The sequence below is a fragment of the Meles meles genome, chromosome 5 (assembly GCF_922984935.1).
Source record: "Meles meles chromosome 5, mMelMel3.1 paternal haplotype, whole genome shotgun sequence".
NCBI classification, from domain to species: domain Eukaryota; kingdom Metazoa; phylum Chordata; class Mammalia; order Carnivora; family Mustelidae; genus Meles; species Meles meles.
This window is the reverse complement of record NC_060070.1, coordinates 235,062-304,717: the sequence shown is the minus strand read 5'-3', so window position 1 is coordinate 304,717 and position 69,656 is coordinate 235,062. Positions and strand designations below refer to the sequence as shown.

General features: G+C 47.2%; 4 protein-coding genes across 7 annotated transcripts; 1 reads left to right on the top strand and 3 right to left on the bottom strand.

Moving 5' to 3' along the window:
* Positions 1–9,903: 9,903 nt before the first annotated feature.
* PSMB1 (proteasome 20S subunit beta 1) lies at positions 9,904–25,166 on the bottom strand. Its single transcript, XM_046004058.1, has 6 exons — positions 24,944–25,166; positions 22,436–22,543; positions 19,076–19,157; positions 16,309–16,438; positions 10,987–11,093; positions 9,904–10,190 (listed from the first exon to the last, which is right to left on the bottom strand). Exons 1-6 carry the CDS (start codon positions 25,054–25,056, stop codon positions 10,005–10,007), a joined length of 726 nt encoding a protein of 241 aa, XP_045860014.1. The 5' UTR covers positions 25,057–25,166; the 3' UTR covers positions 9,904–10,004.
* Positions 25,167–25,316: 150 nt separating this feature from the next.
* On the top strand, positions 25,317–56,211 carry LOC123941155 (TATA-box binding protein). Of its 4 annotated transcripts, XM_046004056.1 has the most exons (9): positions 25,657–27,590; positions 32,916–33,194; positions 36,845–37,047; positions 40,295–40,710; positions 45,033–45,120; positions 51,073–51,164; positions 52,503–52,670; positions 53,804–53,898; positions 54,589–56,211. In XM_046004056.1, exons 3-9 carry the CDS (start codon positions 36,994–36,996, stop codon positions 54,666–54,668), a joined length of 993 nt encoding a protein of 330 aa, XP_045860012.1. In that variant the 5' UTR covers positions 25,657–27,590; positions 32,916–33,194; positions 36,845–36,993; the 3' UTR covers positions 54,669–56,211. The 4 variants fall into 4 exon arrangements, 3 of the variants coding, with proteins under 3 accessions (XP_045860012.1, XP_045860010.1, XP_045860011.1); XM_046004054.1 differs by lacking the exons at positions 25,657–27,590; positions 32,916–33,194 and adding an exon at positions 34,180–34,289; XM_046004055.1 differs by lacking the exons at positions 25,657–27,590; positions 32,916–33,194 and adding an exon at positions 34,206–34,289 and having other exon boundaries at positions 36,842–37,047.
* LOC123941557 (translation initiation factor IF-2-like) lies at positions 34,192–35,763 on the bottom strand. The gene is made up of 2 exons (XM_046004841.1): positions 35,749–35,763; positions 34,192–35,454 (listed from the first exon to the last, which is right to left on the bottom strand). The coding sequence occupies exons 1-2, from the start codon at positions 35,761–35,763 to the stop codon at positions 34,192–34,194; spliced, it is 1,278 nt and encodes a 425-aa protein (XP_045860797.1).
* Positions 56,212–59,442: 3,231 nt separating the features above from the next.
* Positions 59,443–65,098, bottom strand: PDCD2 (programmed cell death 2). The gene is made up of 6 exons (XM_046005602.1): positions 64,763–65,098; positions 64,192–64,434; positions 63,723–63,854; positions 62,479–62,582; positions 60,758–60,871; positions 59,443–60,003 (listed from the first exon to the last, which is right to left on the bottom strand). Exons 1-6 carry the CDS (start codon positions 65,037–65,039, stop codon positions 59,845–59,847), a joined length of 1,029 nt encoding a protein of 342 aa, XP_045861558.1. The 5' UTR covers positions 65,040–65,098; the 3' UTR covers positions 59,443–59,844.
* Between the last annotated feature and the right edge of the window lie 4,558 nt (positions 65,099–69,656).

Here is a 69,656-nt window from a genome sequence, read left to right as displayed (position 1 = left end):
CATCTCAGCAATATTAAGACTCATACAAACGTCTTCTGCTCTGTTAGTGGAAAAGGGAGCGGAATCTGATCAAGCTTCTAAATCTACCGATTTATAAGGACAGACATTTATAGAAACTACAGAAATGCAGTCAGTAATGTCCACAAAACAGGGAAGTCTGCAGCACAAACCTCCTGCCCTCTTGGACAATTTCATGCCAGGTGAATGAGAGAGAGAGAGAGAGGGATTTCGCTCCTGACTTGAATGAACTGTAAATAGACATTTATGAGGGGCGCCTGGGTGGCTCTGTGGGTTAAAGCCTCTGCCTTCGGCTCAGGTCATGATCTCAGGGTCCTGGGATCGAGCCCCGCATCGGGCTCTCTGCTCAGCGGGGAGCCTGCTTCCTTCTCTCTCTCTCTCTCTGCCCACTTGTGATCTCTGTCAAATAAATAAATAAAATCTTTAAAAAAAATAGACATTTATGAGACAATCGAGGAGACTTGAACATTGGACTGGACGTTTGATCAAAGAATCACAGTTAATTTTAAAAAGATATGACTGTGATACTCTTTATATTTTCATATATGGTCATTATCTTATCCAGGGCTGAAATGTTTACGATGAAGTTTTACAGAATTTCTGAGATTGGCTTCAAAATAATCTAGGGGGTGGGAAGGATGGCATAAGCCTGAGCATGCGGAGGTACTGAAGTGGGTGAAGGGCCCATAGCGTGTCACTGTCCTGGTCTCTCAGCTCCTTCCGTGCACAGTGAAATTCCCATCGTCACAGTCCTGGACAGTGGGTGCGGCAGTGGAGGGATTCAAGGAAAGCAGAGCTTACAGTCACTTCCGATGATAAACAAAGATAAGACCTTGCCCTCCAGGAAATTCCTTCATTTCCGACAGACGCCCAAGCCCCCATGCCCACAGGGACGGCAAGTGTCAGAGTGAGGGGGGCTGACTCTGGCTGTAAATTTGGAGCCACTGAACAGCTACTTAGGTTTTCTGTACTTAAAATTCCAAAATTGTTTTTCTTATAGCATTACAAGGGACGTGGAATGATGCAAATTTATTAAAGGGCTAAGAGAAAGTAAAAATCCCTCCAAACCTAACCAAACTTCCTGATGAGTTTTGACTGGTAAATGTTTCTGACCAATTTGTGAAAACTGTAAGAAGGAATGGGACCTTGCTCCAAGCTTCCAAAGGAGTAAGAAAAGCACTGGTCATTTTTCCTACCAGCAGTCATTTCCGAGGGACGTCCTCCTCCCTTCTGTATCATCCACACTGTTCGAATCTCATAATGTGCATAAAGGTTGAAACTCCTCTCGCTTTCAGGAATCCCAAGGGAAGTCACAATTTTCTGTGGTTTTCTCCAGACAACCCAAAGTCTTCGTGCACATCTTTATAAAGCATCTGGGGTTTCTGGGGGCACCCGTGGCTCAGTCCCAGTGAGAGAACTGGACCGTCCAGTTCTTGGTTTTGGCTCTGGCCACAATCTCGGGGCCATGAGATGGAGCCCCAAGGAGTCTGCCTGAGTCTCTCTCTGTCTCCCTCTGCCCTTCCCCACAAGCACACATGTGCTCTCTCTCTCTAAATAAATAAATACAATCTTTAAAAAAATAATAATAAAGTAAAAAGCTTGGGGTTTTCGTTTCACTGTCCAGCAGGTAGTTCGAGCAACAGCCTGTGCGGGTAGTGAGCCAATACACCTCCTCCCAGCCTCGCCCCGCACACGGCCCGTCACTTCTGGGGTTTGTGGAGACGGCGCTCACGGGAACAACAGTCTCTTCCTCACTCACTAGCAGGCGATCAGGTACGCCTACGGACATCCTTCCTGGCTGGTTACCAGTGAGATGTTCTGTTGAACAAACTGATTTGTTACTGACGCAAACCAAGTTACCCCTTACATTTCCCCTATTAAGCTGACTACTATATTGCATCTATAATCAAAATAAAATATTTTGAGAAGCTTGGCCAAAAAGGAAGAGGAGCGGGGTGCCTGTCTGGCTGTGACTGTCAACCTCGGGGCTGTGGGATCGAGTCCCAGGTTCAGCATAGAAATTCCTTTAAAAGAAAAAAAAAGGCAGGGGAGGGAGAGGAGTTATTACACTAGAATTCTAATTTACAAAGCTTTGTCCTAAAATTAAAAATAAACAAGCAATAAAAGGCCATCTGGAGGGCTGTAAAATAAAACCACACATACCGGGCTGCCCCGCTGGGTTAACGTGGGTGTTTTGGGTTCATTCCGGCACACCCGGCACACACCCGGAGCGCGGCGGCGAGCGACGCCGAGGTCCCCTGGTGTTGTCAGTGCTCTGCCCTCACTGCGAGCCGCGTTTCCCTCGAGGATTTCGTGGTCCGCACGCGCAATGGCAGGATAATATCCCACGCTGAGTATTTTGCAAACTGCCGGCTTCCCAATGGTTGGTTATTTAAGGAATTTGGAACTAAAACACCCCCCCTCGGGACAGGGTTTCTACTTACGAGATGCGCGGCACGTCCCCTGGCGCCGGAGCGACAGCTGACGGAGGAGCTGGCCCCGGCCGGTCCCTGCTGCCGCACGCGAGGGGCCGATGGCGAGGATGGGCTTCAGGGTGGGGACGTCGGTCTCCTTCCGAGCTGTGGTCCTTCTGTCTCAGAAAGCATCAGGGGCGTCGTCTCACTTGTGTCCAGCGGGAGGAGGCTCCTTCCCAGGCACCTGCACCAGCCGCCCCCCGCCCCGCCCCGCCCAGGCCGCTTCGTCCCTCTCCCGCACTGGGCCCTGGGCGGCTGCAAGAACCTTACCCGGGACTCGGTGGCACGCGCTCTCAGCTTGGTGGTCCGGCCTTCCCCACGATGGCACGAGCTCCCTGACGGGAGTCCGTTCTGCTCCGGGCTGGACCCCAGGGCTGGGCATGGAGATGGCGCTCAGCTGGTGTTGAGGGCCCCGGAGTGCTGCAAGCTCGTCCCCGGGACCCTCCGATCCCCGCTTGTCCTCCTTATCGAGTCTCCGGCGAATGCCGTCTCCTCCCTGACCCTCTAAGGTGGACACCTGCCCCCGCAGTCACCTCACACTTTGGTTCCCTCATAGACACCTGAAGCGCTCAGGCTACCTGCCATCCGGCTTAAGGGCGGGGGTGGGGGGGTAATGTCTCTGTCCCGACCTATCTCCCCGGGCCTTACAAAGCGCCGCGACAGGACAGGAGCTGGATGGCCGTGGTCAGGGTAGTGGAGAGAGGGAGCAGGGACTGTCTGAACAAACACCCCGACCCACAGAAATAAGCAAATTCTGATTTCCCGGAAAAACCATCCTCTAGTGTCTGCGCTCTCCTAACGATCAGCGCCGGCCCTGGTGGGGACTTCTGTCCTCTTGAGAGCCCCCAGGAGGGACTGTGGCAAAGCCCCCCGGGCCCTCCGCACCCCGCAGGCTCTCCCTGGCCCTGCGTTCGGCCCCTGCGTCTTTCCAGGCTCACGTCTTCCCCTGAGAAACTCTGGCCTCGCTAGCGTTGGTGCAAATAGCTCCGCAGGGAAACCACGAGCAGCAGGGAACCCTTTTACCATGCCCGGGTTTCAGAGCCTCAGAGCCCAGGGACAAGGCTTCCCTCAGCCTGACGAGGTTCCAGAGGAGTCGGAAGTAGCGGCGCTGCCGGGAAGCGGGCGCCGTGCGACAGGCTCACCTCCTGAGCAGCTCGCCGACATGTCTGTGCACGACTGTTCTGAAAACTGCAAGTGACAGGAAACGAGCACAGAGGTGTCGGCCGAGCCCTCACCCTCGAGGCCCCACCTGCGGTTCTCAAGACTCCATCCTAACAGCGGATGAAAACTGCTAATGGGAGAGAGTCAAGAACATAAACAAAATCAGAATCCAGTTGTAGCTTTTGAAATAATTAAAAATAAATACTAAGAAAGGAAAATAAAATTAAATAGGGATTCTTAACAATATTTCAAAGACAGACTTAAATTCAAGTATTTGGTCAGACCTTGTACTATAGCACGTTTCAAAATTTGGTGTAGGAAATAGAGTCATTAGAATTGTGGACTTCCCTTTTATCGCCAAGACGTGTAGGTTGTCCTGGGCTTATCTGATTTCTGTTCTGAGAAAAAGAGGAAAACGGTGTCATTACCTGTAAGACAAGAAAAACACGTTGACCCCTTGCCAGGGGTAAGTGAGAGCAGCACAGGCTGGATCCTGTTGCGTCAAAGGCTCTGAGAAAAGCACGTCTCCGCTTGGGAGACAAACCCTAAGAGAGTCTGAATTACAGAGAGCACTGAGGTGCTGGGGGGGGGGGCATTAAGGAGGCATTTGCCGGGATGAGCCGGGGATGAGCCCCGTGTGTTAAGTATGTTAACGGGCTAGAATTTAAATTAAAAAGAAAAGAAAAGAAAAAATTAAATTAAAAAATTAAAAAAGAAAAAATTAAAAAGAAAAGAAAAGAAGCAAGGCTCCTCTTGCGCTTTCTTGAGGGGGGGGCAGATCTCCGCAGGAAGCAAGCTGTCTGCTCTTTGGACTCAGAACTTCTGGGCACGTGCACCCGAATGTTTATAGCAGCAATGTCCACAATAGCCAAACTATGGAAAGGACCTAGATGTCCATCAGCAGATGAATGGATAAAGAAGATATGGTGTGTATATATATACACACACAATGGAATACTATGCAGCCATCAAAAGAAATGAAATCTTGCCATTTGCGATGACGTGGGTGGAACTAGAGGGTATCATGTTTAGTGAAATAAGTCAATCGGAGAAAGACAACTATCATATGATCTCCCTGATATGAGGAAGTTGAGATGCAACGTGGGGGGCTTGGGAGATAGGAAAAGAATAAATGAAACAAGATGGGATTGGGAGGGAGACAAACCATAAGAGACTCTGAATATCACAAAATAAACTGAGGGTTGCCGGGGGAGGGGGGTAGGGAGAGGGTGGTGGGGTTATGGACATTGGGGAGGGTATGTGCTATGGTGAGTGCTGTGAAGTGTGTAAACCTGGCGATTCACAGACCTGTACCCCTGGGACTAATAATACATTATATGTTTATAAAAAAATAAAAAAATATTTAACCCCCCCCCAAAAAAGAACTTCCGTAACCATAACCGAGATGAAGCCTCAGGATTTGTGGTACATTCGGCGTCGGCATCTATACAAAATCCTCAGCGAAAATCTCAGTGGCATTTAGACACTCGAGCCCCTCATAACATCAAGGTTCATTTGAAAGGAATTTACCAAAGTACAAGAAGTAAGAGGACTTGCTGGTAGAAAACACAGAAAACCCGGAGAAAGAGAGACCAGTAGAAGCAAATAATACTGAGTCTTAATGTCATCTTGCTGCCCGTCCGTTGCCTGGGAAACCCCATAAATTTCTCTGCTTCTAAACAAAGTCTGTGTTTTGATGCTTCTCTCCAGACCACAACCCTTCTCCCCCCTTTCTTTCTGCCCCCTCCTCAGTACCCTAACCCATACACACACCCAGGACCTCCAGCATAGATTACCACCCACCAGCTTTGTGGGGTAGCCCCTCTTCCATAGATTACTACCAATTTTGCTGGGCTTATCCCCTGTCCTTTCCGCTTTGGTAGGAGGATGATGTGAGATTTAGAGCACCAACAAGGCATCCCTCCTTCCAGGTATGAAAGAGGATTTACAGTTGAGCTCAGGGCCCCTTCAAAACCTCAGCACAGTCTGTGTCCTGGCAGAGGGTGGGCCTAGGACCCACTAGGCGACCCATCGGAGCGTCTGTCGGGGGATGGCTGGCCCGGGCAAGCCAACACTGCCATCTGGTGGCCCCTGGGAGAGTGACCGCCGCTGTAGAGCCCGGGTGGGACCTCTTCCGGGACCACAGCTAACTCCTCTTCCAACGCCACAGGCTCCCAGCGGACTGCTGCTCTCCAGAAGCAGCTCACTGCCGAAGAGGCACAAGTTCAGGTCTGCCTGAGCACCAAGTGGTACGATAGCACACGCTAGATCTTGACCGTGCTTCCTAAGTCAGCCCCATGAACATCAATCCACACCTCGCGTTGTGTTTGGAACATTTATTTCAGTGAGAGAGCTAGCGAGCGAGCACGCAGGGGGTAAGGGCAGAGAGAGAGAGACTCTCAAGCAGACTCCCCACTCAGTGCGGAGCCTGCTGTGGGGCTCCATCTCTGGACCCTGAGATCAGACCTGAGCCGAAACCAGGAGTCAGACGCTTAGCCAACTGCGCCACCCAGGCGCCCACTCCCTCCCCCCATGTTGTGTTTTGAATGATTTTCCCATTATAGAAAAATTACTTTTTGAAGATGATTCCAGGCTCCAAGAAGTCACTCAGACCCGAGAACCACCTGGACACCAATCTTGTGCTCCATGATGGAGGCACCTGCCTGTGAATCACCTTCAGGTCAGAGACGGGCGATCACGGCCCAGGCAGGCAGGGCCTCCCTTCATTGGACATACCCAGACGCACCACCTCCAAAATGCACAGACATGCTGGGAGCCCTTCCCTGTCCACGACAGAAAACAAGCCCCAGGATGTTAATAGACAGACCCTAGTGATCCCGCGGGTGGGACTTCCCCCACCCTCTGTCCTGGCGGAAAGTGAGCTGCTGCAGAACGCAGGCATGAGGGTCCTGTACCTCCGACTCACCTGGCCTTCGGGCTCCTGCAGCGGCCAGATGACGTGTGGAACAAGCTGCCACCTCCTAGGCGGAAACCGAATCTCCTTCCCAAGTTCAGGTGGGGCCGGATGCTGGGAACCCCGGAGGGGGCCTGGCAGGCGAGGGAGGGGAAGCAGCAGCGTCTTGCTCGGGTGCCCACCGCGGGGGGCGTGGGCAGTGCCTCGGCTCACAGCGCCTTCAGCTCCTGCCTGACTCACTCCGGCCTTCCCTTGTCCCCGTCCCGTCGCTGAGCTGGGCTATCTGGAGGTAGTGAGGGTGACAAAGTGTGCTCATGGCCCTGATGCGCCAGTTCCAGTGTTCCTGCGTCTTCCACGTCACAGCCGTGCTCCCTCTCCGACAGCCTGCACCGTGGATTTTCGGTCCAGCTCCACACACAGACCAGATCCAGCTCCTCCTAATCACACCAGGTCAAACCTGTAATATATCCTTTGTAGGTGTCTGCTACAAGTTGTTTCTCTGACTGAACACCGGAAGAGTTAAGGGAGTTTTTTAAATGGTGTATACTCCATCTGGGTGTTTGATTTAAATATTTCTAGGGCCCAGCTCAGAGACCAGGATAATGTATGTGGGGTGCACGCAGGAATTAGTTTCTACCCAGTTTTCTTCCGACACGAGAGACCCCACCAGTTGCACTCTGCAAGTCGGAAATGAAGGAACGCAGCCCTTAAGTCAGAAAGCAAGTTAGTAAATGCTGTTGGCCAGGAAGGGCACTTCTAGGTGTTAGGTACAGAAAGGCAGGGAAGAAACTGTCAGGGTAATAGCCAAGACATTTTGGTAATAAGGACACTGTCATACTAACTGGTCCATATTCCTCTTAAGTAGGCTTGAGTTGGTCCCATAGCCTGTTTTTTCTTTCTGAAATGCCAGCAGTAAACGTGGTTGTGTATGAATCCTGGAGGCCTGAGCGGCACCTGCCAGTCACAGGTCCAGCTGGGCTGGCACAACCCACTGAGGAGTTCCACTGAGCAGGCTTCGGAGAAGTGTTTCTACCCCTCCTGATTATTAGAGAACAAACAAACATACATACGGCATTTCAATTCCATGTGTGTAAATCAAGTCACAGTTAACACTGAGGAAGCACTATTTTCCTACAATTTCTAATTCTCAATCCCTTTCGTTCCGTGCAGTAGGCAGAAATGCAAATCTGACCTATGAAGGGAAGTCAACATAATGGCAGCTTTTCACCAAAAACCAAAGGCTAACTAGAAATTTAAACTCTCATCTACCAAAGTGCTAAGGGGCTGCCTTTGTCAGGAGAGGAACTGTGGTTAAATGATTTATAAAAGCCACCCGAATAATCAGAGTCAGCTCTGAAAGGACCCACATGCCACCATGTCCTGGACAAGGCTGACTCCAGCTTACTGCAAACACAGGCCTTCAAATGAGACCACACCCAAGGTCTAGAGAAACACTGGGTTATAAGAATTCGTACCTGAAGCTGAGAAAAAGACATGAATTTGTAAAACTTCCCTAGCAATATTTGGAGCTGGGGACCTTATAGAAAGTTCTAGACACACAAATTCATATATTTTAAATAGTGGAGAGTCGAATCCCAAAATCAAGGGAAACTCCTTTGAAACAAAAAGCATAGTTTGTAAAATTGTAATGACTAGTCTTAGGTGAAACTGCCCAGGCCACAGGGTGCCCAGATACCTAGCTAAGTATTATTTTCAAGTGTCTGTGGGGACTTCTGGGTGAGATTAGCATTTGAACTGGTGCACTGAGTAAAGCAGGTTGCCCCGCCCAGTGTTGGCATCATCTGATCTGCTGGGGGCATGACTAGAAAAGGTACAAGGGAAAATGTGCTCTCGGCCCAACTGTTGAGCTGGGACAGAAGTCTTTTATCCTTGGAGACAGGGCCTTCCTTACACATCACCTCTCCTGGGTCATCAGCTTTCAGGTCCCCATCAATGGACTTCTCATCAAATTTTAAAATATGTATCTCTTAGAGTTTTGATAATTTTAAATAAATTAACAGGAGGCCAACAGGAAAACCCCACTGTTGTTAATACACCACAAAACCAATCACAACCCCTAGGTCATACCGTACCATTTGACTTGCTCAACACCAAGAAAATGGCTCCAACATTTTATGTAGTGGAGATGAAAATGTATTTAATTGTGGTAAATGGATACTACTTTAGCTCTACCTAAGTTTAGGTCTTGATTTTTTTCTTTAAGTAAGCCCCACACCCAGCATGGAGCCCAAAGCAGGGCTTGATCTCACGATCCCAAGATCAAGAGACAGACACGTAACCGACTAGGCCACCCAGGTGCCCTTGGATTTAATATTCTTGAAGTGTTTACAAAAATCCTTCCTGCTGATGTCTGGCTAAAGCTGATTTGAAGGGCTATTTGCTTTTGTAATTTTCTTCTATTCTGGTTGATTTGAACATTTTTCTCCCACACAGCCATTTCAGACTGCTTAGCAACTCCACAGATTGGAAATTTTAAGACATTCCATTCACATTCATTAATAAAACTGAGATGGCTTTAAAGTTTAAAGTGATAATACTCCACCCTTTAAGGTAAGCTGGGTGGACTAAATTCCAAAAACCCTCTTCGTAAGATGAGCTTGTCATGCAGTGAGCAGTCGACCAAAACAGTCATCTTTTCCAGAAAAATTTCTTGCTCATAAATATAAGAAAAAGAGGCGCCTGAGTGGCTCAATTGGTTAAGCATCTGTCTTCAACTCAGGTCATTATCTCAGGGTCCTGGGATCAAGCCCTGCGTCAGGCTCCCTGCTCAGCAGGGAATCTGCTTATCTCTCTCTTCCCGGGCTTGTCCTCTATTTGTCTCTTTCAAATAAAACCTCTGGAAAAATAAATAGAAGGGAAAAACTGACATGACCTGTTTATCTTTAAAATACAAAAACAGGGGTGCCTGGCTGGAGTATGTAACTCTTGATCTTGGGGTCATGAGTTTGAGCCCCACGTTGGATGCAGAGCTTATTAAAAAAAAATTAAAAATTAAAAAAGGATTAAAATACAAAAATAGCTCTGGAAGACAGAAAAATATGAGAAGCAGAAAAAGAAAGGCAGGGGTGCCTGAGTGGCTCAGTTGATAGATGACTGCCTTTGGCTCAGGTCATGATCCCAGGGTCCTGAGATTGAGCCCCATATTGGGCTCCCTGCTCAGTGAGGAGTCTGCTTCTCTCCTTCCCCTTGCTCATGCTCTCTGTCAGTCACTCGCTCTCTTTCGAATAAACAAAATCTTTGAAAAAGGAAATGAAAGGAAAAAGAAATTGTACTTTCTAGATCTGTCCTGCTTAGAGACCACAAGTTATAACAAACTGATTACTTCAGCCTTTATTTTTTAATAAAGCACATTAGTCCAACAGTTCCAAGATACAAAATTAACCAGTTCTGAAGTGATAATGATAACAGCACAGAAATCAATCCTTCCTCAGGGGAACGGTCTCCTCCCTGATGCCCTCCTTGGTCACAATGCAGATTCTGAGTGCATCCCCAGTGTACACATCCCTCTCAGCTGCAGAAATGAAGACATCTTTCACAAGCCGCATGGCTCTGTCCAAAGACAGTGGGACATGCTCCACGTTCTGCATGTTCTTGAAACCAACCTGGTGGGACAGGAAAGTTGGATGAGTCACCACATGACAGTACAAATGCCTTCATGTATCTGAGGATTCGTAATGAACAGAGCACACAGATCTGAAAAGCCAGGACACCTGACACTCATTCACTAAGACAGAGCTCCTGCTCCTGGGGAGCACACACAGTCTAGAGAGGACATACGAAAGCAGAGCTCCATTCCACAGTGTGCTCCCAGTAAGAAGGAAACAGAGCCAGGAGAGCCCTAGCAGCCATACTAGGTCACCTGAAGGGAAAGGCTTTGGCAGAAGACACACTCGAGTGAAGGAGTGTGAAGGGTGAGCCACAGTCAGAGGGGAGTAACGCTGCAGACCGAAGGCCTGTTGACGGGGCAGGCACACAACGCTGGAGGTCCTGGTGTAAAGAAGAGTGGCAGGAGATGAGGCAGATAAGCAACGTACACGAGTGGCTACACATCTGCCTGCATTCCCACCAACAATGTAGGAGGGCTCCTGGGAGAAAGGTTATTTTTGAGATCTTCAGGTAAAGGTGCCAGAGAACTGAAAACATGGAGCAACCACTCACCACTGCAGACACCAGAGCCTGTACTTCATGGGAACACAGAAGATGCCACCGCCGTGGGAGCAGGGAGAGGCCAGCCAAACAGAGACAGGAAGACTGGGGTAAGGAAAATCAGCCAAACAAACTCAGCAGGGACACGCAAGACAGCCTTGATGTCTCCGTTCTCCTCAGCTGGCAAACAGGAGAGCTCAGAGGAAAGCACTTTGTGTCAACATCACAAGCAACACGGACGCAGTCTCTCACCTGGTTGTCAAGCAGGGGCTGGAGCATGGCGCTGGCTGAGCCTCCAGCCTTGAACGAGTCTCTCTGGTAGGACCCGACGGGGTCAAAGCTATACACAGCTCCCTTCCCTGAAAGAATAAAACAGTCTCTTTAGGGGCGCCTGGGTGGCTCAGTGGGTTAAGCCTCTGCCTTCAGCTCGGGTCATGATCCCAGGGTCCTGGGATCGAGCCCCGCATCGGGCTCTCTGCTCAGCAGGAAGCCTGCTTCCCTTCCTCTCTCTCTGCCTGCCTCTCTGCCTACTTGTGACCTCTGTCAAATAAATAAAATCTTTAACAAAACAACACAAAACAACAACAACAAAACGATCTCTTTAGGAGTCCGTCCTGACCACAATCCCAATCACGGCAAGAATAAACCCAGTCGAAGTGCGGCACAAATGGGCTACGCACTCAACTAAACTTCCAGCCAAGTTCAGCAAGAAGTACATTCGCTGTTATACCCAGGGGTCTGCTCACCTCTGCCCAGAATGTGTTCAGAGGCACACCTGCCCATTCCTGCCTTCTTACGGCGTTTTTGCCGCCTGGGGCTTCCTGCTCTCATCAGGCTGACATTATGGATCACCCAGTGGCTCCCAATACATATGTGGTCTCACAGGCACACTGGTTGGTCAGTTCCTGCTCTGAGTTCTGCACAAAGCTCCTCACAACATGCCTAAAAATGAACGAGTGTACTTCTAACACAGACTTGAGCTAAAATTCTTCTGCTGAATGTGAACAATCACAAAGAAGATTCACTGTGTTTTTACTTTTTATTTATTTTTAAAGTTTTTATTTATTTGACACAGAGAGAGAGTCTGAGAGAGCACAAGCAGGGGGAGTGGCAGGCAGATCTCCCGCTGAACAGGGATCCCAGGCTTGATCCCAGGACCCTGGGATCATGACCTGAGCTGAAGGAATCTGCTTAATTGACTGAGCCACGCAGGTGCCCCTCACTGTGTGTTTTTAAACTAAGCAGTAAGCACACTCTTTAGTATCAACACACACAAAAAAATGGATTCTAATAAAGGAAAATTTTCAGAAAAACACAAACGCCACAGGCAAAAGTTTCTGTCTAAAAAAAAATATATTTATGATGATAAAAGTTTCATCATCGCTCTGCTCTGTACTACTGGAGCTGATCACTATTGCAAAAACAAACAACAAAACAGAACAAAACAAAACTACCAAACCAGAATCGGGTTTTTTCTTTCTTTTTTTGGATATTTTATTTACTTGAGAAAGAGAAGAGAGCGCAGGCACACGAGCGGGTAGAGGGGCAGAGGGAGCAGCAGACTCCCTGTGAGCAGGGAGCTGGTTGCGGATCGCAACCTGGACTAGAGGCAGCAACTTCACTGAGCCACCCAGGCACCCCTGAATGCACCCACTCTTAACAGCAACTACAGAGCACTACCCGGGGAAGACAAATGGGCCTCTCAGGCTCTCCGCAAGGGAGCACGAATCGCTGAGCCTTTTGAAACGGCGACCTGGTAGCAGTAGGCATTTAAATGTAAAGGTTCACACCCTATGACCCGGTAACAATCACACTCCTAGGTTAGATCTACCTACAGAAAGGCATATTTTCACCAGCATAAACTGGAATGAAGAGGAAGATGGGACTGCCCCAAGGCCCACAACCACAAGACAATGTGAAATGGAGAGCTCTGTAATATGTATAATACAGTCCTATGTTGTTTAAAAGCACAGGAAAAGCATATACATATTTGTACAAGCACAAAAAAGTACGGTGAGATAAACTGCAAACTGTAGTTGGTTATCTCTGTGGGACTGGAGGCAAGAAAGGAAGGGAATCACCTTGTAGGCTTTGGTACTGACTCTGTTACAAAGCACACGTGCCATTGTGATTTTTTTTTTAAACAATTGTGTTTTGGGTGTGAGAGATCCTGGGTCATTTAGGAGGGAGGACTTAAAAGTGATGTATCTGATCTTGAAAACACATTATACCAGAACTTAAACACCTTAGTAATTAACCTGCGAAATGTGAGATGAGGACGGTTGTCTTCCTACCCATGGACCTCTGCTACCCTTAGCAGTGTGTGCTTTTTCGCCTGCAGAATTACCTACAACTCTCTGCTGAGAAGGCAGCGTCTGAGGTGCTGAGGTCGCCCAGAAGAACCCGGGAAGTGTTTTTGCTGGGATCAAGTGTGGGACAAGACGGAGATCCCAGTGGCCAGTTCACTAACTTTGACACACGATAAAGGGGCAGCAAGTACAAAGCCAAAGAGTAACTCTGTGTCTCAGGAGGCAAACAGGCCACAAGTAAAACGAGGCCCAAGTTTTAACCAAAGGCAGAACCAATCTCAGAAAAAGCTACACACAACACACTGGGGAAAAGAAGGGTGGGATAAGTTGAAGACCAGAGCTTCGAAGACCTTCTGCCCACTTAACAAAGGCAAGAGAGACATTTGTAACATCAGAGCAGAATGGCATGAATCTTGACTATAGAGAGTGTTTTTTCCTCACCATAATGCTCAATCTTAAAGAAGCACAACAGCTTCAACGTAAAAAATAAAGTAAAAACAAGTCCTAGAAAGAAATAAAGATAAACCCTAGATGGGAGAGTCCCAACAAGGTAGGATACTCAATGTCATTTAAAAAAAAAAAAAGACCATTAGCCTGGACCATATGCAATTCAGAAAATTCTGCCATAGCTAGACACCCCCAAAATGTAAGATACAAAACACTCCTGGAAAGGGCGCCTGGGTGGCTCAGTGGATTAAGCCTCTGCCTTCGGCTCAGGTCATGATCTCAGGGTCCTGGGATCAAGCTCCGCGTGGGGCTCTCTGCTCAGCAGGGAGTCTGTGTCCCACCCCCCCACCCCACTCTGCCTCTCTGCCTACTTGTGATCTCTCTCAAATAAATAAAATCTTAAAAAACAAAAAACAAAAAACAACCCCCTCCTGGGAGGCATCCACCGCACACATTACAGAGCTGACACAGTCAGGCGGCATTCTTATAAATCAATTTTTAAAAAGACTAATGTGCAGATAAGGATATGAGCAAAGGTTTCCGCATGTAGGTAGGTCTCCAAAGAAATGAAAAGGTCAATAAACACAAAAAATGCCCAACTTGAATATACAAAAGCTATATATAAATAAACCATAAACTATTACTTAACTGCATAAAGATCTTTAAAATGGGGCACCTGGGTGGCTCAGTCATTGAGCATCTGCCTTCGGCTCAGGTCATGATCCCAGGGTTCCAGGATTGAGCCCCAAGTCAGGTTCCCTGCTTGGTGGGAAGCCTGCTTCTCCCTTCCCACTCCCCCTGCTTGTGTTCCCTCTCTCACTGTGTCTCTGTCAAATAAGTAAACAAAATCTTAAAAAAAAAAAAAGAACACCTTTAAAAGGTGTTAATTCTGATAGTGGTAAAGGACGCAAAAAACCCTCCTAGGTATTCATGCCCCAGCTACAAAGCCCTTTCTGAGGAGCAAGTCAGTGACAGCATTACATGTCAAAAATATGTGTTCTCTGACCCAGCAACTCAACTTCTGGGAATTTTTCCAGGGAGGTATACGGGGTTAAGAAGTTTACTGTATGTACAAGAATGTTCATTACATTGTTTCTATTAAGGAAACTGCAAACAACTTAAATGACCTTCAGAGGACTGGTGGAGCTACAACCTATGTAAGTCAGTCACGGAGTCATTACGGATTTTTACTCACTGGCATAAAACTGTCTCCGTGACAACACATCCCATGTACAGACGCATGCACTACACACTCTACTTACACAGCACACAGGCACACGTGACCGCCAAGGCATCTGGAAGCATGCTCACCAGAAGTTTAATAGAACTCCTCTCAAAGTAGACGGTTGGCGTGATTACTACTCTCTTTCCTGTATCTTCTCGTACTATTCAAAACTTCTACAAGTATTACTGTTTTTGTTACAGAAAAACTAAAGCCATTTTTAACTGGGCCACGGGCAGAGGGGTGATTTTTAAAGCATGACTGTAGGTAGAGACTTAACAGCACAGAGGTCAGAGCAGATGGCTACTGAACTGGCTATCCTGAAAGGCAGTTGCTGGATCTAGTGTCCTAAGGATAACCACGGATCTCACTGTTCTAAGTTCAGCCGTTGACCCCAGCCAGAGTCCTGAAGGACAGCCACTGACCCAACTACCCTAAAAGTCTTAATAACGAGCACTGCTCTCCTAGTCTCCTAGTCACATAAAATACTCTAAAAAATAAGAATAAACATAAAGAATAATCCGGGAAGACCAGAGAAGATTTAAAGAGTTGGAGGGGCGACAGGTGGCTCAGTCATTAAGCATCTGCCAGAGTCCTGGGATCAAGCCCCGTATCAGGCTCCCTGCTCAGCCAAAAGCCTGTTTCTCTCTCTCTTGCTGTCACATTCAAGTCAGACATAATTTAAGTGGAAAAAAGCGTCCAGCATGTTTGGGTTTGGCAAGATAATCTGTGGCTAGACTATATCCATACTCTACATTTTCTCTCAGTTTGCAGTAAGGTTGAAAGCCTCAAAATACACTGTGTCAACCTAATTTATCTACATCTAAACCACAGCAGATAACATGACCAGAATGCTCCCAGAGGCCACATTTGGGGGCAGCTATTAAGACAGAAAGAAAACAAAGGAAAAGCCCATGGAACAGAAGGGGCAGGAGTAAAAAGTGGATACAGGAGAGGAGAGGAACCCAACTCTTTACCATCCAGAAATTTTCCCTCTCAGTAGATATATTTTAATATATTGTTCTCAGCCAGACATTTCTATAACTTTTTTTTAAAGGACTACTGTAAATGGTGGCACAGATCTGTCCTGAGAGATAGTGTCTGGTTTTTGGAAGCAAATGAAAGTCAATCCAAATGAGACCCAGTGAAAACCATCAGGGTCCTTGCTCTGTAACAGAGCTTTGGATCAAAAACAGGATGAACATGTCAAGTAACAAAGACTCTTAGAAATGCATACATTTCTTTTAAGGCATTGCTTTTTAAAAACTTAAAAGTCAAATACTTTTGGAATGCAGAATGATAATTAGGTCAAGCTTCTCCAAGTCTGTTTTCTCTCCATAAGATTCAAATGCTAATGATCTACTCCTGAACTCATGCGAGATCTTCAGAAAACACTCGTCATTATCAGGGCTTCCAGATACAACCTGCGGATCATCACTTTACTTTCCTTTTACCTTCAGTTTCTTACTGCTTTAATTAGGAAAAATAAAACTGTTGGGCAAGATGGTGTTTATGGTTCTTTTCAACTCTACATGGAAACACACATTATCTAAAAATGCCACCCCCACTCCACTTTCCAGAATGAAAGAATTCTACCTTCTTCGTCTAGTCCCCCGATGATGTTGTACACGTAGTACGGAAAGAAACGTCTTGAATAGAGGATTGTGGACAGCATGGCGGCAATCGCCCCGGTTGTCATGGTTTTGTTATTAGAATGCTTGTACATCTGCAAGTATTAACGAAAGTAACAGGCATGGAGAGGCAAGTTATATTACAGACTAGAACGAGGAACAATAAAGTTAAAGGGTGAACGCCTACCTGGTGAAAGAATGCCTATTTCTTTCGTGAGCACACAGTAATACCAGCATACCATATGGGAGGGCTATAAAAATTTTTCAGGGAAAGAACGTTAAATCTGCCCTCCGCTATTTTCCATGCCACCTTTATCTCAGGAAATGCTCATTCAAGAACAAATGCATACACATGAGGCTTAAGTGGGGTGACCTGGGAGGAAGACTTAAATCCAGCTCTCCTCTACCTCTGCCAGGGTCAGCAAACTAGAGTCTGTGGACCAAATCCAGCCCACCAACTGCTTCTGCAAAAACAGCTTTATTAGAACATAGTCTCATCCAGTCATTACATATATCTACCCCTGCCGGTGCACTGCAACAGCAGAGTAAATGGCCCGTAGAGCTGAAAATAATTACTCTCCGGTAAAGTTTGCTGACCCTTGATCAGACCCAGATATAAGCCCTTCTCTTTGTACAGCAGATACCTGCGAGAACAGAAGGTGTGAGGGCAGGACCCTTACTCTGGGAAGTGGTCTTGCTCCCTAAAGCATCTACAGTGGAGAATAGAAGTATCCAAAGCAAACCTTATTGTGGTTTTGAATCCTAGATTTACTGCAGTCTTAGGGAATCCTAAATTATCCAATAGAGAAATTCTACAAAAATTACAAACATAAAATAAATTTAAGTTCACAAATTTATGAGCCACAGAACAAGCATCTCTAAAGATTTACTTAAGAATACAGGCCAAAATAATCAGTCAAAATACCAAAAAAAAAGATTGGGAAAAAGAAATCTTTGTTTCAAAACCAAGCATCAACACTTTAATCACCACACCATTTATGTGATAATATATGAAAGAAAAATTTCAAGGATTGTGTAATTATGTTGAATTCACTGTTCCTGGCATATTTCATTAACATAAGACTACTCTGCTAGTCATGTACTTCTGTACTTTTAAGTTTCATTTACAAAATATGTACCAGGAATCATACAAACATGTCAATAAATGTACATCAGGGAAGCGTTCAATGTAAAGATTTCAAATACTACTAATAAATGGTTAACTACTGAATGAAATCATGTCTACACTCCAACGAGCGATTTCAACATTATTCAGAAACAGCTTAAATTTATTACGTACTCCGGTACCTATGACATCATTCGTGTTATTCAAAACCAGGCAAAGACAGAATGTGACCACCTCTAACTTCTTCGCGTGTCCGGTGTCCTCACCAACAACATCAAAGTTGTGGCGCGCACCCGACAGAAGCAAACCCTACTCCACCCTTGTATTTTTGCCAGTGAAGAGTACGTACTTGCTAGTTACTATTACAGATAAAATCCATTTTACTTACTTTCAGAGAAAAAGAGAGCGTGCCTATGCACATCAGGTGGAGGGGCGGAGGGGAGGGGAGAAGCGTAGGGAGAGAGAGAAACTGAAGCAGACTCCATTCTGAGGGCAAAGCCTGACATGGTGCTCCACCTCACTACTCCTAGACCATGACCTGAGCTGAAACCAAGAGCCAGACACTTAACCAACTGCACCACCCAGGCGCCCCTAAAATCCCATTTTAATACAGGCAAAATTATCCCTAGCCTACTCTCCTTGAAATTATTGGAAGTTGCATACTGCTTAACATACACAGGGCTTAATAAAAATCCGGACAGGGGCGCCTGGGTGGCTCAGTGGTTAGGCCTCTGCCTTTGGCTCAGGTCATGGTCTCAGGGTCCTGGGATCGAGCCCCACATCGGGCTCTCTGCTCCGTGGGGAACAAGCTTCCCCCTCCCCCTCTGCCTGCCTCTCTGCCTGCTTGTGACCTCTCTCTCTGTCAAATAAATAAATAAAATCTTAAAAAAAAAAAACCTGGACGTGCCTCTGCTTTGATTAAGGTCAGTAGTCCTTTGTTCCTCACGCTAACCCATCTCGCATGAAAGACACGCAGGCAGTGACACAGTCAGCCCTTCAGAATCCGCCCAACAGGTTAGAAAGGCTCATTCCCTCACCTCCTTCTCGTACCACCCTTTCCCGCTGTTCCACTCCTACCCCTCAGGTATCAAAACTCCCCAGCAGGCAGTTAACTAAAGCCTACCAAGGTGGTAGGTGATGACCGCTTGGGCTGTACCTCCTCATCCCCACACTCCTGCCTTGTCTATTCCTGTTCCTGCTCAAGCATCTTGTTGACTAAGGAGGCAACGCTGTAACCAGGGAAAGCATGTCAGCTAACGGCGTTCCAAACCAAGCACCTATCTAGAAGCTTGCCTCCTCCAGAGAATTTTTGTTTTTGAAGATTATCTTCAGAAGAAACCCTTCCCAGGCTACCTTTAAAAGGGTAGAGAACCTTTATATTGCACAGAGATTTTAACAAAGGGAATATTCTGCAGTTTCACACTGTGCCACTTTCATGTGGCTGTATTAACAATATCATTTCATTTTTAGAATGGGCTACATGTAGTTTCATCAGCGAACCTAGAGCTTCTCCAGCTATTCTGAACGACAGTCCTGCTGTACGCTTCCAACAGGGAAGAATTGCCATTAACTTTCCATAGCACAGACATGTAAGGAAGGCATCTACCTTTAGTCTTGCTTCAATAATCTTTGTCAGGGTAAGACAGTCTCCATGAAAACCGCTGCATCCAATGACTGTTTTGTCTGTTCTGTAAAAAGCACATTTCAGGAAACTGAGCTGATCAGATAACAAAGTAAAACATGCCTTAGGCAATTTTAAATGTAAAACTCCTATTCCCACTATTTACCAAATGATAATGGGACTAGTTAGCCCTAGTTGTGGGGAGGGGGTCCTCACTTTATTCCTTACATACAGCTCAAAGACTTATAGAAGAATGAAAGTAGTGGCCTAAAGAAAACACAGGTGATAAAATCTTGGGTTGGAAGTCACCTATTTAAATATGATACAACCCAATGTCCACAGAGAAAAGCTTCATAAATGTGATGACACAGCAAATTAAAAATTTTTAAAAATTATTTATTTATTTAAGAGAGAGAGAGAGAGAGAGAGAGAGCGCGCGCGCGCGCATGAGCATAAAAAGGAGGAGGGTCAGAGGGAGAAGCAGACTCCCTGCCGAGCAGGGAGCCCCATGCAGGATTCGATCCCAGGACTCCAGGATCATGACCTGAGCTGAAGGCAGTTGCTCAACCAACTGAGCCACCCAGCTGCCCCGCAAATTAAAATTTTTAAAAAGATTTACTTACTTATTTGAGAGAGTGAGGGAGTGAGTGAGCAAGCAGAGGGAGGGGCAGAGAGAGGGAGAAAGACTCCCTGGCAGACTCCCTACTGAGCGGCCCCATCTCATGACTGCGAGATCATGACCCGAGCAAAAACCAAGAGTTGGACACACAACCCACTGAGCCACCCAGGCACCCCTCAGATTAAGACTTATACAGAAAAAAATGATAAAGAAAAAAAAAACTATAGTAGATATGACCAAAGTCTAATTTTAACCTTAGTCTAAAAGGGCTCCTATCAATATCAAAAGCATTAACACATTACATCATGGGATGTAATGTGCAGCATGGTGACTGTGATTAATAACACCATACTGAATATTTTAAAGTTGCTGGGAACAGATCTTAAAAAGTCCTCCACAAAAGAAAAAATTCTATAATTACATACGGTGACAGGCGTTAACTGACTTGTTGTGGTGATCACTTTGCAATACACACAAATATGGAATCATTATGTTGTACACCAGAAACCACTGTATATGTCCTTTACATCTCAATTAAAAAAAAAAAAAAGGGAAAACTGGAACAGTTACATGAGTCACATAAAAAGAAACACAAGTCACCATGAACACATGAAGACCCTTCATGTTGTTCACAAACCCAAAGCTACACAGGAGATGATTTCAAGCTATTAGCCTGGCTACTAATGCCTACTGCTGGGGAGGCTGTGGAAAATGGTACTCCTAATAAATAACTGCGCAAGAGGATATATTAATTTAACTCCTCAAATTCTTAAAAGGGTCATTTGGCATATCCAGTAAAAATTTAGGTGAACGTCACTTTTATCCAGTAATTCCACTGCTAGAAATTCATCCTGTAAATATACTCATGTAAGTTTGCGAAGATTACTATAGGCTTATTTGTGAAAGTACACATGCTATGTTAATGGCTCTGTAAACAAAACAAACAAAAAGCAACTTAAATGCCCACCACTGTGGAACTGATTAAATTCTGGTGGAGCCGAACAAATTCAACCAGGTCTCAAAGACTTCTGATTTTTAGTATCAATCTATATGGAAAACTGTATCAATATCATCAAGATAGCTGCAGAAGTCACATGATAAACTCTCCCTTTCAGAAATTTATGAGTGATTCATACAAACCATACCTGTCCAGCCAGGGAGACTGACAGCTCTGGGGGCATCACCAGCATTTCCTGACCTATCCCTACAACCTATCTCACTGCTCTGAGTTAGAGTTCCAATCTCCCATAAGGTTGCAGTGCCTTTAGTACCAAGATGGGTGAATAATACCAATAGGGTAGGACAAAATCTTGGAGCTTTAAGATGCTTCTCCCAAATGTTCAGGTGTACATTAAAGGGAAGAGAGTCTGCATGCAAAGAATGAAGACTAAATGTAGACTCTCCAACAGGTGGGGAAGAGGCAAGTTTGGCCCTAAGTCAGCCCCAAAGGGCCTGGGATTAGGTGTACAGGCAGCTTCAACTCTATGTATGGTTCAGTGCTGAAGATAGATGATAAGGACAGAGGATGTTATTAACGTGCTATCTATCTACATACCTGTAGTATTTCATAAAAAGAAAAAAGAACAGGTGTTCCCTTCATACACACACACACACTAAAGTAGAACATTACAAAGACAAGCAGAACCTTGCATGACAATGGTATTTGTAAAGTTATGTTCTTAAATTTTATCTGTGACATTTACTACTTTCAAATTATGAAACCTCTTAGAAGAAAAAAGGTAGCACCCGTGCACTATGAATGAGAGAAGAGAAAGGGATATCGAAAGATGGAAGAAGAGTGGTGTCTGGGTGGCTCCGTCAGTTAAGCGTCTGCCACCAGCTCAGGTCACAATCTCAGGGTCCTGGGACAGAGTCCTGCGTTGGGCTCCCAGCTCGGCAGGGAGTCTGCTTTTCCCTCTGCCCCCTTGTGCATGTTCTTTCTTGTGCATGCGCGTGCTCTCTCTCAAATGAAGTCTCAGGGAGAAAAAAAAGAGTACATGAAGAGGACTGGGAAGATGAAGACAAACATCAATTGTTCTTTAGGATGGGGTGTAGGCTGGCCCTGGACCAGGAAAGAAGACAGAACCCTCTTCTTTACCTACTCATAACACAGGGCCCTATCCAAAGGACTTGAACCCCATCAATCCATTCTTATTACGATTCAGGGTTAACAGGCTCTTGTGGACTAACTCAGGAATCAACCGCCATTTGCAACTGTTTCCAAAAATGTTAACTACAAACCAACATCTATCAGTGCATATTTCATTTTCATGGTTCAGAAAAAATATAGCTAGCCCATTAAGACTATGGCTCACAGATATAGCTGCTTAGGTTCTGGCTAAATGTTCTGGGTAAAAAAAAAGTGGGCGATGAAAGAATGCAAAGCTCTGTGATATAGTAACTGCACAAACTGTACACATAGGAGCCACGTGACGGCACACAGGTGTTCACTATAAAACTTTCACCTTTGTCGTATATCTGAAAATTTCCATGATAAAATGTCAACGTAAGAATATTTCCTGCCAGTACAGCAAATATCATGAAGGCTACACATTGGATTATTAGGAAATACGAATTCAGAAAGCAATTTTCTAATAAAAACGCAAACTACGCTCCAAATACGCAATCTAAAATCTCATGAAATAAACTGTTCAGAAGTGGAATCTCTTACAGCAGCACATCACCACAAGGCACTGGGAAATGCATCCCTAGAAATATTTACTTACAATTTGTAACACTTGGGGCTATCCCGGGTGTGAATCGAATACCCTTCACTCAATCGAGTGTCAGAAGCAACAATCGAAAAATCTTCTCCAGCGATTGCCAATACAGTACTGGGGGGGGAGTGGAGAGACACAAAAATTAACGAAGATTTGTGGATGATTAATAGCACCTCTCTCTAGAGGAGAGTTACCTGTAGCATATATTGGAACAAAACCCATGAGATTTGAGCAAGAGCCGGACTCAGATGAAAGATGAAACATCAGAGGGAAAGGACCCCTTCCTAGGAGTCATCTGGGAAAGAAAAATTTAAGTATTCCTGAAAAACACAAGCCTAAATCAGAGCAGAAGTCACTTAACAGAAGGTAACAGAAAAACCACTGGTTTATCATAACATCATCAAAACATAACAACACCAAAACATTAAATACCGACCTTGTGCAAGATACTGGTATCACAGAACTGGACCCTAACCCTGCCCAAGGGATGAGGTACAGACAGTGGTACCACAACAAAAGCTCTCTGAGCTCAAAGAAGGGCTCAATGTTTTCCATTTCTTTACATCCAAGCTCTCAGTCAACACCATGTTGGAAATGAATGAGAAAAAACAAACCTTTCCTCTTACTGTTGTATGATTTATGCTAACAGTTTACTGAAAAGGCCTAAAGGACGAATTCCCAAAGAAGTCTATCCAGTTCTAATTCTGGATCTCTCCAGACTGTGGGCCTCCGTGTCTCATATACAGATCAGGGATCATAACAGAAACTACCTTACCAGGATTTTGCAAGAATTAAAGGAGTTAATAACTGTAAAGCCCTTTGACTTGTGCCTGAAACATAACTGGTCCTCCAGCGTTAGCTGTGACTGCTGTGGCACAGGTAGGAGGAAGCAGAGTGTGATCCCTGAGATCCCGAGTTACCGGAGACCTGTCCTTGCCACTTCCTGGCTCTGTGACGGCTGACAAATTGCGCAAGTTCACGTTGGTAGTAACAGGTCCTGTGTAACAGGATGGCGGCCAGGGTTGAACGACACGGATCACAGAAGCACCTAGCACAGTGCTTCACAGAACACGGGCGTTCAGAAAGCGTGTCCATCACTTCCACTGAGGTGGGACGGCATTCCAGATCACAGGGACAATGAATAAAGGGAACCAGGGAATAATCCAAAACATACACACAACGTACTGAGGTGCTCCTTTCTCCGCGAGCTAGTGGAAGCACGTAAGGCTTACGTGAAGGACATGCGTGTGACTTCAGAAATCCAGGTTCTGGAATGAGAACAGTTCCACGCGCAAAGCCGGGCGTCTTACAACTACTGTGACAGCAACACAGCGCGTGAAACGGGATGAAAGGAAGACTAACGGAGCAGCACGGAGCACTACGAACTGGAGGAAGCGGGGGTACGGGAAAAACACAAGCTGTGCCAGTGTTTGGAACCACCAAAATGAGACGGAAGTGGAAGAGCCACCTGTGACAGCCAAGGTCCTAAACCTGGTGAAGCAGGACGAGGCATTCGTTACGAACGGAAAGAAGGGCACTGAGAAATAACACATTTTGTTTTAGTATCTGAGTCACGGCGACAGCAGAAAATCGAGGGAGAAAGGTTTCATCTAAGAAGCCCCAAAGGAAAAAACAGGTAAACAAACAAACAAGAAGCCCAAGAGGAGGGACTCGTGAGAGGCTGAACCGGAGAGACGCGCTCGGGAGCCGTCCGCCCACGATGAGAGGAGCCAGGAACGCGGTTCAACTGGCCGCTCTGCGGGAACCGGGCGCAGCTACCGAGAGCTACAGCCGGGACTGCGCGCACCGTCCCCGCAGCTTCTCCGCCGGATTCGCCGCGCGGCTAACGCGGTCGGCTGCAAGAAGCTGACGGCACCGAGCTTCAGCGGCAGCAACAGGGCTACATGAGAGCCGCCCCGTCTCTCTGCAGCACAGCGACGCTCCGCGTTCACGTCCGACCCCCGGACACGACTGACTCCTGGCCGTCGCCAAGAACCGGGTCCGCCTGAACCGGGTGGGAAGCGACGGACGGCGCCCCGCCCGCCGCGAAGGAAGCACCAGCGTGAAGCTGCCGGTGGAGACGGACAACCGGAGGGCGGCGCGCAGGAAGGCGCACACTAAGGGGTCGCTCCGCTCCCTCTTCCCCCGAAGCAAGCAGGCACCGAGCCTCCACGGGAAAGGCCGAGCGGGGTTCCGCTGACCTCGCGCCCACGACCAGCGCGTCCCGACGCCGACCCATCGGCCCCAAGGAGCACCGGGGTCCACTCCGCGGCCTCGCCGTCCGGCCGGAGACCCGCTCAGACCGCGAGGGGAGCCTCGGTGTCCCGGCCAGGCCTCCACGTCTGTCTACGGCCTCGCTGCGACACGAGCGGCCGGCCGGTAAGGCGAAGCACGCGAGGCTGCAGCCGCGCCCGCGGCGCACGGAGAGGGGGGGCCGGCGGGCCAGCGCGGGTGTCGCCGAGGCCGCCGACGGCCTGTAGCAGGGACGGGGAAAGCGAGGCTCTCGGCCGTTACCCTCCGTTGAAAGCGTAGGGCGAGAAGCGCAGCTGCACGGGGCCCGCGGTGCTGGGAGGCTCCATCGCCGGGTCTCGGCCGGGTCCCCAGCACCCCACGGCGGTCGACAGCATCGCACGGCGGCGGCAGCTCTGGCGGCTCCGGCGGTGGCCCCCGCGGCGGCGGCTGCTGTCTCACGGCGAGATGGCGCCTGCCCGGAAGTCCCGCCACTTCCGGTTCCGGCGGCTCCCGCGGTCTCAGGGCGAGAGGGCGCCCGACCGGAAGTCTCGTCACTTCCGGCTCCGGCGGCGCTCCTTCCGGCCGCTCTATCTCGCGGCTGTCTTTGCTCCCGTGGAGAAACAGGCGCCCCTGTTTATTCCGAGGAGGCCGCCGGATTTCTTTTCCTAAGAAAGGTTTTGCTTTCCCAAGAAAACATTGGAATTCACGCCTGATGGACAAAAATTTCAGTCTGACCATACAAGAAAATTGGCTGAACTGTGGAGGCTCGACTACTCTGTGGGCGTTGCCCGGCCTCGCTGCAGAAGCAAGCGGTCCCGGCGCGGGCTGGAGCCTCGGCAGAGCACCGGCGCGGGAGGGTGGGGGCGGCCCGGCTCCCGCGGCTCGGAGCGGCCGGGGTGTGTCCCCGCCCCGAAAGCCGGCTGACGGCCTGGAGGGAGGGAGTCTTCCGCGCTTGCGCAGCGGAACGCGCGTGCGGTATTGGCGCGCCGCGGGGCCGGGCTGTGGGGGCGGGGCCGGGCTGTGGGGGCGGGGCTCGGAGCCCGACCCCCTGCGAGTCCGCGCGGGGCTGTGCGCCACCGTGGACCGGGCGGTGAAGACGCGGGCGAGCAGGCGGTTGACTCGCGTAGGACGGTCCCGCGGACACGCGCGCAGCTCGGGGCCGCAGAAGGGTTTGGGGGAGTTTCCGGAGACGTTCCCGCGGGTTTCACCCGGAGCAGAGGGCGAGGCCGGGTTTTCGTGGTCGGTTCCGGACGGAGAATTGAGCGGGTTCTGTGCGGGGCGCAGCGCGCACTCTTCCCCCGGGCAGTTCCGGCCGCGCTCGCGAGCGGGGCTCGCACGGGGGCTGCGTGTTTTGTGACTCGCTCCTCTCTGCGTCCCGCAGGGGCAGGAGGCCGGCGCGGGCCGACGGCTCGGTCCCCCGCGGAGCTTCCAGCCGAACGGACGCCGTGCGCGGGTCGGTCTCCGGCACCCGCGCCATTCGCGGGCTGACCCCGCACGGGAAGCGGCCACGGGACGGTCTGCAGCGACGCCGAGCGAGGCCTGGCGCGGACGGGAGTGGACGGAAGGAGGAAAACGGCCGATGCGCCCGACGCCTTGGCCCCGCGGCGGCAGCACCCGGCGTCGGTGCGACGAGCCCTCCTTTGTGTGTCTGGACCCCGCGCGCTCCCTGCACGTCCGGGGGCGGAAACCAGACCCGCTCGCACTGCGGTGCGGTGCGGGGCGCAGCGTCAGGTCTGCACAAACCAAGGAATGTGACGCGTGAACTGCCCCGAACCCCTTTAAAAATCCGCGCGCCAGGCGGAAGCCTTGGAGCCGGCCCTTGCACCGGGGTCCGCCTCGGCCCGGGGGGCGGGCCTCCCGAGTCACTGTCTCACTGCTTTCCAGCCACGCTCTGCGCTGTGAGCGCCGCTTTCCCCCTAGGCTCCACCCGACGTGGGGCTGAGTTCCCAACCCCGAGACCCAGCGCTGTGCGCTGCATTGCCCGGCCGGCCGCCGGCTCCCTGGGTATCGGCTTTCCAAGCCAGCGGCAGCCACATGTGGGCTTTGGTCACGTTGTGGTGAGCTAGCCGGGAGCCGATGCCCTGTGGCATCCAGATTCCCCTGGGTTAGGGTTAGGGTTAGCTGCTTGGCCTTGGCCGTGTGCCATGGCTTCCTTGGTGGTTCGCTGGGCTGGTACCCGGGAGGGCTGCTGGCCGCTGCGGGCTCGCTGATCTCGGGCAGGTTGTCTGAGGGATCGCTCCCTCCCTACCGCCGAGGAGACCATTTCTGTCTCAGGCAGACTCCTGGCTGATTGCCAAATGAGACTAGCTGCCGAGTTCGTGTTTTGTTTTGAGTGGAAAGGGAAGGAGCGTGCGGGGAAGCTGACAAACTTCTGGACCGGTAAGTCCATTGGAGCGCACGCGGACGCAGGCTCCTCCGTGAAGCACTGGGTGCTTCTGTTCGGCTGTCCACGCTTTCTCCCTTTGGAAACGCATGGCTTTCGGGAGAAACTAAGTAACAGTCAACTTACTAGGAATTTGGAACAGATCTGCTTTGGTATGGGTTGGGGGATGGTTTTGTTGTGTTCTGGCAACTTTGTGTATAATGGGAAATTCCATCTCTATCCCACTAAATAGCCCCCTGGGCTGAGTTTTGAATAAGTGAAAGGAATATAGCCAGGAAGCTATGACTGTAAAAAAGATGAGCTTTTACTGTGACACAGTTTGGCCAGTGTACCATTTAGAGATGTAAGGTGACCACTAAATGGCTCCTTTGGATTCCTTCCTCCCATTCAGGTGCCTCCCAATAAGGGATCTTGGTTTGGTTGTCCGTGAAACTGAAGCTATTTGGTTCAGTTGTTGAAACTCCAACTTTGGGGAGGAACCAGAAACAAAGAAGCATTCAGTTTAATTGGTGACGCCAACTTTTAGAGAGGGACCAATGCTGACAGGTACTCTGGGCTTCATTTAGTCAACGTCTTGTTCTGTGTCCTTTCTGAACTTTTGCCTGGGAAGATGGGGACTATGACTTCTGTTCCCAAAGAAGGTCCACGAGGGTATATATATATTTTTTATTATTTCTTAAAGATTTTATGCATTTATATGAGAGAGTGTGCGCATGCTCGCGGACACACACACACACACACACACACGCAGGGGGAGGGGGCAGAGGGTGAGGGTGAAGTAGACTCCCTGCTGAGCAGGAGGCTAGATCCAAGACCCTGGTATCTTGACCTGAGCCCAAGGCAGCCATTTAACCAACTAAGCCATCCAGGCGTCCTGTGAGGACCTGTTTTAAATAAATGAAGCAGCGAGCTGAAAATCGACCAGAGGAAAAAACCTGTTTTGCAGAGAGACCCAGAGACAGACAGGGGTGGGTGGGGAATGTTACTCTAAGCTTTGGATCTGCTCCCGGCCTTTCCGGTGCGGTCCTTGCACCTCTGCCTGCGCCTCCTGCTCCTGTTTCTGCATGGGGGCTCCGCTCACACGGCTCGCTTCTCCACCGTGCCCGGTGCCTGCCGGGCCACCGGCTTCTGCTGCTCCTCCTCCCCTCGTTATCAAGGAGCGTAAAGCACCCCAAGTTGTTGGGCCCCCTCCTTAACGATGTTCAGGATGAAGCGCCTCCCAAATTAGCGTGAAGGGACCCAGGGGCTCCCTGGGCTTGAACTGCTAACCTCAGAACCCCACAGGTGCCGCAGGTGAAAAGTGACAGTGGGGAACAAATCAGTGGTCTTTCAGTGGATGCCAGTGTGACATGTCCAGTATTGAAGCTAATTCAGTGCTGTTGGTTTAATTAAAATAAACATGTTTTTAGAGTTACCTACACGGAATACGAGACATCAGCTTTTATTCTACCTGAACTTATTAATTAAAATCATTTTGTATCTGTTGCATCGTCAACAAAAATGAATTAAAATGATGGTTGATTTTGTCTGTCTCATAAAGTTTTCATAAGTAATTGTTATGAACAAGTCGGTTGAATAAATAAAAAGGCACATAGCTTTCAAAATCTTTGGCAACCTTGAACTTTTGCTACGTTAAATGATAAATTGGACTGAACTCATTGGATATGTAATTCTTTTCTAAATAAGATAAAATACTGAAACATTCGATAAACAGGCTTATTTGCTTCTGGCTTCTTAATACAGAGAAACTAAAGATACTTGGGTCTGCTAATACTTTTTTTTTTAAATATTTTATTTATTTAACAGACAGAGATCACAAGCAGGCAGAGAGGCAGGCAGAGAGAGAGGAGGAAGCAGGCTCCCTGCAGGGCAGAGAGCCCGATGTGGGGCTCGATCCCAGGACCCCGGGATCATGACCTGAGCCGAAGGCAGAGGCTTTAACCCACTGAGCCACCCAGGCGCCCCGGGTCTGCTAATAAACACAGTTTACACTTAATTGAAAGATTGTTCTATAATACATATGTTTTTAGGAATAGTGAAATGTATTAATAAATTTGCCCCCTGCAGAATCCTGGTGTAACAGTTCACAATTTCTTACTACTTAATTTTCCCTGGAGACTAAGGTTTCTAAGAGTTAAAATTCTGCTAACTGTAGTGAAGACTGATGGAAATAAGGAAAGCAACTCTGTATGTAGGAACGAAAGAGATGTTTAAGGAAGGTATAACAAATGAGAATGTGGGGAGGGGTGCCTGGGTGGCTCTGTCAGTTAAACAAATGCTCTCGGCTCAGGTCATGATCCCATGGCCCTGGAACCAAGTCCCGCATCGGGCTCCCTGCTCGGTGGGGAGCCTGCTTCTCCCTCTCCCTGCTGCTCCCCCTATTTGTGTGCTCTCTCTTTCGCTGTCAAATAAATAAAATCTAAAAAAAAAAAAAAAAGTAAAGTGGCAATCTCCCTGATTTCCCTTAAAAACAAACAAAAAAAGGGGGCGCCTGTGTGGCTCAGTTGGGTTAAAGCCTCTGCCTTCGGCTCAGGTCATGGTCTCAGGGTCCTGGGATCGAGCCCTGCATCGGGCTCTCTGCTCAGCAGGGAGCCTGCTTCCTCCTCTATCTCTGCCTACTTGTGATCTCTCTCTCTCTGTCAATTAAATAAATAAAATCTTAAAAAAAAAGGAAAAGAAATGAGAATGCGGTGCCTGGGTGGCTCAGTCATTAAGCCTTCAGCTCAGGTCATGATCCCAGGAGCATCTCTAACCCTGCTCAGGGAGTCTGCTTCTCCCTCATCCTGCTCGTGCTAGCTCGCTCACTCTCAAATAAATAAACAAACAAATAAATAAATCTTAAAGAAAAGAGAATACATTTTTGTTCAGGTAAAAGAAAGTGATTTTGTCCTAAAATGAGACTGGTTATTTAGAGAGAAAAGGCTTTGGACAAAATCTGAATGAAAAAGTTGTAGAAGGTTTGTGAAGGAAAATTTTTCAAATGGGAAAAAAATAATTTTATGTGTGCTCAAACTAAGATGGAAATGAATGGATTTTATTTTTTTATTTTTAAAGATTTTTTTTATTTATTTATTTGACGGAGAGAGAGATCACAAGCAGGCAGAGAGGCAGGCAGAGAGAGAGGAGGAAGCAGGCTTCCTGTGGAGCAGAGAGCCTGATGCGGGGCTCGATCCCAGGACCCCGAGATCATGACCCGAGCCGAAGGCAGCGGCTTAATCCACTGAGCCACCCAGGCGCCCCATGAATGGATTTTAAAAGTACACTTGTGTAAGATTGAAATTCTGTTTTTCTACTAAAAAGACAAACTTGTCTGGAATTGTTTTTTTTTTTTTTTAAGATTTTTATTGATTTATTTGACAGACATCACAAGAAGGCAGAGAGAGGGGGAAGTCCCTGCTGAGCAGGGAGCCTGATGGGGGACTTGATTCCAGGACTCTGGGATCATGACCTGAGCCGAAAGCAGAGGCTTTAATCCATTGAGCCACCCAGGCACCCCTGTTGGTCAGTTCTTGATAAAATACTTTCTTATACTTGACATGATACTTTCTTTGTGCAGAAAACCAAAGTTTCTATGTTTTGCCTTTATCAAGTCTTTGATTACTTAAGAGAACTAAAACTTCTCGAATACTAAGGGAGCTAAATTTTGCTGACTAAATAACCTTCTGTAGAGTCTCTATTGCCACCTTGGTTAAATAGTTAATTAAATATTAAGTGTTATGATAATGGTCCTATTTAGGCATGTGTTTTAGAACTTTCTGAGGCTTTTTAAAACAAACTTCCCTAGATTCAATTTCTAAATGAAGTCTTTGGCTAATTAAGCTTTTTTATTTGGTATGTTAAGTTACTGATAAGCCTGGTTTGAAACATTGTTAGTTCTCTAATGTTTGCTGTTCCAAATTTAAGGAAATTTTCTCTTAAGATAACTGTGACTTATGGAAATATGATAACATATTCCTTTGTGAACAAATTTAATCATTTAACTTTTCTCCCTACCCGAACCCTCGTGAATTCAGAAACTCTTTTTTCTTTCATGACAGTTAAAATTATTTGCATAAATTTGGCAAAAATCTGTTCTTGTAACAGGGCACCATTGGAAATACTCATTATACTACCAAGGCTGTGACTGGAATGCCATATTGGAGAGGGACATACATAGAATCAGATTTGACTAGGCAGCTTTAAGGAACTAAGGTTGACTTTACAGAGTCATTAAAGCTCCTTGGAGATGTCAGTGGGATGTCTTGCGTAGGAAGTCCCCAGCAGCCTTACCAGGTGAGTCAAGAATGTCACTTTCTGGCAGGTGCAGGAAACTGTAGGATATTTGGGGGACCTCAAGAAGAGGAATTCACCCAAATCTACAGGTATTACAGGCAAATCTGACACAAGTATTTGGCTTGGCTTCTGGCCTCAAGACACTTAGAAGTTCAGTCTGGGGGGCTTGGGTGGCTCACTCAGTTAAGCTTCTGCCTTTGGCTCAGGTCTTGATTTCAGGATCCTGGGATTGAGCCCCACATCCAGCTCCCTGCTCACCAGGGAGTCTGCTTCTCCCTCACTCTCCCCCTCTGTGCTCTGTCAAATAAATAAAAATCTTAAAAAACAAAAATTGAAGTTGAATCTAGAGAATCTTTATGAAAAGTTCTAGCAAAGCAAGTTTTAAAGAATTTATACAGTCACTATTCTTGCTGAGCTTATGTAAATAATTAGGCAAAGGTTGTTAAAATTGGACTTGTTTTTCAAATGATTTAGTCTCAATTTGGCTATCTTTAGAAATGAGGGCAACTTTAGGAAGAAAAATTATGTTTCAATAACACACCTTTGTGGATGTTAAGTTTTAGTCCTGATTATCTTTGAGTGTTTGCCTGTGCTAGACAGTTTGAGTTAAACTTCAGAGAAATTGTAATAGTAGCTGACGTATAGACAGTCCTCATGCTTGTTTCTCTGTGGAGATAATAACAAGACCACATGGGCATATGATTCCTTGAACAGCGGGACAATGGGATGGATTCCCCAACAATTATATAACTCAACTATCACCTTGACCAGTTCTCTGTGGTTTGGGATGGCAAAACTGCTCCTTCAAAGCTGGAGCATACCCCATCCCATGGGGTTAACTATGGGCTTGTGGAGACAATGCATGGCCTAACTTTCCTCATGATAGGATTGGATGATGCGCTTGGGGATACCCTTATTTCCTGAAACAAGTCACCTCCCACTTGCCATTGATTCCTCCTAATTAAGGCATTGTTAAGGCCAGACGTCCAGCAGAGAAGGCTTCTTTTTTTTTTTTTTTTTTTTAAATATTTATTTGACAGAAATCACAAGTAGGCAGAGAGGCAGGCAGAGAGAGAGGAGGAAGCAGGCTCCCTGCGGAGCAGGGAGCCCAATGCAGGGCTTGATCCCAGGACCCTGAGATCATGACCTGAGCTGAAGGCAGCGGCTTTAACCCACTGAGCCACCCAGGCGCCCCGCAAAGAAGGCTTCTTGATTCCTTTATCCCCTTAGCTCTGTCTGTCCCAAAAGCTGTCTCTAGTGAATTAAAATTCCAAGTAGAGGCTTTAGCCAAGCATACAGTGCCACCGTTTGGCAAAGCTGTCACTCACAAATTCAGAAGGTGGCTCTCTGAAACCAAATGGTTCTTACTGCAGCTCAAGGAGGACCTGTGCTCGCATTAAGAGTATTTGTGCATATGTCCTGAATTACTCAAAAAATGTAGCTGGCGTCAGGAAAGAAACACATCACCACCATAGATGCTCCAGCTCTAGATCCTTTTAGCAATTGGCTAGATTTAACTCCTCCTAAATGGAAATATACCCTATTAAGCATTGCTGTATTTCTTGTTCTCCTTGTCTTTGGTTGTTTGAATTTTTGCAGCTGTCAAGCAGGAGCTCTCGGTATTCATAGTAGCTTGGAGATGCCCTCAGAGTCTCCCTCAGAAGAAATGCCAGAAACAAGACCCCACCCCCCACTCAGTAAAAGTCTTTACTGCAAGACCCTTAAGTGGTCCCCAAGTAGGAGGAAGTAGCTCCAGAAGAGGACCTTCACCTTTAATCCCAGATACGGAGTGAAGACACTGGAAGTGGGAACTGAAGGCTCCCCTGCCAGTCCAGCCACACTGGGACCTTTTGAGCTCCAGCAAGCACCCCTGGCCCCGTGAGTAACCATCTGTACACCATGCATTCTTTTTTTTTTTAATATTTTATTTATTTGACAGAAATCACAAGTAGGCAGAGAGGCAGGCAGAGAGAGAGGAGGAAGCAGGCTCCCTGCGGAGCAGAGAGCCTGATGCGGGGCTTGATCCCAAGATCCTGAGATCATGACCTGAGCCGAAGGCAGAGGCTTTAACCCACTGAGCCACCCAGGCGCCCCACCATGCATTCTTTTTTCCAAGATTTTACGGTTCTGAGAGAGTGAGAGCAAGAGAGCACCAGCAGGGATCAGGACGGGGGGAAGCGGACTCCCCACTCGGCAGGGAGCCTGATGCCCACCTCGTCGCAGGACCCTGAGATCGCGACCCCAGTGGAAGGCGGGCGCTTCACCGACCGGGCCCCCCAGGCGCCCCACGTTCACAAAGCAGGCACCGCGGAACCCCTCGCCTCGCACAGCGCCTGAGCGCGGCGAGCACGTGGGTGGCTGGTATCGTCCTCCCGCGCCTAGTCTAGAAAAGCGAGGGCCACGGCCCTCCCGTTCTCATCAACTGCCTGAACGCCTTTAAAGACGCCCGAGCCGGCCCGACGCCGGAGCGGGCCTTCGGACAGGTACCGCTCTCGCGACAGAGCGCCGCTCTCTGCGGCCGCAAGTGGGGAGAGCGCGCGGGCGGCAGCCGCAGAACGGGTGGGGGCGCGTCCGCACACCCGGCGGCTTCTGACCCCTCCCCGGCCCCGGCGAGAGCCCCCCAGGCCGGCCGGCCCGCGCAGTCCCGCCGCCGCACGGTGTCTGAAGGCCGCCTTCGAACACCGCGGTCTCGCCTCCCCGCGGCAGGCGCCAGTCGGCGGGCGGCCCGGAACTGCGGAGGGCCCCGCCGCCGCTCCTTCCCCTTCCGCCGACGACCGCGCCGCGGCGGAAGTGCCCCGGCGCCCGCACTGCCCGTGGCCGCCGCCCCAGTGTGCGCCGCCTGCGGAGGCCGAGGCTGGAACTGGCGGAAGTGACGTCATCGGCGCGCGCCAGGAGTTCGGCAGGGTCGGGAAGGGTCGCCGTGGCGGGCGCCTGGGCCGCCCGCGGCTCCGCTTCGTTCCCGCGGGGACTCAGGTAACAGCCGCGTTAGCGTCTCCGCCCGGGGGACTCGCGCAGAGGCGACCGTGCAGCGGGCCCCGGGGCGGGGGCGGGGGAGACGCTGAGCGGGCGCGCAGGCCGCGGGGGGAGGGGGACGTTCCTCGGCTCGTGCCGCCGCCGCTCCGGCCTCTACCGGCCGCCCGGCCCGGCCCGCTGCCCCGCTGCCCTCGGCGGTGTGCCTCGGAGGCGGCGTCCGTTGTTGGAGCGCTGGGCTCCGGGAGGCCCGCGCCGAGCCGCGCCGCGCCGCACAGCCTGCGGCCCGAGGCGTCCTGTCGGGCCGGAGGGCAGGTGGAGCCCGGCCCGTGCCCGCCTGCCCGGCCGCCCGCAGGAGCGCCCGAGGGGAGGCAGCAGCCCGGGCCGTAGCGGGCCTAGCGGCGCGGTTCCCGAATCCGGACGTGTCGCCGGGCGCCCGGCGCGGAAGAGCGCGCCTGGCCGAGCTGCGCGGACCCCGGAGGCTGGAGGCTTCCCCGTCGGTGGTGGTTCGCTGCGTCGGCCTGCGGGATAGGAGCGCGTCCCGCACGCGGCCGCGTGTTTGAGGGACGAGTGGGCGCTGCGGGGGCAGCCGTGAGCGGGGACCGAGGACCGCGCGCGCTGGCGGCAGGAGAGGTGTGCGGTCCGGCAGCCCAGCGCCGCGGTTCCCCGCGCGGAGGGTCGCGATGCCGAGCCGGGTCTGGGGCCGCGGCGTCTGGAGACGTCTCTCGTCGTGCGTCTGGTCTCGGGTCCCGGCCGTAGCGTCGCCGCGGTCAGTTTTGTCTGCTCCGACGGGCCGGCGCCCGCGCACGTCCGAGCCTTGGCGCCGCTCTCGCCGCTGTGGCAGGGAGTCGCGCTCGGAGCCCGAGGGCCGCGCCGGCCGTGCCGGGGCTGAGCTTGTGTCTCGCGGGCCGCGCGCTCTTGGGTCCCGTCGTCTTGCGATGGATCTTTGGCCTGAAATTCTGATCTTGAGTTCCTGCTCGGCCGCCGGCCGGACGCGGGGACGCGGCCCGAGCTTGGTGAAAACGCCCCGCTCCAGAGCACCGGGCGCTCTTTCTGGGTCTGCGTGGCGGCCGCGCGCTTCCCCGGCGTTTCGCGCTGTCTGCTGGCGGGTGGCGAAGTCGCCGGCTGCGCTCCGTGCCCCGTGAGCTTGGCGTGGGGCCCTCTGTTGCTGGAAAGTCCGTCTGGCCGCGACTGTTTGCCTCCAGACCGAGCTCTGATGCTAATGACCTTACGGTCTTACTAGTAGCACTTCTGTTGCAGGACAACAGTTTTAAAAATATAACTTTCTTGTATCTGACATTTTCTGAAGTGGGCGTTCCCCTTTTCTTCTCTCTTGTTCTCTCTCTCTCTTTTTGGTCTTTTTCAGTGATGGGTATGTAGGATATGTAGTCTTTGGGTCCTTTGTCCTCTCAAAGTGATTGTCTGATTCTCTCATTCATCCAAGAAAAATCCGAGCGCTCGCTTTGTACCAGTACATGCTTGATGCGTCTTTGATGTGTAACGTGGAGCTTGGAGACCGCAAGTTTTGTATGTGACAATGTCTTATTAGATAATGTTTAAACTGAAATAATAATAGCTAACATTTATCCTGTGCTTACTACGTGATAACTAGATGCTGCTTTAAAAAAAAAAAATTTGACAGAGACAGATCACATATAGGCAGAGGGGTGGGGGGAAGCAGGCTCCCCACTGAGCAGAGAGCCCGATGTGGGGCTGGATCCCAGGACCCTGAGATCATGACCTGAGCTGAAGGCAGAGGCTTAACCCTCTGAGCCACCAGGCGCCCCTGGGTGGTGCTGGCGATGTGTTCATCAGCCAGTCCTGTTTGATGCTGTCACTTCTCAGCAAGTTAAGTAAGGATCCATGTGAACTAAACTCAACAAAAGGTCTTTCAGTGGTTGCTTGGTTCTTTTGTCTAAAAGATAGAAAAAATGTGTAGCCAGTAAAGAGACAGGAAAACTAGGAAGAGTTAAGGAAAACTAGATAGAGCACAGTTTGTATTTACGGGTTTTAAAGAGCTCAAGTTATTACGTGTATAAAAACATGTTTTATTTATTTTGGGGTCTGTATAGCTTCTGTTACAGTGTTCTATTAAATTAGTAGGTCAATAAATGGTCAAAATGTATTGGATCCAATTCAGTATTTATTGAACTTAACACCCAAGACGTTGTGGAGACTATAAAATGTCTAATAGCACTGATACAGTGTTCAGTAAATATTTCTACTCAGATATGACAGTTTGCTTAGGAATTTGTTTTCTCTGGGTATATTTTCCCCAAAGATTTTTTAACACTGACTATGACACCTTAGTTTTGAACAGTCTTAAGTATTTAAACATGTAATAAAACAATTTTTGTTCTATTGATAGTTCTACATACCGTCACAGTAAACAAACACAGAAAGAATAACATTTCAGCATTATAAGGTTAGAAAAAATATTCCAAACTAGCTTCATTGTTTTTTTTCTAGTTCTTGTGTAATTGTGAAATGGGTTTGTTTATAAGACTGTACAGCTTGCCTGTATTCTTACATTAAACTTTGAACTTTTTCCAAAGCAGATTACTGTTTCTTGATGTCCATGAAGATAATGCAAGCAGTTGAGGAAGTTGCTGAAAAGCGTGTACTGGGGATGCTCTAGGAAAAGACTGAATGCTGAGGCGAGTTCCAGTCCAGAGGTATTTGATTTGCCCAGAAGAAGGTGAACATCATGGATCAGAACAACAGCCTGCCGCCTTATGCTCAGGGCCTGGCCTCCCCTCAGGTAATACAGCCAGAGGGAGGGTGTAGATGGGGTAGAATCTGTATTGTTAGAGCCGGTGTAAAAAGGAAGGAAGGAATTTAACAATTTATTGTTGAAAATGGATTTATACGGTTTTATGTTTCTCTTATTTTGTTGAGAAGTTCTGTTAGGCTTTGAGTAGGCATGACAGTATTTACTTTTGGGAGTTAAAAGAGGTATCTGTCTATAAATCTTAATTTTTCTGTAAACATTTATGAAATGTTGATTATCGGGTCTTTGATTTTGAAAGTAACTCTCACCAGGTTATTTTCTGGTTTTATCTTTCTCTTTTATGCTTAAGTTTCCAAATAACATATCTACTTTTTTTTTTTTTTTTAAAGATTTTATTTATTTATTTGAGAGAGAGAGATATGGGAGGGAGAGGAAGAGAATCTCCAGCAGACTCTGCACTGAGCGCAGAGCCCTGTGCTGGGCTCGATCCCATGACCCTGAGATCATGACCTGAGCCGAAACCAAGGGGTGGCTGCTTAACTGACTGAGCTCACACCCAGGTACCCCAAAAGGTTACATTTTTTTAAAAGTAGATACGTTATTTGTGGGTGCCTGGGTGGCTCAGTTGGTTGTGTGTCTGGCTCTTAGTTTCTGCTCAGGTCATGATCTCATGGGTTGTGGGATGGAGCCCTATATTGGACTCTGGGCTTGGTGTGGAGTCTGCTTGGGATCTGCGTTCCCTCTTCCTCTACCCCTCCTACTTGTGCTCTCTTTCTAATAAATAAAAAAAAAATCTAAAAAAAAAAATAGCCTATAAGTCAGAGAAAGACAGTTACCATACGATCTCACTCATATGTGGAATTTAAGAAACAAAACAGAGGATCATAGGGGAAGGGAGGGAAAAATAAAATAAGATGAAATCAGAGAGGGAGATAAGCCAAGAGATTCTTAACTCTAGGAAACACAGGGTTGCTGAAGGGGAGGTGGGTGGGGGTATTAAGGAGGGCACGTGATTTAATGAGCACTGTGTGTTGCATGCAACTGAGGAATCACTAAACTCTGCCTCCAGAACTAATATTACACTGTATGTTAATTCACAGAATTTAAATAAAAGATTTTTAAATAAAAAATTAACCTTAGATATTATTTTCATAAAATGAAAACACCTATTTTAAGTATTTTGATAATTTGATATTTGATAATTGCTTTTACAAAATACACATCTGATCTGCTGATCCACAGCTAAAGAGAGTTTTGCCTAGAATTTCATACAAGTGGAATCATATCGGGATGCGCTTTTGTGGGTGTGTGTCTGTATTCTTTGCCCAATATAATGTCCGTATGTCTGCGGATTCCTCTTTATTGCCAAGTAGTACTTGGTTGTGTAGATGTACCACCTTTTGTGTATCCGTTCTCCTGTTACTGACATTCGGGGGGCTTCTAGGTCAGGGCTTTCATGAATAAAGTTGCTGTAAACATTAGTGAACAGCCTTTGTGTATACAGTTTCTGTCTCTTGGGTAGACACTAGGCATGGGATTGCTAGGTCATAAGTGTATGTTTCGCTTTACAAGAAAGTGTCAAACCGTGTTCTAGTTCACCAGCAGCGTGTGAGAGTTCTGGTCGTTCCACATCCTCACTGACACCTGAGGCCTTAACTTCTCACCATTCTGGTGGTTGCTTGGTAGTATTTCTTCGAGATTTCAGTTTGCATTTTCCTGATGGCTAACCATCTTGAGCATCCTATCAAGTGCTTATTGGCCCATTACGTGCCTTCATTTGTAGAATGTCCTCCTCATCTTTTGCCCATCTGTTTATTGGATTGTTTGTTTTCTTTTATTGAAGTATAGTTGCTCTTCATGTGGGTGTGGGTTCTTTCTCAGGGGTCGGTATTGTAGATGTTTTCGCTCAGTCTGTGGTGTGGCTTACTTGTTAGTTTTCTTAGTGATGTCTTTCAGAGAGTAGAAGCTTTCCTTTTTTTTCTGAAGTCCATTTACGTGTATGTCTGTGGTCCATTCTGTGTTCGTTTGTATGTGTGATGTAAAGAGGCGGATCTTTAAAAAACCGTAGTCTTCTCAAAGTAACGTAACCTGAATATTTTCTTGCCGGTATTTTCTACACCTAAGTGCTAGATGCAGCAGAATAATGTCTGTACTATTAGGGCTGCAGTATACGGTTGATCCTCCTCTCACATTCTTCCTTCCACTATGTTGGTTAAACAATTTAATGTAAATATCTTAGACTGTTTCGGTTTATGTTTTCTGCCAGATAAAGTGGTAGAAGTGGGAAAGGGTTAGGCTGACTTTAGATCTTGCACCCATTTGAGAATCTAATGGAGACTATGGATCCCTTCCTGCCGAAATACTGGTATAGTTTTAAGAGATCCGTGAAGTCACCACAAGCTCTGCAGGCCCCATGGGCTCCCTGGATTTCGGTGTCGGGTTAGTGCATTGGACTGCATCTCAGGAGAACGTAGCTGTGATCGTGGCTTCTCCACTAAGGAGATCTGTGGTCTCAGGAAAGTCATTTAGCTTTGTCTCCGGGTGTCAGTTTTCTTTTCCTTAATGTGGGAAGAACAGCATCTATTTTTCCTCTTTGCCAGAGTTAATAAATGTAACAGTGTCTGCAGAAGTTAAGCATTTGGAAACATAAATTGATATTGTTCTGGTAGATGCATTGGATTTTCTTGATTTAAACTTTTTGGAGAGCAAATGACCCACCTTTTTGAAGAGTATTCTGATTATTTAGTGTCATTAGTGTTGTTAACACTTCAGTGTTTTCTTTGTGCCTGTCATTGTGTTGAATGAGTTAAGAGGCATCTCTAGGGTAAGCATATAATAATCATCCAGACTTGGACAGAGCCCTTGAAAGTGAACAGGGAATTTGCCAGGCAGTATACTAGGCTAACAGTTTAAACACAGATGGGGAGTCACTCTAGTTGTTTCCTTTGTTCTCTCTAACGGTCTTAGAACATTATCATCCTGTGGATAGGCCTGAAGGGCTAAGCAACTTCCTCAAGTTTTCACATGTAGTAAGTCGCAGGGTTGGATTTCAGACCTGGGAATAATCCCAAATACTAAGCTTTTACCTACTGTGTTACGGTGAAGAGGAACGTGATACGTAGAAGAACAGCAAACGCCTTTTTACTAAGGCATCATAGCCCCGTTGACTCTCGAAGGCATCTGTCCTCGTACACCTCCCCTCCTCCCCTACTGCACACGTGCCGGAGACACCGAGTCCCGACTGGCCTGACTGTACTGTTCTCCTGACTCTCCACAGGGTGCCATGACTCCTGGAATCCCCATCTTCAGTCCGATGATGCCTTATGGCACAGGACTGACTCCGCAGCCTGTCCAGAGCACCAGCAGCCTTTCCCTCTTGGAGGAGCAGCAAAGGCAGCAGCAGCAGGTCCAGCAGCAGCAGCAGCAGCAGCAGCAGCAGCAGCAGCAGCAGCAGCAGGTCCAGCAGCAGCAGCAGCAGCAGCAGCAGGCAGTGGCGGCGGCTCAGCAGTCCACCTCCCAGCAGGCCGCCCAGGGGGCCTCGGGCCAGACGCCACAGCTCTTCCACTCACAGACTCTTACCACTGCACCCTTGCCGGGCACCACTCCACTGTACCCCTCCCCCATGACCCCCATGACCCCCATTACCCCTGCCACACCAGCCTCTGAGAGCTCGGGGATCGTGCCGCAGCTGCAGTGAGTACTTCCCGTTGTGTCTTCTCCCTAAGCTGGAAGGCTCCCTTGACTCGGTGCTGCTGTTTCTTGTTCTGAGGTGGATTGATTGTTGAAGGATGTGGTGCCGGTGGTTGTCCTATGCTAGCATTTGCTCTCTCATATGAGAAAGGGGTGCTGAGCTGCCTTAGTGCGTCAGTCCCTTCAGTAAAAGACTCGCGTAACATCTTCAGACATTTGGTAGCTTGTGTTTATAATTTTGGGCCAAATGCAGAATCACAAGCTGCCCAGTTGTTACAGTAATTTTCCTGCAGCTGATCGGTGAATCACGCCTTGTGTAGTGTCCTTCCCTGGTCAAGTTCTCAGTTTCTGGGAAGGGAAGATGAGTTACTTAGTTCTTGTGAGTTCGTGGTGATCCTTGTTTGCCTTCATTAGTTACTAATGAGGGCTGCGTATAACTCTTTGGAGAGCCATGTCCTTTCCACGAGCTGAGGATGTCTGTTCTCATCCTGAATGGACTTTCCTACATCAATGAAATGGGTTCTCTATGTAACCGAATTGGGTGTGGGGTAGGTGGGAGTAGGAAAAAAATTTATGAAAAACATACAGATATTCTCATGTATCTGCCAATGAGAACTATATAGGTTTTGCTTTTGGGAAACTTATTGCCGGATTGAAGGGTCATTTGCAATAACTACATCATCTGGTTTTCTTGTAAGCTGTCTCTGGTCATTTTTAGAACTAAGCAATATTTACTTATGGATCCTGTTATCCAAATCTTGCCTGGGGTGTTTGACCTGACATAGTTTTAAAAATCAGACACTTCGCATTTTACTGATTTAGAGAGAGAATCACCTGTGAATTCACCTTTGTGAACACCACTCCCTGTTGTCTTGCATGCTTGTTTGGGTCTTGTGGGCATTGAAGTTTGCACCTCTTGTTTAAATCAAATTATAACTAGTTGTGATGGGGGTATTTGTTTCTTGTCGGCACCTTAAACTTACTGATACTCTACAGAGCATCTAGTCAGCCACATCAATGAGTTTCCCTATGAACTAAGAGCCCTTCTGGGTGGGAATTCAGTGGCCTCTAAATCTTAGATTAATTAGATTAATTTAATTATTAGATTAATCTTAATTATTTACCCCAGTTCTTAATGGGTAAATAATTAATGAACATATAAGAATATGCTTTTAAGGGGAGCCCGGCTGGCTCAGTTGGAAGAACATGTGACTCTTGATCTCAGGGTCGTGAGTTTGAGCCCCTGTTGGGTGTAGAGATTGATTAAATAAAGTTAGAAAAGGAAAGAAAGGAAAGGATCTGGGGGGATGGTAAAGCAGGAGAAAAGCCCTGGACCACATGGCTTTGGGGAATTCTTGCAGACATTTAAAGAAGAACTAACACCAGTCCTTCTCAAACTTTTCCAAAAAAATTGAGGAGGGAATGTTTTCTAACTCATTCAGTGTATCCAGCACTGTGCTGACACCAAAACCAAAGACACTGTAAAAAAAATGCACAGACCAGTATCTCCATGATCATTGATGGAGAAGTCCTCAACAAAATGCTGGGAAACATCATTAAGCAGAGTATTATACACCATGAGCAAGTGGGATTTTTATTCTTAGAATGCAAGGGTGGGTCAGCATACAAAATGAACCAGTGTGATACGCCAGAACAATGAAATGAAGAAAAGCGATCGTCTCAGTTGTTGCAGAAAAAGAAGGGAAAAAATTCATCATCCTTTCATGATAAGAACAGTCAACAAAATAGGAAAAGATGGAAACTATCTTAACTTAGCAAAATCCATATGTAAAAAGTCACAGCAAGCCTAATACTCAATGTTGAAAGACTTACTGCTTTTCTTGTAAGATCAGGAATTAGGCACTTACATTCAGCAGATTACTGGAAGTTCCAGTCGGAGCAGTCCTAAGAAATGCAAGGCATCCAGAGTAGAAAGGAAGGAGAAAAGTTATCTCTTTGCAGATGTTACGATCTTACACATAGAAAATCATAAAGATTCCACAAAACAGTATTTGATATAATAAGTGAATTTATTGAGAAAAGTGGCAAGATACAAAGTTCACACTCAAAAGTGTACACAGTAACACAAAACTGTACACAGTGAATAATGTAAAAAGGAAATTAAGCAATTCCATGGACAACATGATCAAAAAGAAGAAAATACTCAGGGATTAGATTAACCAAGGATGTGAAAGACCTGTGATGAGAACTGTAAAACATTGCTGAATTAAAGAAGACCTGAATAAGTGGGAAGACATCTCATGTTCATAGATTGGAAGATTTTATACTGTCAAAAGCTTAATATTACCCAAAACAATCTATGTATTCAGTGCTATCCCTATCAAATCCCAATGATATTTTTTGCAGAAATAGAAAAACTCGGGCTGAAAGTCATATGGAATCCCAAGGGACCCTGAATAACCAAAACAATGCTGAAAAAGAAGAACAGCCTGGAACACTGACATTTCCTGATTTCAGAACGTACTACAAAGTTACAGTGATCAAAACAGCATGGTATTGGCATAGACACAGACATTTAGACCAATGCAGTAGAACAGGGAACCCAGAAATAACCCTTGCATATATGGTCAGATGATTTTTGTCAAGGGTGCCAAGACTGTTCAATAGAGAAGATAGTCTTTGCAACAAATGATGCTGGGACAGCTGGATATCCACATGCAAAAGAATGAAGTTGGGCCCTTAACTAACACCACATTCAGAAACTAACTTGAAATGGCCTTTCTGGCGGCAACCTCCCCATAAGAACATGCCTGTCATGAAGGACCTCCTTTTCCCGACCCCAGAAGAGGAGAAGAGGAAGTACAAGAAGAAGCGCCTGGTGCAGAGCCCCAGCTCCTGCTTCGTGAATGTGAAGTACCTGGGATGCTGCAAAATCACCACTGTCTTTGGCCACCCATAAATGGTAGCTTTGTGTGTCAGCTGCCCCACTGTCCTCTGTCAGCCCACAGGAGGAAAAGCCTTCCTTTAGGCGGAAGCAGCACTAAAAGCACCGTGAATCAAGATGACAGGATTTCGGATATAAAAAACAAAAGTAGATCAGAGACTTCAGTGTAAGACTCAGAACAATAAAACTCTGAAGAAAACATAGGACAAAGGCTTCATGACATTGGATTTGGTGGTATTTTGTTGGATGTGACTCCAAAGGCACAGATAACCACAGAAAAAAATAGATAAATTGGACTGCATGAAAATTTCGAACACTTGTATGTCAAAAGACACTGTTCACAGAGTAAAAATGCAAACCACAAGGTGGGAGAAAATGCTTGCAAATTGTATATCCGATAAACGATTATTATCCAGATATTTAGAGAACTAAAAACCCAACAACAAAAAAACAAAGAGCCTGACTGCAAAATGGGCAGAGGAATAGATACTTCTCCAAAGAAAATTCGTGAATGGCCAGTAAGCACATGAAAGGGTGCTCGAGGTCGCTAAACATTGTTTATGTAAATGCAAATCAAAATTGCAGTGAGACACCACCGCATACCCATTGGGATGGCTGCTGTCAAAAACAATATAGCGAGTGTTGGGGATACGGAGAAGTGTGACCCTTAGGCACTGCTGTTGGTTAAAAAAAAAAAATAAGAATACATGTAGCAATTGTATGACTTAATTTGGTAGGTGCCCCACTACCTACTTAATTCAGTTTGTAAGGAGAGAAATGCCAAAGGTAGGTGTGTATATCAAGTTGATTGGAAGGAAACAGATGATGTAGACATGAAAATATTCATTGGATTGATCATTCTAATTGTTCTTAACCATTGTGTATTAAGGTACCCAGCTGTCCTCTTATCCAAATTGTGAGCCGTCAGGTTTTCCGAGTATTGCGTTTTGACAGGACAGGAAAAGAATCAAAGGCAGCAATGAGCTAGAAACAACTGGAGATGTATTTGCCATCTGGAATCAGTATTCACAGGATGGCGCATGATGGTTGAAGGGCAATTAGTTTCATTCAAAGGGCTTATCAGGGCTTGATTCAGAAGGCTAAGGTATGGCTCTAGGGATAGATGAGGGCAAATCCTGACTTACCTGGTGCAAGGTAACTGCCCCATTTAAGCCTTTGCGTCTTCTTCTGAAAATGTGTATTAATACTTACTACTTCATAGTGCTTAAGTATTAAGTGGGTAACTGTAAGATGCTGACCGTGGTGTGTGGTAAATGATAAATGTCAACAATTTAAAGAAATACATTTAATATAATTAAATTTGCTCTAGTAAAGGAATCAGATTTCTACATAATTATCTAACACCTCAACCTGTAAAAGTTAAATAAATGATCATGTTTTCTTTTCAAATTTCTTGCAGAAATATTGTATCCACCGTGAATCTTGGCTGCAAGCTTGATCTAAAGACCATTGCACTTCGTGCCCGAAATGCTGAATATAATCCCAAGGTCAGAGCAATTTTAATGTATTTTAAAGTATAATAATACAGGAATTTACTGTTAAAGGTCCCTAGACCAAAATGTTTATGTCATGCTTACGTTTGTTGGTACCAACAAAATGAGGAATTAGAGCAAAATGCATATATTTTTTTATTTTTTTATTGAAGAGCCATCATGTGAGAGACTAGAGTAAGAACAGTCTACATGTTAAACTACTAAACTTTATTTACCCATTATGATGGGGATCCTGTGACATTAAAGAACAAAATATGTAGTGTGATTGCATTTATGTTTTGAAATCTGTGTAGAATGGAATGATAGGCTTTCTGGAATCTACTTCAAAATAATCCAGTTGGAGAATTGGGGAAGGGCATTTGGATGAAACAGGGTTGGCTAGAAGTTAATAATTTTCAAAATTGGATGGTAAGTACAAGGGAGTTCATTATATTTTTCTAAATTTGTATAACTTTTAAACTTTTTGTAGTAAAAGGTTGTGGGATAACATAGCTATAAGATTTTTGTTGTTGAGACAGCAGCCTGAGTACATGGTAAGACTCTGCATTAGTAGATAAGCTATTTTTTTTTTTTAAATAGTACATATTTGCATTCATAGACGAGTGGACATTCTTTGAGGACCAGAGCAGACAGGTGAGGTGTTTGAATGTAGAAGATGATCAGATTGAAGGCTTCCGGGGCAGGGCTCTGCAGAAGACAGTTCCCCTAAAGTCGAGAACATCTATTATTAGCATGCTGTGTACTTTCTTACATGGGGAGCTGATACTAAATTTATTTTGTCAAACAAAGAATAAGGTTTTATATAAGAAAAAGAAAAGCGGGCAGAAAGAAAAACTCGAGAATTTAACGGAATTACATGCGACTGCTGTCTGTAATGTGTACAGTGTCTGGTTTGTGCCTCTCATTTCTGCCAGGTTAGCACCATTTCCTTTACCGATGTCTCCCATGTTCCCGCTTTGGTGAAATTCCCAGTCTGGGTTGCCCGTGAGGGTTCTACTCTGTCTCATGTGGCTTTATTTGAATGTTACCTTGAAAAGAGTGGCCAAGTGGCAGCGTTTTAGCACCTGGACACTTGACAGAGGAGGAGTCGCAAAGGATAAGAAGCATCTTAAGTGTCGTAAGAAAGAAATGGAAGTCACTTCATATATCCAGGTTTTCTTTCGTTTTAGTTTTCTGATGCCTAACCGAAGACTTAACTCCCAAGAATCAGTTGGGTCAGTTTTAGGAATGAAGTCTTTTTTTTTTTTTTTTTTTAAGATTTCATTTATTTACTTGACAGACAGAGATCACAAGTAGGCAGAGAGAGAGGGGGGAAGCAGGCTCCCTACTGAGCAGAGGCCCCGATGTGGGGCTCAATCCCAGGACTCTGAGACCATGACCTGAGCCGAAGGCAGAGGCTTTAACCCACTGAGCCACCCAGGCGCCCCGGGAATGAAGTCTTTTTTATCTCAAGTGATTGATTGTTCTGTTCTGCGTCCCCCCTGCCCACCCCCATTATTTATCCATTTACTAACAATTGTACCACTTCTACTTGGCTGGCCAGTAAATAATTGAGGACAGTGTCATTAGCTGGCTCAGTTTTAGCCAGTGAATTTGGGATTGTTGGGGGAGTGGTTTCATTTGTTTTTTGAGCCACAATCCAGGAACTCCTGTCTTAGTTCAGGAACTCCGCAGTCAGGGTAGAAATCTCATACACAAAGTGAAATCATGTTCTCATACCATGTTTTGGAAACAGCACAGAGTGATGAAAACCAAGGGGAAGAAGTGAGAGAAAGAAAAGGCAGTAAATACACAAAGTCTGTTGTGCTGTCCTTGATTCAGAGAAGTCTTGGAAGGAAGTTGTATTTTCGGGAGTCATCACTTTCTGGAGGCCTTTTAGTAGATTTTGGGGTTAGTGTTCAGGCAGAACCCACAGCCATTTGGATTCTGAGTCCATGCAAACTGGGGCAGGTATCCATGCTTCTAATTCTGACGCTTGAGAATCGTATTTCAGGGAGGAGAGCCTGAAACGCTTTCATCTAGGCAGTTTGAAGCCGATTTCCCTGATGTCTCTTCCGTGTCTCCGTCTGCTCGCTGTATGTCACGTAGAGATGTGTGTGGTGATGTTTCCTCTGCAAGTGTAGCTAGCCCACAAGTGGGTACATGACTCTGCATATGACATTGGTTTCACCAGTAGAGGTTTCCCGTGCTATCCAGAAGTGTGCGTTAAGTCACTTTGCTTTTATGAAATATATACCTTAGTACCTGTTTTTGCTAACAGAAAGACACCTGAGGAGAATTTTTTTTTTTTTACAAAATGCTAATTGTTTCCTCACTTTACTCCATTTCAGCTTACGAAAGGTTTCACAGGAATACTCCACTTTCCAGTAGCAGAGGAGACCTGTGCTTGACAAGACCAACGTAGAGAAAATTAGTGGACCATTAGTGGGGGCCAGGCCAGTTTTCCTAGGTCTTTCAGGAACAGCGTCATAGGATGAGAACTTTTGGGGATTTTGAGGTGTAACTCACCTTGTCATTAGGGCTGAGACTTTAGGCCGAAGAAAGTAAAGCTTTTTGGAAATGTGGACTGTTCTCAGCATTGGCCTCTTAACAAAGGAGAGCTTCAGTCAGTGGGAAAACTACGTACACACTATGATTCAGCATATCTAAAGTTTTTGGTTTGGCTGCTAGATCACATCTAAGTGAGAGTTCAGAGTTTTGCCCTCTATAACAGTTTTTCTTGGCTTGTGAAGTAGCCTTTTGAACTTCTTAAGTATCCTCACCAATATTTTTGTAAAGTTTGAATCAACGTACATATTTGTCTCTGACTTCTTGGTGGCTTTGTGTTCGTATGCATACATGCCTAAGTATCAAAATTTGAAGATGATTTTGAGTGGAACCAAGCCATTTTGAGATATTTAAATAAAACAGAGAAATACAATGACTAAGTTTCTGCCTCCCTCCTCAGCTTGAAAATCTATATATTATTGTGTTGTCAGTGGTGGCTAACCCTAGTAAGAGCTGCCGTTGGGTAAGTTAGCGAAGCCTCTTTCCCTCGAGTACGGCGTGATCTTACAGTTGCTGTTTCCTTCAGAAGTCTGATTTTTCTAGTAAGTCACTGATTTATGTTTATTGTTTTAATTGGAGATATCCAGAGTAGATAGAAAACTCTTATTTTGCTCATGACATAAACCTAGATCTTGTTAACTATTAATATTTACTTATGAACCTCTAGTAAGACAATTATTTTAGTAGAACGAGCTGTTGTAACTGTATTTTATAATAATATTTAGAAGTTAAACTGTATTAGTATAAAGTATACCTTGATTATGTTAAATATATGAATCATTATTGAATGACTCATTCTAGGGTGTATCACCAGAGCAAAACAGTCAGAATGAGGCAGGTTTAGATATATTTCGATAGTTTATTAAAATAGTTTATTTTTCTTTTTTAAGGGAAGGGAAGTAAAGTAGCTGGGTTTAGATTCGAGCATTGTTTCACAGTTATAGAGGAAGCAGACAAAGCGATACAGAAGTGTAGGGGTATGTTTGTCAGTGATAGCAGATAGCTAAGTTGGATGAGCTGTGGGTTGAGAAAAATGTTAAGTAATGATCTTGGAACAAGTGTCTAAAATCTCTAAAATATAACCTTGTCTTTTATATACAAGTGAGAAAGATGTAGCCTAGGTAGAAAGGTCCAAAATAAAAATTGCTGTCATAACTGGCTAAGAACAAAAATGGCCCATTTAACTGTTGAGACTTTTTGGTCAGCTTGGTTGAGCTAATTAAAATATGGAGAACATCAAATATGGCTAGTTGTTTTAGAGCCCCTTTTTATGGTATGAGAATAAACCTTTATGGTTATCTAATGGCCATTTAGGAAACCACAAAGATACTTGGATTTAAGAAGAAGAAGAAAAAGTTCTTCTTCTTCTTTTTTTTAATATTTAGAGTAAGAATCTAAGGAGAAAAAGGAAAAGAACTGTTTAACCTTTTTCAACATTTAAACCATTTTACCTTTCACTTTGAAATGTATCAGCATATTAAGTAAAATACATAATGTTGAATTTGTGATATTAAAAAACTGTAACAATTTCCTTAATAACATACAATATATACTTATTACCTGTTGTGTCTGGGATAGTCATTACCATTTATATTAGTTACTACTTTTAGCCAAAGCAATCAAGTGTTGTTGCTTACAGATGCAAGGAAAATTAGAAGGTAGATGACCAAGAAATGTCTTGCTGTCTCTCCATCAGAGCACAATATATATTCCTTCTATAATTGTGGAAAATGGTAAAGTAAACATGTATATCAACATTGTCCTTCCACCAAGAAATTGAATGGTTATTATATTGAATATTAAAAAGAAAGTAAATACCAAATAAAAACTTTATTAACCAGTGTTTTTATCTTTATCTTAAGAAATTATCTAAATATTAAAATTTTTTTTTCCATTTTATTTTTTCAGCGTAACAGTATTCATTCTTTTTGCACAACACCCAGTGCTCCATGCTAAATATTAAAATTTTTTTAAGTATTTGTCCAAGATCCCAGAGTAACTATCATCGGGAAGTAACTGTTTCTCCATCGTGGCAGAGTAACTGTTTATCTAGTGTGCAGTGTATACACATGACCCAACTGTGCCGTGTGCAGCATTAGCATAGTTCATCTTTTATCATGTTATTTACTTTGAATATGTAATTTTACAGTTTTATAGTCTCCAGTGAATTGATACTGTTTGATCAAAAAAAACCAGTGAGGGAATTTAAGAAGTGCCAAATGATGAGGCTTTTCCTGGGACTTGTGTAAACTAGAATATAGTGCTAGTATTTGTACATGATGGTGAAATCTGAGGGGGGACCACAGTTTTGTTTTGTTTTGTTTTAAGATTTTATTTATTTATTTGGCAGAGAGAGATCACAAGTAGGCAGAGAGGCAGGCAGAGAGGGAGAGAGGAGGAAGCAGGCTCCCTGCTGAGCAGAGAGCGGGACTCGATCCCAGGACGCTGAGATCATGACCTGAGCCAAAGGCAGAGGCTTAACCCAATGAGCCACCCAGGGGCCCCAGGGGACCACAGTTTCAAACTAAAATTGCTAAAGCCGGCTAATTTGTTGAAGAGTCATCTTCTTTAGAAATGAATTTTCCTTTACCAGATATTAAATTTTTGGTTATTTGAAAGCTATTTTTTGCTTTTTATCATGTAAGCTAGTATTGGAGGCCATTAATTCAATCCATGGCTAAAATATGTTCCCCTTGAGTTATAATGTTAGCAATAAAAACATTTTTAAGCTTAAAAAGTAGAAATTCAAGATAAAAACTTTGATTTTTTTCTTAATTTTGTAAGTGTTAATACTTTAATACTGTTTCTAAAAGCCAGTTGGAAACAGAAGGTCATTTCACTACATATTGGTATGTTTGTAATCTGATTTACTCCCACTCTGGAGGTAGAGAAGGTTTATCAGTCTATCTGCCAAAGAAGTCATTAATAAAACAGAGAAGTTACAGTTCTAGAAGCTAGCAAATACAAGGTAGGAAGAGGTACTGGTATTTATTAAGGATGTAATAAAGTAAAACGTTTTGCAAATATTATTTCTTTTTTTTAATTGGGGGGGCAGAGCGAGAGGGAGAGAACAATTCCCAGGCAGGCTCCATGCCCAGCCCGAAGCCCGACTTCGGACTCTGTCCCACAACCCCCCTGAGATCACTACCTGAGCTGAAACTAAGAGCTGGTTGCTTTACTAACTGCGTCACTCAGGCACCCCACAAATGCTACTTGTTGCGATGTCTGTGAAAGAATGCGCAGACCTTGGCCCGCCTGTGAGGGAAGCCTGTGTGGGAACACGTGTCAGACCTTACGAGAACTCTGTATGTGACTCTGTGTGTGTATTTGTCATTGTTCTTCTAAAGGAAATCAGCAGTTTGGCATGACCTCATTGACGGTTGTCTCTGACCCTTTTAGCGATTTGCCGCTGTAATCATGAGAATAAGAGAGCCCCGAACCACTGCACTGATATTCAGTTCTGGGAAGATGGTGTGCACAGGAGCCAAGAGGTAGGGTTAAGGGGTTCATTCTCATGGTCATATATTACCATGATTATCCAGTTGCATTTTATGTGTATTTGATAAAATGTAACATCCAAGTTATGACTAAGGATTCCCGTATGTGAAAAATTTTATATATAGCACAGATTCATCCCCAAGTGAAAAAACAATTGGTCAGGAACCACAAAATCTCAGAGCTGATGGTGTGAGGGAGTCCAGATGGGCTGGGTCCTAGCAGCGGGCAGCCCCATGTGCGTTGGCCACAGAGCCCTGCTGCCCCTTGGTGTACGCCATCTGCCTCAGGAGGGTGGGGTTGTGCAGGTCTTAACGAGTGTCCCCTTTTCATACAAGGGTTGTTGCCTCTGCTCTGCACCTGTTCGGAGTGATCCTGTCTGTGAAGGTTAACGCTTCGGGCCTTGACGTAGCAGACGCCATGTAATTGGTAGAAGGCAGCGGTTAGTGGGGAAGTAGATACATCAGCTTCAAAAAGCTTGAACAAATGAAGTAAACTAAACCTCCAAATAAAAGATAATTCCTGTGCCTTGGAGTTGTCCACATGCAGAGAGGACTGTGGATGCTTTTGCTTATTTGATGAAGGGAAGGCTGTTATTGAGGATGTTGTGGTTCCTGGTCTCAGTTTTTTCAGCAGGCAAGATGCGGGTCTCTCCCTGGCTTTCACAGAAGTCTTCAGTTAGGAGACTTGTTTCCCCTGGATGGAGCATCGAAAACTTCTGGTTTATCAATCAATTCTGGGCAGTTTTTCTTTCGCAGACATGCTTTTCATGTGCACTATTCAGCCCTCTTTATCCCTTTGCTACATGCTGAATAGTGTGTGTCTAGTTTATTTTAGTGAAATAGGAAACTGCAAATAAATTTATTGTCCTCAAGAAAAAAAAACATCGTATATATGTATGCTGAATTTTTGTCATTCCTGTGGCCCCTGCACTTGAGGGTCTTTTGCTCATGAAGGTGTTATGGCTCTTATTTTGCTTTTCGTACGGAAGCTCTGCATCACTAAGCCATGGTTTCATCCAGCTGATGAGCTCCAAGTTTTCATTTCGGGGTAAACACAGGAACCCTAATGATAGTGGTGGGGATGCTCTGCTTTTATAAAACCTGGCGTATCAGTAATTTGGTGTAAGCCTGCAACTTTCTGTCAAGGACATAGGAGTACTTTATAATAAAATAGTTAATGTCTTCTGTTATTTTCTCTTACGGGGGGAGGGTGCTGTTTTTCACTTTTTTAAAAAATAAGCTTTTCTAGTTTGGACTTTTTATAAGTTATTCATGTAAGTAATTATTTTTAGTGGCTTTGACTATGACTATCGCACTTTTTCCTTTCCCTAGTGAAGAACAGTCCAGACTGGCAGCGAGGAAATACGCCAGAGTTGTACAGAAGTTAGGTTTTCCAGCAAAGTTCTTGGACTTCAAGATTCAGAACATGGTGGGGAGCTGTGATGTGAAGTTCCCTATAAGGTTAGAAGGCCTTGTGCTGACCCACCAACAGTTTAGCAGGTGAGTCTGAAATGTATTGCCTATGGCAACAGTTCATTTGTAATCTGTGTAAACACTGTGCATGATCAAACGTGCAAATGATACAGTGACAAACGTATTTGATGTTGAGGTTCCTTATGTCTTGGAAAGTGCATTATTCTCACCGTTCTCCTCCTTCCCGTTTCACTTATTCACATCTGTTATTCTCCTCGACTGGGATGAAAGTGGTTCCTGTTGCTCTGTTGCTCAATCAGTGCGTTTTAAATGCATGGATTAAATCTATAAATTCTGTCAGTTTTTTTTTTTTTAAAGATTTTATTTATTTATTTGACAGAGAGAAATCACAAGAGAGGCAGGCAGAGAGAGAGGAAGGGAAGCAGGCTCTCCGCTGAGCAGAGAGCCCGATGTGGGACTCGATCCCAGGATCCTGAGATCATGACCTGAGCTGAAGGCAGCGGCTCAACCCACTGAGCCACCCAGGCGCCCAATTCTGTCAGATTTTACCCCCAGTTTTTTTATTTCTTCTGCTGAACATTATATGAGCTCTACCAGCAAAGTATGAACTTGAGAGAAAGGAGTATTCTTTCCTCTTATTTTCCCTGCCGCTCACGAGGCCACTGCCCACCTTTCCAGCCTCTCTGCTCCCTGCGCCCCTCAGGCTTGCCCTGCCCCTCTTGGACAGAGGCTTTTGTTTATCAGTTTTACACCTGGCACCCTGTCGTGGCACTTTCCACCTAGGAAACTTCTCACAGTTCAGATGTCCACCCAAGCGTACCTTCCTCAGGGACACCTGTTCTGCATTTCCCACTAGGTTAATCACACAGATTATAACTGGTTCAGTCTGTCTGAACTGGGAATGTGAGGCTGCTGGGGTTCGAATCAGACATGCCACTCATGACCCTTGATAAGGTAAGACACTGCAGAGCATCAGTCTGAAGGTCTCATTTTCACTTACATCAGGAGACCCAGATTCATTAGAGATTTGTCTTCAAGTGCTGATGACATGTCTCCCTTACTGCCCTTACGTTCTCTCTCCTTGGGTTCACCTCCCAGTGAGTTTGTGGCTTAGTATTTTCCCTGTGCCGGTCCTCATTTTGCCCTAAAGCATGGACAGCTTTTAATTTCTAAACTGTTTTTTGCCATTTTCCTCCTAGTTACGAGCCCGAGTTATTTCCTGGTTTAATCTACAGAATGATCAAACCCAGAATTGTTCTTCTTATTTTTGTTTCTGGAAAAGTTGTATTAACAGGTAAGTTGTAGCAGAAAGTAGTGTCTGAAGGTTTGAAAGAATTTCATGAGCAGCATTTTCTCAGTGCTGAGAAGTAATTTCACAGACTGGGGACAGGTGGCTAGCGAGTGGTATAGGCAGACGCCTTTGCCCCTTTGTTCTCCTCCACCCTAACACTCTGATGAGAAACATCCACCAGGGCGAGGGAGAGCAGGGAAAGTAGACCACAGCAAGAGCAGCAGTGGGGAGAGCAGGGAAGGTGGCCATTACTTCGGTAAAGAGATGGCATTTAAGTTGGAAACCCTCCAGTAGAACTTGGGGATTCATCATCATGCCGTTTGGAGACAACAGGCAAAGGTTCAGAAGAGTTTGCTTGAAGGCAGCAAGTGGGAGAATAAGATTGGGTCCTTCCTTCTGCACTGCTTGGGTCACAAGCTGCTCAGGTCACATGCTGGTGCAGGGACTGCACTGGTCCCACGTGAACTGCCGAGGCCAGGGCACTGTTTTTAACAGTTTTAAAAAATCCATTTTAAGAAAACCGTACTTTTAAAAACAAAAACAGCTTTGTGACAAGGGATTCCCTCACTAATGTTTTAATGTCTGTGTCTAACTGGTAATGGAGAGAATCGTGCTTGTAGTTTTAAGGTAATTTTATCTCTTTAACATGTTAAGAAAAGCTTTTTCTGACTCTTCTCCAATTTGTCTTCGTAGGTGCTAAAGTCAGAGCAGAAATTTATGAAGCATTTGAAAATATCTACCCTATTCTAAAGGGTTTCAGGAAGACGACATAATGGCTGTTATGTACTCCTGCCTCTGCACCCACTTGTTTTTAAAACAACTCAGTTTTGGTACATGTAAATGGTGGTGTTGCGGACGGCCCCGATTTGGTGAGATGATGTTCTGTGGGTTGCAGCAAGCTCTCCAGCACGCGTTCCCCGCGGGGTTGCCGGGAAGCGGTCTCACTTCTGCAGAGAGAACGCCGCAGCGTTATGTAAGTGGCTCGTACCGTGCTGCTGTTTGGGCAGCGCTGCCCGTTTATTTATATTTAGATTTTAAACACGTACTGCTGTCAGCAGGTTGGTTTGAGGTACACAACTTCAAGTGTTAAAGCCACCGCTACGATTGATTGGACTTTTTCTTTTGTTTAATTTCCTCCCCATAAACCACCGTTTTTATATTTCTACCAGAAAAGTAAAAATCTTTTTTAAAAGTGTTGTTTTCTAATTCGTGACTCCTAGGGGTTATTTTTGTGCCAGACACATTCCGCCTTCTCAGTATTGCAGGCCGGAGGAGCCGCGTTAACGGGCACGGACGGCTGTGCGCACTTTTCTTCCTTCAGAGAACTCTGTACGATAAATGCTGTTATAAAAGTGTTAGATTGATGTCATAAATGATACCTTGTAAGATTCGTGTGATCGTACTGTTAAAGTTGTATTTTAGATATAATTGCCTGGAACCATTTCAGTGTGTACTTGCTTGCTTGTTTGGATCAGCGTTTCAGTGTATGTCCGGTGGTAACGCATGAGCTACCTGGAAACTTAAGATTGCTCACGAGACATGGGTTTATTATGTTCCATCTGTTGAGCACCTCCTGTTTCCCAGATACATTCATTTCTCACAAAACCTGTAATTTGGTTTTGTTCCTCTTTCTCAGGTGAGCAAACGCTGGCCTCAGCTGTGGTATCTGCCCCTCGGCCAGAGTCCTTCAGTATGAAAGCTGGGCTGTGTGTACAGCCTGGTGAGGTGTTTGTTTTTCTCATGAATATTACCTGGAAATTTGTAAGCTCTTGGGTTTGATTGTTTGGGATAATTTGTCAAAGTACATTTTCGAGCAGTTCAGAGGCACACAATCAGGAAGACTGCTTTCCTTCTCTCCCTTGCTTGGTTCCCCAGGTACCTCCCAAGCCCCCTTCTGTGCAGATTCTTTCCTTTGGGTCCCGTTTTAGATCGTACTTAAAGCATTTGTTGTTTTATAGCTTTGCTGTGTTTCAGTCAGTATGTCGGGGAGTTGGATAGCATCACAGATGTACAACACCCTCTCCTCCGCACCTTCACGGGTTGACCAGTTTTCTGCCTTATCGGCAGTGTTTGAGCGTCATAAACAGTGCGGTAAGAAGCACCCTTGCACGTCTCTTCGGGGTTCAGAGCAGACATTTCTGTAGTGAACATGCCTAGGAGCAGAGCCACTGCGGTCCGTCCATCCAGTGTTCTCTCCTCCCATTCAAGGACGAAGCACTCTTCCACATAAATAGGTCTTCTCTTAGGTTCTTTCATCAAGTTTTATAATTTTTTCATAGAGGGCTTCTATATTTCATAAAAGTTAATTCCTGAGTATTCTCTGGCCCTGTTATTAATGTAATTTTTTACTACACTTCAATTCTTGTTGACCTAAATATCTTATTCCCAGTCACTTTACTGAATTCTGAAGCTTTTCCCTGTGAGACTGCACACACAGACCTAACAGAACAATTATTTAGCGTAGCGTATTACTCAGTAGATATCCCTATAGCCACCACTCAGAACCTTGCCCGTGTCCCAGGGGCCCCTCCTGTTCCAGTCCAGCCACAACACCCCCACCACCAGTAACCATTAATCTTGAGTTTTATAGTCATTACCTAAATTACTAATATGGGGTGATCTTCCATTTTTACAAAAATGGATGCTTTTCTGTTTTACTTCTTGTAGTCCCGTTCCCTATCTTTTCCTTTTTTTTTTTTTTTTATATTTTATTTATTTGACAGAGAGAAATCACAAGCAGGCAGAGAGGCAGGCAGAGAGAGAGGAGGAAGCAGGCTCCCCGCGGAGCAGAGAGCCGGATGCGGGGCTCTATCCCAGGACCCTGAGATCATGACCTGAGCCGAAGGCAGAGGCTTTAACCCACTGAGCCACCCAGGCGCCCCTCCTTTTTTTTTTTTTTTTTTAAAGATTTGACAGACGGAGATCACAAGCAGGCAGAGAGGCAGGCAGAGAGGGGGGTGGAAGCAGGCTCCCCGCTGAGCAGAGACCCTGATGCGGGGCTCGATCCCAGGACCCTGAGATCATGACCTGAGCCGAAGGCAGAGGCTTTACCCACTGAGCCCCCCAGGCGCCCCTCCCTAACCCTTACAGCTGGTCGTTTCTTACAGTACATGTTTTGCTATTTTCAAACACGTGGTGTAGTTCAGCATGTTCCTGTGTTCGATTTCCTGTGCATGAACAGCTACGTCCAGAGGCTTGGTCCCTTTGCAGACTCTGTCAGTGGTACGCTCTGTTAGGAACCCAGTGCCCGGGTGTCTGTCTCATTCATCTGTGAATTTGTTAGTGGGTTGCAAATGATGAAATCTACTTATTTTCCAGTTGTTCGTTGGAATGCTTTTTATTTTTATTTTTTAAAGATTTTATTTATTTATTTGACAGACACAGATCACAAGTAGGCAGAGAGGCAGGCAGAGAGAGAGAGGGAAGCAGGCTCCCTGCTGAGCAGAGAGCCCGATGCGGGACTCGATCCCAGGACCCCGAGATCATGACCTGAGCCGAAGGCAGCGGCTTAACCCACTGAGCCACCCAGGCGCCCTGGAATGCTTTTTATACAGTGATACACTCCATATAGCAGGATAAATGACTGCTTCTTTCCCTTTGAAAGTTTTTAGAGGTAAAATACCTGAGTTCATATTGATGTGTCCAATTCAAATTCAGGACTGCGGAGGTTTCATTTAATCACATGTTTTTTACACTGAGAATCCTTAACTTTTCAAAGGCCATGGACTGAAGTTAGGGAATCCCATAGTCCCTTACTTCATCTTAATTATATACGCAGTCTCAGATCATACCACCACCAAGGTGATTATCAGAAGCTCCTACACATCCTTACTTTGCTGTGAGCTCTGAATTGTCAAGGGATGACGAGACCAGCATTCAGTGCCTGAACTGTATTGTGTGAAGAGTATTGCTCTCTTGGTGGGGTGAGCAGTTGGGTCAGGCAGCGTCTGAGCCAAACCGAAGCTTTGGGGGACAGTGGAGTTTGTGGATCAGCGATAGTGGACGGCATCCTTCACAGGAACTTACTGGGTGAGACGTGATCATTTTACAGTGTTTTTCAATGCATCTTGACATTTCTAGAAGTAACTGAATTGCTTTTTTTCCCCTAAGATTTTATTTATTTGATAGAGATCACAAGTAGGCAGAAGGGCAGGCAGAGAGAGAGAGGGGGAAGCACGCTCCCCGCTGAGCAGAGAGCCCGATGCGGGGCTCGATCCCAGGACCCTGAGACCATGACCCGAGCCGAAGGCAGAGGCTTTAACCCACTGAGCCACCCAGGCACCCCTTTCTCGGTGTTTTTAAGTAAATTTTTGGTTCTAGGTTATTTCTATTTTGTGTTATTTTGTATATGATGGCCATTTTTTAACATGGATGCTAGCTGGCATTGTGACTTTTTCTGTTGATTTAGACTAGTCTGTAAGCAGAAAGACCCTGTGAACCCTCACTCTAATTGCCAGAACTTGGTAGGAGTACACACCTCAAGAACAGCTTGGCTGGTTATTCCCAACATGCCTGTGAGAATGTCCACAATCATCTAGTGAGGTCTCCAGGCAGACCCTAATGGATTTTGTTCAAGTCCTTAGCAGTCAGGACACTGTTCTGCTTTGGGAAACTTAACTGTAGTTCGCAGTGTGAAGACCCCCCATTGGCCGTTTTCCAGAAGCCACCGAGCTTCCCACCAAGTGTTGACTCTTGCCACCAGTTGATGACAACTTGTAATGTGTCCTCCAGTAGCCACCGGCTCTGTCACTGAATAGGGATCCTCAGACTTTGCCCTCCCAGTTTGAAAACTGTGACACCATCCTCCCTCTTTACAGCCCAGTAACAAATCTCCCCGCCTGTCAGAAGTCGATACTTTGGTTTCTCATATGGAGCTGTTCCACTGTATTTCATACACATGCTTGTGAACTTTATGTGTATACGTACACGTATGACGTGGGCTAATAGGCCAGGACTTCTCGTATGAAAGTGTGGTGACATTAACAAAATGATGCACTCACGGTTAGTCTAGCTATTGGTTTTCAAGTGCTGATCAGCAGCAGCGTCCCTTCAGGCTTGCTTTAGTGCTGGGCAGGATCACCCAGTGCTGAGAACTGGAACTGTCACAGCAGAACTGGGAAGCGCTAGGGGCTGGAAGGAGCCTTAGCACAGTCAGCCTTTGCCGACCTCCGGGCCAGATGTCCCCAGGGAAATCCCAGTGGCCAGTTCCTGCCTCCTTACTTACATTTATTCCCCGTGTGTACACTGGCGGGGCGGGGGTGGGGGAAGGAGTCATTCTCGCCTGCGTCCCTCGTCTGTGAGCGGTGCTGCTGGCTGGTCACGGTCAGTTGTAAAGTAGAGCTGCTCTCCTAGTGTCAGTCCCGCACCACACTCACGAGCCTACCGGGGTTTGTATTTTCCCAGTGTCCTGGGCTTCCAAGTATCCTAGAGCTGGTGACAGCGACCTGATGACCAGTCAGATCTCTTCGGGTTTTACCCACATAGTTTGCTCGGTTTTAACACTGCAAATTTTAGTAGGGAAAATGCTCTGCATGATGATTATCTCAATTAGGCAATTAACCCATTTTTATTGTAGAAAGAAACACACATAGGCAAACGATTACTTCACTTATTCCCACCATCCTTGGTTAACTTGTTCACACTAAGTATGTATCTTTGCAGATTTCTGTAGACATACACAAGTATAAATACTTTTATAAAAATACAAACATACTGTGAGTATCTTGTGCGTATAGGTGTGTATCATTAAGATTGCGTTACCTTCTTCTGTAGGGATTCACCAGAACTTAATTACCTGTCACCAGACGTTTTTGTTGCACAAATATTTACACACTAAACTCATCTAAAACAAGATCTTTGTACCTTTGTCTCTGCTATAATTATTTCTTAGGATAAATGGACTTGCAAGGTTTAAGAGACTATGAGCATTTTTAAGGCTTTACATTTTCTTTAGGGTGTATTTGTTATATCTTGCTTCCAAACAAATTCCTCTGTGTAGCCAGTCCCCAGTCTACAGTTTTCAGCACAGGTGAAGACAGCCAGGACACCCCAGTCAACACTCCTGCCCAGTCTGTCGGCCTTCAGGTGGTTGAGCAGCTGAGGCATGACCTGAGAAGAGGATGACACGATCAGAGCCCTGCGCTGAGGCAAGCAACACTGCTTTCAACAGACCTTCCTTGCCAGAGTGAGTGCAGGGCCCCTGGTCTTTCTACTCTCCAGCTTCGACACTAAGAACCAATTACTACTGGATACAGTCGTCACAATTCCTTTTTTCCCCCAAGCAAGAAGTATTACCTCCCCCTCTGTAAGGTTAGCAGATCACAGTACAAGAGCATTTCTACCTAACCCAAATGGATTCTGACCCTAACAATTCCTTTTAAAAAACCATTTGTCTTAATGACTCTATCCACCTGTTCTCCTAAGAAATCCACAAACTAAGACCAAACCTTACTAAGGCCTCTAAAAGGCTCCTGTCACCAAGTACAAAGAACTTAACTGCCATAACAAGAAAAGAAGGAATATTTACAATTACAAGGGAACAAAAGGCAGACACTAAAAATGAAGATGTAACCACACTGGGAGTTGGGAGGATGGTCCAGAGGGAATAAGGAACTACGTGCCAGTCAGCGGATAATGTCCAGAGACTAGCAGACTGACAAGTCATCAGAAAAAGCATTTAATTTAGAGCACTACCTGATCAAACTGTGAAAGAGAATTCCCTTCGGGGATGAGCTCTCAGGTGCCACAAGGCACTTTCTGTAGTAACGGCAGGACCCACGTGCATTACTTCAGTAAAGTTTGGAGGCATTTAGTAACATAAATTACGGTGATTATTTATTAAAATAGTCATTTAAGGTCATACCTGGAATTCAAATATTCTCTTGGCACCACAGGGGCAATTTGGAATATCCTTTTCTTGAGGGATATTTTCACCAGAGATCCAGATGGGTGCAATCCCTCTGCCGTATCTGAGAACCTAAAATCAGCCAGCGTCATGAGCAAATCTCCTCCATCTCCTCTGAAGTGCCAGCACGACTGGGTAATAATCTGGGGAACTTTGATGAACACTGACCCGAAACAGTTTTACTGTTCCCCCACCTCAGACCTGGCACCATTAATGCTTTTTCAGTGTTATCAAATCAGGTATTTTAGCTTATCTGACTCAGGATGCCAAACTCCTATTTCGTTGATGATAATATGGTCAGAATCTGAATGTTCTGTGAGGGTCCCACTATAATCCTGTTTCTCCATAACCAGTTTCTGAATCCAAAATGCAGCTCAGAGTCTGCTTATTTTCACAGTAAAAGGAACCTCAGTTAAAAATTTTAGAAGGGACCAGGGGTGTCTGGGTGGCTCATTTGGTTATGCACCTGAATCTTGGTTTCTGCTCACGCCATGAGAGCTGTGAGATGGAACCTCCAGGCTCAACACGGCGTCTGCTCGGCCCTCTCCCCCTCCCCTTGCGTGCACGCACTCTTTCAGCATGCTCTCTCAAATGATAAAACCTTGAAATGAAAAATTCGCCCTTCCTTTGCCCCCCTGCCCCTGCTTGTACTGCTCTAATGTCAAATAATACGCAGTTTAGATAAATACTGCAGAGAGAAATTGCAGCATAAGATTTTATGCACCAAACCAAGTGGCTTTCCTAGGTTTTGTTAAAAGCATATGCATTACTGGGGCACCTGGGTGGCTCATTGGGTTAAGCTGCTGCATTTGGCTCAGGTCATGATCTCAGGGTCCTGGAATGGAGCCCTGCATTGGGCTCTCTGCTCAGCGGGAAGCCTGCTCTTCCCACCCCGCTCCTCCCCGGCCTGCCTTTCTGCCTCCTTGTGATCTCTGCCTGTCAAATTAAAAAAAAAAAAAAAAAAGTCTTAAAAAAAAGCATATGCATTACTAAAAACTACCTTGGCAGTGTTTAGGACCGAGGTCTGTTCTTAGGATGTTCTTCCCCTGGGTATTTATTTAATTCAGTGACTGCTTTTTAGGCATTTAGCTGAAATTTCTTCAGTGATTTAGGGTTAGGATGAATATTTAAGGGGAATGATATTAGTGGAAGGACAGATGAAGAAGGGAGACATTTGCTGAGCACTTACTATGTGCCTCCAATTCCCCCTTCATCCTCACAACTCACCTCCAATTTCTTCACACTGTAGATACAATTACATCAGAGCTCTTCATGTAACTCTAGAATCGAGGATTCTTCCCAACCCCAAAGCCCATTTTTCTTTTCACAAAACCAGTGTCTGTGTTAACGTGTCATGTTGGTTTTACAAGCAAAAGGTTCCTGTTGGATAAATGGGCAAAAACACCTGTTCCTTTCTTGCTGCCCCTGGCGCAAACTGCCTGTATTACAAGCAGAATCTTACTCATCTGTGTCCGAGGCCTTCTTTAAAATCCGGACCCCACGTGATAAAGAGTATAACCTGTCGTTTTCCAGTAATTACTGACAGGATCAGCAGACCATCTGTGTGAAGAATTCCTACTGTGAGAGACCACCTTTACCGTAGTTACCTCTCAGGGATTGTACCCTGAGAGCACCACCTGAGAAGAACACAAAGAAGAGCTGTAGGAGTTCCAGTGTACCTGTTCTGGCTCAAGGGCTATTTTAGTTTTAAACTTCTGGAAAATTCTGTCTTCCCTGGATTCATGTTTCGCCATGGAGTCCAATTCCTCCTCAAGTGCTTCACCTGAAAAATACCGGCACAGCTGTTAAGGCAACAGGGTTAGTGCCCATGACCTGGTATTTCCCGCATGCTGAGGGTAGGAAGTTTCAAACAACCAACTTAGTGTTAAATGAGATAGCAAAAGCCACACGTTCCCCACAGGCTCTTTCCTATTTTAATGCCTTTTGTTTTCACTACTGCCCTTAAGCTGCCTGGCCCGTCCCCATATCCTCGTGTCCCACGCATGTCTTCTCCCGGCTGGTACACTCACTCCGTGGACCTACCAGCTTGTTCTCTCTGCCCACTCCTCTCCTGGATTCCCAGCTCTCCGAACCACTGTTGTCCTCAACAGGATTTAGTCTGTTACATGTACCAAAGTATATTTCTGTTATCACCTGAATATGAACTACAAACCAATAAGGTGATATTCTAAAGAGTGATTTAGACTCTAAAAGCCAATTTTGTGGTAGTTAAGAGCTCAAATTCTGGAGTCAACAACATGTGAGCTCATACTGCAGTTCTGAATCTTTAACAACTTTGGGTACATGACCATGTTACCCAGAAAACCTCAACTTCTCACTGCAAAATGAGGTGTAGTTTCTGATTCACTGTACTGCTTTCAGGATTTTTCACGAGATTGTGCACAAAAAGCCCTTGATGCAGAGTAAGGCCTGGATAAATGCTGGCTGCTAATCCTTCTCCTAGGTATCTGGTAGACCTAGATCCTACATTTAGCACACCGTCATCGTCTCTAGGTAACCTGGAAAACTGGGTAGACGAGAGAAACATTTAAAGGGCACCTGCTACTCGCCAAACACCATGTCAGGTGCCACCCGTACCTGATCTTGATCTGAGAAAGAGATCTTGGATCCAGATGAACTTACCAAGTTTCCAGCATCTTGTGGAGGAGCCCTACCCAAATGACCACCTGGATACTTCCTGACATGTCTCCATCAGAACCAGAATCTACCTGACATATATGCCAAGGAGGAGAGGTATAGGAAGGACACTCACATGACAGTGTCGGAGAATCACTGGCTGCAGGACTCCAAAGTGAGATCACGTCCTGTCAGTACCTACCTCTCTTTTTGACACACTGAGCCTTTTCTTTCCAGCCTTATACTTAATCCCTTAGTGAGTAAAGTTCTAAAACTGGTTCCTTACCCATGCTCCCCATGATTTCGGATTCATTTTCTTTTTCAACAACTTCAGGTGTAATCTCATCTTCTGTTTCTATTACAATTTCAAATTCTGGAAAAAGCAAGTTGTGGTCTGGAATTGTTCTGTCCAAATCATCTGAAACAAGACAAGGCAACTGGCATCATGACTAACCATATAGTTTAAAGAGGGTCCAGTCATTTCCCCTTTCTACCGCATACTGTACGCAGCAGCAGTGTCCCCGATGAAGGAACACGCACAGTTCCTGCGATTTAGGTCATAAATGAAGCGCCTGTATTAAAGCAAGTCTGGGACATAACTGAGCAGGCAAGACCTCACGGCTCCTCTCACAGTTTTCAGCCACTAAAATTCTGGAAGTCTAATGCCTTCTCTAGTCTCAACTTTCCATCTCAAAGCAAACACCTGGGTTGACACGCTGTGACACGGAGCTAAGACTTAAAGCGAGTCGGCTCACCTGACTGTGCACAAGCCTGCTTATGCCCGGACCGCCAGTCCAGGGTCTGATGCTCCCTGCTGCAGTAATGCGCCTTGTGACATCTGGAGCACGTTTTGGGGCCTAAACAGCCACAAACCCTGCAGAGACGAGCACCAGACTTGAGCTGGAGGCGCGCACCCTCTCCCGTCTCTGCGGGAGGATCCTCGGAGGGCGGCTCGTAGGAGTAGAAGTCGTTTTTCCTGGGCAGCTGATTCCTAAAGACTAGGAGAGAAGGAGCAGGGGTGTCAGTAGCACAGGGGAAACGACACCGACTTTGACCTCAGGGGCCGGATCTCCTGTCAGGGCGGAAAGAAAACGTGTCAAAGAGCACGAGCGGACGGCAGCGGCGCGGGGGCACCGTGCGGGCCCAGCGCTCCAGGCGACGGTCCGCGCTGAGTCGGGGGTTAGGGTTAGGGCTAACCCCGCCAGCCCCCGGCCCCGCCCCGCCAGCCCCCGGCCCCGCCCCCCGCCAGCCCCCGGCCCCGCCCCCCGCCAGCCCCCGGCCCCGCCCCGCCAGCCCCCGGCCCCGCTCCCCGCCGCGGCCGCTCACCGCGCAGGCCGGCGCAACACGGCGGCGCCCGGCAGCAGAAGAGGAAGAGGCCGCGGTGGAAGGCGTCGGCGCGGCCGGGCAGCGGCGCGTACAGCTGCAGCAGGAAGACCAGCGGGCGGCCGCACAGCGCGCAGGCCAGCTCCTCGGGCCCCGGCAGCCCGGCCGCCCCCAGCCACGCCGGCCGCCCGCCCACCTTGCTTGGGAACTGCTCGCTGCGCAGCCGCCACGCCGGCGCCGCCTCCACGAAGCCCAGTTCGGCCGCACAGGCCGCCGCCATAGGGCGAGCGGGGCCGGCGAGCGCGGGGACGCCCTCGGCGGCCGGAAGGCGGAAGTCAGCGCGGAACCGGGTATCCGGAGCGGGCGGGGGCGGGACTAAGGAGCTGGCTTCCGGTCCCGTGACCTGGGGGCGGGGCGAGGAGGTGACCGGCCCCGGAAGAGGCGTGTGCGGGTTCCCGAGTGGTTCCGCGGTGGCGTCGGTGTCGTTTTCCCTCTTCCCTGCCTGTTGGACGTGGGAGCCTTTGCCCCGTCGGGCGCGGAGAGTTTTATCTTCTCAAGTGAAAATTGACGCTGAAGTTCCGCGCCGGTGGCCCGCGGGGCCCGGCCGCGCCCTTGTGCGCGGGCAGCCTTGGCGCCGACGCCTTGTCCGGGAGTTCGTGGGCGGCCAAGTTGGTCTGACGCGCCTGTCGTTCGGGAGCAGGGCCTCCGGGTCCGTGCACGGGCGTGACGGCGGCGCCTCCGCGGTGGGTGCGTCGTTGCCCGAAGGGCGCGCGAGTCCTTCGCTTCGCACGTGCCGGAGGGGAGCGCGGCCGGCGGAGCAGGGAGCCCCGGAGCCCCGGGAGTGCCTGTTGGCAGCGAGGTTCGCGACGGTGCGTCGGCCGCGGCCCTTCCGAGCAGGGTGTGGGTGGCTGCGGCCCGCGCCCCGGGGGAGAAGCGCCAGCGGCGCCTCCGTCTGTCGAGGTCAGGGGCGCGGGCCGCCGGGAGTGTGCGGCTTCGCTCCGGCGAGCTCTGCCCGCCGCGACCCGGCTGGACCCGGCTGGACCCGGCAGGCCGCTGCGGCTCGGGGCCGGGCCGCGCAGGGAGCCGGGGGCCTGCACACCTCGAGTGCGGGGCGCCCCCTCCTCTCTCCTGAGGCCGATGCGCTCCTGCGAAGGTGAGACGCGCCGCCCGCGCGGGAGACGCGCTTCGCTTCCTGCCGTGGACGCTCTTGTCGCTCAGCACCGAACAGCGTTGACTTGGAACCAGTGTGCGCGCGAGGTGGCGTGTGACGCGCGGAGGCCCTTTCCCTGATTCACTGTCAGGGCGGCGGTCGCCTGTGGCTCTGGCGTCGTCACACGATCGGAGCGTGCGCTTGCGCCCCCGAAGTCGATGCGGCCTCCACGGCTCTCCCTAAGGCTCCAGGCGGGTGTTCCCCAGCGTGACCTTTCCGGCCCTGTGCCTGCTGGGCGCCCCGCGGTGGAAGGACACGACGGGGTCAGCAGGAGGGTTTCGGTGAGGCTGTCGCTGACTCCACCCTCAGGTGAAGGGAGCAAGCTGGCAGGTCGAGTCCCAGCGCCACCACCGTTCGGGAACGCCGGGCACGGTGCGTCGTGTGCGCCGCGCGCCTAGGCCGCGGGCCACGTGATCCCTTTAGGCCCTACAGAGCGAAAGGTGTTTCCCACACACGGAGGGGAAAGTGAAGCGGAATAGAAGTGCCCCGAGGTCACAGCGGTACGACAGGCTCGTGCGCCCTTTGGACACCGTCCAGAACAGGGGCCCCACCGTCCCTGGTGGAAAGTGGGCATAGCGGGTGTCCTCACCCCTGTCGTGGGTCTTCAGTGGTTTGTCGCCGGCGCAGCACCAGGTGCTCGGACATTTGAATCTCCACAACCCAGTTCGGAGTCTTTCTCGTCGTTCTCACTTGATACTCCTTATGGGGTGGACAGTAGCGGGGTCAGGGTCTTAGTGTAGGTCCGGGTCAGTCTCACATTCTGGGTCAGCATCCAGGACAGTGTTCAGGTCATGGCCTGGGTCAGGGTTTGGCTTGATCATAAGTGACCCCTTTCCTTTCTTCTCCTTCTTCTCCTTCTTCCTCTCTCTCAGCCTTCAGCATGGACGGACTCTCCTGGTCACACAAGCATCACAAGTTGGTCTGGGAGCACTGTTACCCCTCGGTGTCGGGCTCTGAAAGAGAGAAACACGGGCCTGGTCACTGACTGTTAGAAACCCAACTCCACCTGAATCACGGGTTGTGGGTGGCCTCCCAGGTCATGCAGGATCCCCCCACCCTCCCACCTATAAAGGGTGCTGCTGGTTCCACCCTGCCTGGGATTCCCAGTCTCCAGCCCAGGGCACTCCGTAGGCATGTGTGGATTTATACAGGATGCAGTGTGCACCGGCCCCTTTGGGCAGCTTTCTTGTGGGCTGGCGGAGCCCTCCTGGCCCTGTCTGGATCCTTCATCCCACCCAAGTGATCAGGAGCAGACGACAAAGTCTCAGAACAGCCCTGGCCCTCGGAACACCCGTACAGGCATCTGCGGTCCTCCAGCTCTGGCCACCCTTGGTCTTGACAAACCCCACAGCAGTTACTGAGGTGACTGCATTCCCAGGCAGTGTAATAGGCCACAGGGTAGGCAGCTCCTTGGGATGTTTCGTTCCCAGTGTCTGTGTGGTTGAGAGGAATGCTTCCTCCCTCACAGCCTCTGAGCCTGCTTAGAGAGAGAAGAATCCTCCAGACACAGAATGTGGCTCTGGCTCCAGCAGCCATGCAGCAGACTGGCCCTATAGTCCTTTGGCCATGGCTGTAATGTAAATGTTCGAAATGCGTACTTGTCAGGAATCAAGGACGTATGAACAACTGTGTCTCCCGGCAGGCAGTATCTCCGTGGGACTGCATGGTCTCAGAGAGCTGCGTGCATGACCCGGGGTCTGTGGCCCTTGAGCAGCCGGCCAGGTGGGATTCTGTGTTGTGGAGAAATCCTCAAGCCCCCACTGCTTCACTGAGCAATAATTTCCTGACCATCCTCACGTTTGGTCTCTGCTCATTGTAAAGGAGAGAGAGGAGACTGGAAACGAGCCAGTTTGTTTTCTGGGGGCTGGATGATTACTGTGGGGGCGGGCAGGATGACTCCCAGGCTTCCCTCCTCCCAGGGATGAGTGAGGTCTGTGTGCCTTCCAGTCTCTCAGATACGAGGACCCAATGCCCAGGGCAGGAGCCTTGCGTTTCCCACCAACAGCAAACTGCGTTTTCGGCAGTCGGAAGAGCGTCTTGCCATCGTGGGAGGACAGGAAGAGCCCTGGATGGGCGGCTGCAGCCCCTGACCCTAAGTGGACCCCTTCCTTCCCTGGGCTTCAGATTCCACAGCCGTGTAGTCACCCGCCAGTGATGCAGAATCTGCTGCTTTCCCCGCCCAGCATCTGCTCTCACGTCCAAGTCCAGCCTCTCAGCTGCCTCCCACCCAAACAGTTCCAGAGGGCAGACCCCACATTCCACCCACCTCAAAGATGGACACATGCTCCAAGTCTACCCAACCCCATGCTCTGTCCTCTGGGTGCTCTGATGGCTTCAAGGATGAGAGTGTGACCCGAGCCAGGCCAAAGACACTTAAATCCATGACTTCATGGAACCCCAAAGAAAGAGAAACTCTTCCCAGTAGAATGGATGGTGAGTGGTTGTCAGCCTGCAGTTGCTGGAGGCCCCAGAAGCAGTGAGAGAGACTGTGCCTGTGAACGGCCCCTCCCCAGAGCACTTAGCAGGATGGAGGGTCAGAGAGGGTCCAGGTCACACTGTGAGAGTGTGAGCCCCTGAGCCCGCCAAGTCCGAGCCCAGTCTTAACTTGCCTCTTGCAAGTGTTAATGTGTTTTACCATTAAAAAATACTGATTTATTTCACTTCAGTAGGTGCGTCAGGATTGACAACCCCCGAGACTTCCCGTGCTTAGTGTCCTCACTGGGAGTAGCATGGCTGGAGGAGAAGGTGACTATAGGTGGGGTCAGGTCTCAGGACAGCTCCAAAACAGCTCACCCCTTGTTCCTTCTTTGTCTTCAGAGAGGAAAACCCCAGAACAGTGAGGGGAGAACCAGCAGGAGGAAAAGGCTCTTGCATGGCTAATTGCCTGCTTGTTTCCCCCTTATTTTAGAGTCCATTTTGTTCATGTGCATTTTTATTAGGAAATCACCCATTTCCTCTAGCCTTCCTTTCTGATGCAATAGGTTTCTCTTACCTGACCTTTAATTTCTACTCTCTATTTTTTTTGTCAGAATTGTCACAATTAATGAACAAATGTTGATACCTTATTATTTACTAAAGTCCATACCTTATGCAGTTCCCTCTGGTCTACCTTTTCCGGCTCCCGGATCCTGGGCAGGACACCACATGGCATGTGGTCATCACATCTCTTTAGGCTCTCCTTGGCTGGGACAGTCCCTCCGATTTGTCTTGTGTTGGTGACCTGAACGATGTTGAGGAGGATTGGTCAGACATTTTGTACATAGACCTGCATTGGGATTTACTTGTTTTTCTCTTCATTCGACTGGGGTTGTGGTTTTCGGGGAATCAGATCAGAGAGGTGACATTCTCTGTCGTCACTGTCCGTGTTAATGCTGGCCACCTGGCTGAGGCAGTGTTGGTCAGGCTTCCCCACCACGAAGGTACTCTTGCCGTGTGTGCTGTGTCGTCACGAGCAGGAAGACGCTGCCGAGCCACACGCTTCAGGAGGGGAGTGAGCTGCTCCGCCGCGATGGGTGGCTGAGTGTTTACGGCTGTTACTGGAATTCTGTTGGAAGAGGTCTGCTCAACCCCAATTGTAACAACCTGTGTAATCTGCTAATAAAAAAATACCACTGGGTAATTTAAAAGTTCGTCTTGGCTTTATTGAACTGTTCTTGAATTGGGCAGTATCCCATCCAGCAAATAGAA

Excerpts from the sequence above, each read along its gene's own strand:
- LOC123941155 (XM_046004056.1), top strand. The coding sequence starts at position 36,994 with ATGGATCAGAACAACAGCCTGCCGCCTTATGCTCAGGGCCTGGCCTCC. Across the intron at positions 52,671-53,803 it reads ACCCACCAACAGTTTAGCAG|TTACGAGCCCGAGTTATTTC; the intron begins GTGAGTCTGAAA and ends TTTTCCTCCTAG. Across the intron at positions 53,899-54,588 it reads TGGAAAAGTTGTATTAACAG|GTGCTAAAGTCAGAGCAGAA; the intron begins GTAAGTTGTAGC and ends TTGTCTTCGTAG.
- PSMB1 (XM_046004058.1), bottom strand. The coding sequence starts at position 25,056 with ATGCTGTCGACCGCCGTGGGGTGCTGGGGACCCGGCCGAGACCCGGCG. Across the intron at positions 16,439-19,075 it reads TTATTGAAGCAAGACTAAAG|ATGTACAAGCATTCTAATAA; the intron begins GTAGATGCCTTC and ends TAATACTTGCAG. Across the intron at positions 10,191-10,986 it reads AGCCCCTGCTTGACAACCAG|GTTGGTTTCAAGAACATGCA; the intron begins GTGAGAGACTGC and ends CTGTCCCACCAG.
- PDCD2 (XM_046005602.1), bottom strand. The coding sequence starts at position 65,039 with ATGGCGGCGGCCTGTGCGGCCGAACTGGGCTTCGTGGAGGCGGCGCCG. Across the intron at positions 64,435-64,762 it reads GTGTTGCGCCGGCCTGCGCG|TCTTTAGGAATCAGCTGCCC; the intron begins GTGAGCGGCCGC and ends CTTCTCTCCTAG. Across the intron at positions 62,583-63,722 it reads CGAAATCATGGGGAGCATGG|GTGAAGCACTTGAGGAGGAA; the intron begins GTAAGGAACCAG and ends GGTATTTTTCAG.